At 37.0% G+C, this 72,089-nt stretch overlaps 2 protein-coding genes across 4 annotated transcripts; both read left to right on the top strand.

Moving 5' to 3' along the window:
* Nucleotides 1-29,235: 29,235 nt before the first annotated feature.
* Nucleotides 29,236-34,184, top strand: LOC127127260 (KH domain-containing protein At2g38610). The gene is made up of 7 exons (XM_051056400.1): nt 29,236-29,827; nt 29,984-30,072; nt 30,802-30,953; nt 32,659-32,775; nt 32,894-33,010; nt 33,114-33,257; nt 33,393-34,184. The coding sequence occupies exons 1-7, from the start codon at nt 29,748-29,750 to the stop codon at nt 33,537-33,539; spliced, it is 846 nt and encodes a 281-aa protein (XP_050912357.1). The 5' UTR covers nt 29,236-29,747; the 3' UTR covers nt 33,540-34,184.
* A 1,911-nt stretch (nt 34,185-36,095) lies between these two features.
* Nucleotides 36,096-38,469, top strand: LOC127127261 (protein RETICULATA-RELATED 3, chloroplastic). 3 transcript variants are annotated; one of them, XM_051056403.1, is made up of 3 exons: nt 36,096-36,432; nt 36,523-36,762; nt 37,023-38,469. In XM_051056403.1, exon 3 carries the CDS (start codon nt 37,027-37,029, stop codon nt 38,053-38,055), a length of 1,029 nt encoding a protein of 342 aa, XP_050912360.1. In that variant the 5' UTR covers nt 36,096-36,432; nt 36,523-36,762; nt 37,023-37,026; the 3' UTR covers nt 38,056-38,469. The 3 variants fall into 3 exon arrangements, with proteins under 3 accessions (XP_050912360.1, XP_050912359.1, XP_050912358.1); XM_051056401.1 differs by having other exon boundaries at nt 36,106-36,432; nt 36,523-36,844; XM_051056402.1 differs by lacking the exon at nt 36,523-36,762.
* The last annotated feature ends 33,620 nt before the right edge of the window (nt 38,470-72,089 follow it).

Consider the following 72,089-nt stretch of genomic DNA (forward strand, 5'->3'; position numbering starts at 1 on the left):
GGAGTTTGTTGGTTCTAAGTGTTGGCAGTAATTTTGGTAAAAACAAAGAGTGTTCACAAGATGTTGCATGTGATGTCTTAACATAAGATATCTATGTACCTGCTGGAGATTTAAAATGGAATTATGCAGGATTGTTTCAGGATGTCATACCCGATGTCATGACATCTGATATTATGTACCTGCTGGAGATTTAAAATGGAATTATGCAGGATTGTTCCAGGATGTCAGACCCGATGTCATGACATCTGTACACAGAACATTAAGGGTGAATGTTATGTGTTATGTGATTGCGCATTTAATGGCAATCTATGTATGATTGAAGATCTGATTTACAAACGCATTCAATCATTAATGTTATGTGTTATGTGATTGCGCATTTAATGTCAATATATGTATGATTGAAGATCTGATTTACAAACGCATTCAATCATTAATTACAACCAGATTTACTTATTTTCCAAAGAGATCTAATCAGTTGTCATGAGAAGATTTAATTGGAAAATAGTTTTAGGGCTTTCAAGATGTCCAAGCCCAGCTGAATGCTTCTATAAATAGGACATGGAAAAACCTGATTTGATACACAACCAATACAGAGCGAAATATTGAGAGAGAATAAGGGTTTGTGTCTTGTTTGGTCGTGTGACTTGTAAGCCATTCAATTCATCCATAGATGATTGAATTGGTCTGATTTGTGAGTTGTAATTTGTCACTCTGAGCTTGTAAGCATGAATTTGTGTCTACTTGATTGAAGTTGTTAAGCAAGATCAAGTGTGTGTCTACTTGATTGAAACTGTTAAGTAAAATCAAGTGTGTGTCTACTTGATTGAAGATCAAGTGTGTGTCTTTGAAGAGTGTCTTCTTTTCATAAGTAATTGTTGTTTAAAATCACAGGTGTGATTGAGGGGGAGTGAGTGGGTTCTCATATCTAAGAGTTCTTAGGTAGAAATCACACGGGTAGAGATTAGGTGAAAAAGACTATAACTTGTGGAGTGTACTGAGAGTCTTTGAACTGATTCTATTTAGTGGATTTCCTTCCTGGATTGGTAGCCCCCAGACGTAGGTGAGTTGCACCGAACTGGGTTAACAATTGTTTGTGTCTCTTGTGTTACTATTCTTTATCTTTATCCTGTTTGTTTTATTCAGATATTAGTGCCGTGACATTACCGTCGACATCTCATATCTGATACCAGAATTTCAAAGTCTCAATGGTTCATATAATCATACAAACAAATTGAGTTAGTATGGATTAAAACAAATGAGAATAATGCATCAAATAAAAACATGTTTAATGGAATTTTATTTCACATGGATATGTATCGATATGGATAATTAATCATGAATGAACCAAATGGTCAAGGTAAAAAAATGTGACATATTCAAGGTATACATCTATCAAATTGAATAACATTTTCAATTTATAAGATATTCAACCATCAATGAACTAATTAGATGGACAATTAAAAATAGGTCAAAAAATCAATCTAACATGGATGAATCAAATTAACCAAAGGCAAATAACATGGATTATAAATCACATTAATAAATGAGAATCAGTCATGCAAATGATAAAATGTTCATCAATTGAGAATTAAAATCAACAAAACTTCTAAGTGAAATTGACCATATAATGCCCAAAGTATATCATATTTTCATGGTAAAATGCATGGAAAATTATAGTAAAATGAACAAACAATATTAATCAAGAGAAAATATTAAAAAATATCAAGAAAAAATCCACAAAAAAGTGGGGGTAGAACTGCCACCAGGGGGTGCTAACCAGGGTCTAGCGCATGGGCCTTAGACTGAAAGCCCAATCAAAATGCATGGAAATCAGGGGGGTGCACAAGAATCAGCAGTGCAAGGTTAAGCAATTTGGCCAAAGCCTAGTACAACAAGGCCCATTCGAATTTCAGCACAATGCAATATTGGAAATGGATAATGTGAAAAAATGACTAGGCATGGTGGGCAAACGTGGCATATGAATTCAGCAACGAAACATTTGCATTTAATCAGTCAGTGCACATGGATTAAATGGCATGTGGATCAACAATGCACTAAATGGTCCAACGACCACCAAACGCACGTGGAGTAAAGAAACAAATAAACTCAGGATTAAAGTGAAACATGTACATCTCCTTATCTCCTTACTCAGGTTCACTGTTCATAATTTCGTTACTCCCTCCGTCGTGCTGGAGGCTGTCTTCGGTGACAGAGGTTCTCATAAATCAAATGACAAACCATCATCCTACTCGAAATCACATGATCACGAATATGACCCTGCATTTTCCTAACCTTTCAAGAATCAATCGAATCGAAGAAAAGTATGAAGAACCCTAAAGTATAAAACCTAAATTAGATGGTAACAAATGTGAATCGAGCCACCACGTGTTGGGGAATTGATTCCCCTCGGGAAACTCTACATTATGGTAACTTCAATTGCAAAGAAGAAGACAAAATTGAAGGCTCATTGGAGTTTCTCCAGCGTCAGGTAATGCTCTGAAACTCTTTCTCCCTTCTTTGTTTTTATCTTCCTTCTTCTTCTTCTTCTGTTCTTGTTGTTGTTATACTTCATGAGTTTGATGAATTATGAAGGTGAAGGATGTTGAAGATGGAGAAGATGGATTATGAACCGAGTTTGATATTCTCTGAGAAAGTGATGAATGTGAGTATGGAAACAATGAAAGAATGGTAATCGAGAGTTTCAGATTGAGAGAAAAATCAGAGGGATTGAGTTTCAGTTTTGTAAGAAAAAAAGAGTAAGCCAATGATTTGTGAGGTGCTGAGTTTATATAGCCGACAACATACTATAAAAAGTACGAATGCAATATTTACATACTATTATTTTCAACATCCACCGTAAATGGAGTACCTTGGTAGAATGTTCCAAAAGAATTATTGGATTCTTTGTTTATTATTTCTTAAAAAAATATCTTCAATTATAATTTTGGTAATCTTACTTTTATTTACTTATGATGTTGGCCATTTTTTTCTAAATAATTAGTATTTTCAATAAAAATCGTTAAATAATCACATTTTAAAAATATATATTAAACTAATCACTTTTTTAAAAAATAAAAAAAGCGTTCACACGAGGATGTGCCATTGCCTGTGGCACATGCACTCAAATTTTTGTCTAAGACACCATTATATATGGCTCATGCTTATGTGTGATGTCAATGAAAATGCCGCATGCATGCAACCTTTAGAAGTATGTATCATTACCTATGACACATGCATGCAACCAAAACAACATAGGCGCCATATGCAATAACGCATGTTCCTAAAAGTTGCATGCATGTGCCACTGCCATCACATATAAGTATATGAGTATGCACCATATGCATTGACGCCTAAGACAAGAAAATAATGCATGCATCAGAGACACTGACTTATCCTTTAGGAGATGTATTTTTTTATTTGAAAATTAATTAATTTGTTATATATTTATAAGTAAGGTTATTTAAGGATTGTTTTTTTAAATAATGGTTATTTTATAAAAAATTGAAATTGACCATCTCATTTTAAAATAATTCACTTTTGATTCTCTTTATATTTTTTGAATAAATAAATAATGACCGTCTACGAACGCAGGTTAACAAACAAATAAAATTTTATGTTAAAAATGAATGAAAAACAAAATAAAAACTCTTAATAAAGTTAATACACAATTTTCTAAATAAAACTCAACTTTTAACTCGTGCCTTAAGATAATGGTGTGTTATCTTTTAAATGACATGATATCGATAATAATGATGTGAATCATTTAGATGAATTATTTATTATATATTATTAATTAAATTATGAAAATGAATAATTTTTGAAGTAGAAGTTGAAATGTTTAGGGTTCTCTTACAATTTATTTCTTATTAGCCATTACACGTCACCTAATCTAATCATATATTTAAAAAAAATGTTATATCTAGGCATGATAACATAATCCGTACTCACGGATATCCACTCGAATTCGTCCCGAAGTTGACGGGGAAAACCCACTTTGATTGGATTTAGATTCAGGTTTGGATTTTCTTCGATTATAAAATATGGGAACGAGTCGGATAATGGGGACACTAGTATCCACCCCGAACTCGTCCTGTTTATTTCATTATGTATATTATTATTTATTTTTTATAATTTAAAATATTAAATATGTGGTCAAAATTTTGATATTTTAATTTGAATTTATTATTTAAAATATTTGAAATGTATGTATGGAATTGTTTTAGATTGTTTTATTTTAAAAATAAATAAATATTTTTTTAAAAAAAATTGATTTTACTAAATGAATGGTGGCGAAGATACCAGAACCCGTTTGGAATGAGTTTGGGTTTTGATTATTCATCCCCGTTTAAGTTTGAGGTGGTGAACGGAGATTATTTGGGGATTCAGGTTTGGATTTGGGGAGATAAAAATCGTCCCCGATTAGACCTGTTGCCATACCTAGTTATACCATTAGTTTTTTAGTTCAAAAATATGAGAGGCGCGAATCATTGTAAAATTGAGAAACCAATTTATATTTTGAGGTGTATTTATAATAAAACTTAAAAATATGAATATTTTCAATTTAACCACAAATAGATGTTGGTATGTGGCATGAAGGTCTTATTTTATCCATTCCACGATATTAATGGTTCATTTGGTGTTCATAATAAAATCAATACCTAATATGACAAGAAGTTGGATAAATATACGACATCATAATGATATAATAGACATATCATATCTTGTGTTTAATGCATATGAGATCATTATTTTATCGTTTAAACTTTAATGTATTAGATTATACACTTAATAATGATATTATATAATATATATTATATTCAAATTATAAAATTATCCTTATAAAATAAATAAAAAATCATTTTGAATACTTTTTAAAATTAATAATAAAAAATAAAAAAATTGAGTAATAAATAAATAGATAAGTTTTATAAATAAATAAATATATATATATATATATATATATATATATATATATATATATATATATATATATATATATATATATATATATATATATATATATATATGTGTGTGTGTGTGTCTCAGTCATATAAATATATGATATATTAATATGTAATCAACAAAACTATTGTGATAATAAAAAATAGAGTAAAAAGAATATGCATTAACAATATAAAATATTTTTACACTGTCAATCAATTAGAGACGTGTATCCCACCAAGTCACATGTTTAATTTTAAAATACTGATATAAAGTTATAATTTTATTAGCTTATGATGTAAAAATAGTTTACACTAACGGTGCATTACCTTTATTCTCTAAAATATATTAATATTTTTAAATTTATTTAATGATATTTTTAAAATATTATAATTTCTATAGATTAATTATGATTTTTTTTAGATTTAATATCAACTTTAATTTATGTTTATTTTTATTTATATTATATAATGTTTCCTTTTCTATATTTATGATTATATTATTATAAAACAAATCAAGACATTGTTTTTATTATATTATTTTCGTTTTTTATGCAACTTAAATTCAAAATACGACTTTCATGAGACGTAGAATGAGGACGATCATGAGGGGCATGATCGGTTGCACATTCGAATGAGTAGCAGAAGATTGATGGCAGATTACTGTATTTGGTCTAATGGAAACTCGTAAATTTTTAATTTATAAAATTTTAATTAGAGTAAATATGTTGTCATTTTTTAGATTTAATAATACTTATTCAAATTATTGTTATTTAGTTTCGAGTCGAGTCGAATTGCTGGCAAATGTATAAGTTATGTTATTAAGCAAATGTATACAAAATTTAGGAAGAGATTTCGGAAACTTTCCAAGAGTGAAAAAGATGTTTGGTTTAAAAAATTTAAGGTATAATCGATTTATTTTAAGTTATTGTTATTTTAATTACTTTTATTATAATTATATAACAATTTATTTGAATGTCATACAACATTGTAAGAAAAATGTACGTTGGAAGTACTTAACGAGGCTAGGCTTAAAAAAGAATTTTGAGGCAAAACACCCGTCCGACTTTCTAACATACTACGGAGTGCTAGACATGGTTGGGAAGACTTAAGTGTTCGTCCTAATTGGATAGGCAAGAGAGTTTTTGATGGACTTCTTGTCTATTGGAATTCAGTTGGTTTTAAGGCAAAATCTTAAATTGCAAAGAAAATAATGTTGGAAATCCCCCAAAATCTATGGAGAATTTCAATCAATCTTGATGAACAAGATTGTTATTACCCACACAATAGCAATGAAAAGAGAAGAACAATGGAGAAAGAGAGAGTGTATAGAACGATGAAGGAGAAGAGTAATATAATTTTGCAGAGTTTCTCTCTGCCCACAAACTGTGGAAAACTTCTTATTCACTTTACAACTGCAAAATACTGTGAATACAATGTTATGAATGCTCTATTCACCTCTATTACAAAATAAGGGTTACTCTCTCTATTTATAGATTTAGGTTAACTTGGACCTCAAGCCAAAGCCCAAAACTATAAAAGCCCAAAATTATAAAAACCCAAAATAGCTAACACTACTCAACACACTAGGTGATTCGACACTTCCTTGCTTCTGTCGAGCAACCTGCTTCGACACAAGGAATTACAATTCAACACACCACCTAATTCATGGTGTCTAAGCTATCTACGTTCATCATAACTCTTAGCCTTCTGAACACTTCGACCTGCACTCCCTTTGTCATGATGTCTGCAATCTGATTCTCAGTTCTGCAGTGTTCCATAATCATCTTCCCATTTGCTACCTGCTCTCGAAGATAATGGAACCTCATCTCGATGTGCTTGCTTCGACCATGTGCTATCGGATTCTTTGCCAGATTGATAGCTGACATATTGTCGATCTTCATGGTAATTGCTCCATGACTCTTTGCTGTTATTTCTTCGACCAGATTCACCATCCATGTTGCTTGGCATGCACAAAGAGAAGTAGCTATGTATTCTGCTTCGCATGATGATAATGCCACTACTGGCTCCTTTCTCGAACTCCAAGCAACTCGTGCACCAGGTAGCATAAACACATAACCAGCTGTGGATTTTCGATCCTCAACATCACTACACCAACTTGAGTTGGTGTATCCCACTAATTTGCATTCTTTTCCTTCATCAACTGCAGGAAACAAAATGCCATAGTCGAGAGTTCCTTTTTAGATACCTTAGTATCCTCTTCGCCGCTGCTAGATGTGATACCTTTGGCTTCTGCATGAACCTACTCACCATACCTACACTGTATGCTAAGTCACGCCTTGTGTGACAAAGGTATCGAAGTGACCCAATAAGTCTTCTATATTGGGTTGGGTCGACATCATCTTCATTTGAATCCTTCGACAGTTGTAATCTAGACTCAGCTGGAGTCGAAGTTGGGTTGCAATCTTGCATCTCAAATCTCTTGAGAATTTCGCCTGCATACCTTCTTTGGTGCATCATCAAACATCTACCACTCTTGTAGAATTCGATGCCAAAGAAATATGAAATATCACCCAGATCTGACATTTCGAATTCCCTGTTGAGATCACCTTTGAAGTCTTCGATCTCCTTCTTGCAACTACCTGTTATCAACAGGTCATCAGCATAGAGACATAGTATAAGCAATTCACTCTTGCTTCTTCTTACATATACTTCATGTTCATATTTTCACTTTACAAATTCCCTCTCCCTCAGAAAACCATCTATCTTCTTGTTCCCAGCTCTTGGAGCTTGTTTAAGTCCGTACAGGGCTTTATGCAGCCTGTACACCTTTCTTTCTTCACCATGTTTCACAAACCCAACTGGTTGTGCAACATAAACTTATTCTTCTAAGGGGCCATTAAGGAATGCATATTTCACATCCATCTGACACATCTGCCAGTTGTTCATGTTTGCTAGACCAACAACCAACCTGATTATTTCGATCCTAGCAACAAGTGCAAAAACTTCATCGAAGTCGATTCCTTCTTTCTGAAGAAATCCTTTCACCACAAGTCTCGCCTTGTGTCTAGTCACTTCTCCTTTGGGATTCAACTTCACCTTGTATACCCACTTCACATCTATTGCCTTCTTGTCTTGGGGCAATTCGACAAGTGACCAACTGTTGTTGACTTCGATTGACTTCAGCTCTTCGTCAATTGCTTTCATCCACTTCGAATCTTTCAATGCCTCAGTTGCATTGACAGGCTCGACACCTGCGTAGAAAGCATAATGTACCAGCTCACCTTCTTCATCGATCATATCATCTGATGTAATCACACATTCTTGCAACCTTGAAGGCATGTGTCTTGTTCTTTGAGGTCTGCTTGTACTTGCTTCACCTCTGACTTCTTCTTGTCGAACTTCTCTTTCGACTTCATTAGCTGGTTCATCACAAAAGATTCTCACTGAATCTTTCTTGACATTCTCAGTCCAATCCCACTCTTTAAGCTCATCTATGATCACGTCCCTGCTGATCACTACTTGCTTATTCATTGGGTCGAACAACTTGTATCCTCTAGTCGAATGATATCCTATCAGGATCATCTAACTCGACTTGTCATCAAGTTTTCTTCTCAACTGATTTGGCACATGTCTATGTGTTATAGATCCAAACACCCTCAGATGACTCAAGCTAGGCTTGACACCAGACCAACATTCTTCTGGCGTGATTCCTTCTAGCTTCTTCGTCGGACATCTGTTCAGGATATATGTCGCAGTCGACACATCTTCTCCCCATAATTCTTTAGGTAAATGCTTTCCTTTCAACATACTTCTGACTATATTCATAATGGTTCTATTCTTCCTCTCTGCGACTCCATTCTGTTGTGGAGTGTAGGGTGGCACCACCTCACACACAATCCCTTCTTTCATACATAATGCATCGAAGTCTTTCGACACATATTCTCCACCACCATCAGTTCTCAAAATCTTGATCTTTCGACCGCTCTGTCTCTCGACCATAGATTTAAACTTGGAAAATACCTCGACCACTTCACTTTTCTTCTGGATCAAGTAAGACCACAGTTTTCGACTGAAATCATCTATGAATGTAACAAAGTATTTGTTACCTCCAATAGAATCCACCTGGAAAGGACCACATACATCAGAGTATATGACTTCAAGAATTGCCTTCGACATGCTTCCTGCATCCTTACTGAAGTTGTTCTTATGCCGCTTTGCCTACACACATTCTTCACACACTTTGTTTGGAATGTCGATTTCTGGTAATCCTGAAACCATATTTCTTCCCTTCAAAACTCTGATGTCTTTGAAATTGAGATGACCAAGTGTCATACCCCAAAATTTGCCCATTAATATTTCAAGACATTTTTCAGGGCACTCCGACTCATTTTTATGACACTGATCTTAAAGGAACGAAGGCCCAGCTCACGGATGACCCAAACTGGCCTGTTCGCTACACGCTCGCCTAGTGATAACATGAAATTATATCATATTTTAGGACTTGATTCAATTAAATTTTATCATTATTTATTTCAGTTCACTTTATGTTGTTAGATATTACGCGGTATTTTCTTCCTATTTGTCTCAGGTGGCTTATTTGGAAGCACAAGTGAAAATGGAGGAAAAGAGGTGCAAAAAGGAGAGAAAGCGAACCAAATAGCAAAGCCCAGCCCAAAGCGCAAGACACAAATGCTGTGCTTGTGACGGACGTCACAGAGGGCGTGACGAGCGTCACGCAAAACAGCCTTGTGACGGACGTCACACATGGTGTGACGAGCGTCACACCCCTCCCCTACTTTTTGGGCGCAAGTAACGCCTCAGAGACTTGAAGAGACGTTGAGGAGTGTTGGGCCCTATATCCACGCCATGAAATTAGCCACGTTGAAGACCTCTTGGCAGCAAGTAGTTACTTAATGGTACCAATATAAATAGCCACAAGAAAACCTAAAAGGAGGGGTTTTTCCACATTTTTGTTCCTTTGCCGTTTTCGCTTTTGCATATTTTCTTTTCCAGCAGCTTAGGCATTGTTTTTCCTACGAGTTCTACACTATTTCCCTTGCAATTTCCTATTTCCTTTTTAGCATTTAATTAATTCTTTTCGCACAATAGTTCCTACAACGGAAACTATTGTGTACCTTTTTACCGGATCTAACCTTACGTTAGGATCTAGTTTATTTCCTTCGTTTTAATTTGTTGTTTAGTTGAAGAGTCCAAGAACAAATCCTACCGGCTTGTGGCGGAGTGTTCAGGACTACTGTTTAACTTATTCCGAGTAACCCTAAAGGAAACCCCGAAGGAAAAGTCGGCGGCACCGCTCAATTCGATCCGATCGGCCAATTCAAGGTTGCAATTCAATTACAAACAGGTTTGCGTTACTATCGCCGCTTTATGTTCCGAATTCACGTGTGATACCATAATTGAATTCATAAATATATTTGAGGTTTTGCATGTGGACTTAAGTATGCCTGGATACCTTGAATTGTTGTAATGGATGCCGCTGTTTTTCGCTCTGTTTTGATCTTTGCCCATCTGATCTGTTTTATTATAACCATGCTTTGTTTACCTGATACTATTACTGCTTTGGTGCAACTCTTGATTGCACCCCATTTGGTATTCTGACCTGTTTGTGGAATTTTGTAAGGGCTCACATACTCCCGAAGAAGGTGGCTTGCTAGGTATTCCACTTTATTTGAGGGATACCCTTATGGAGATGGATTCCGAACTAATTAATTTTAATGGGGAGATTCATCCTAATTGCCTAATTAATTTTAATGTGGAAATTCATCTTAAATACTTAATTGTAAAACATGGCCTTTGAACATGTGACCTTGGACCTCTCTTTTGCCCTACGGTATTACAGTACAACGGTCATGTCCCGCGAATGTAGGGATACACTTAGCAACGGCCCTTCGGTTAAATCATCATAAAATAAATCATGGTCCCTCGGATGTTGCCTTCGAAAATACGATTTTGTCCCTCGATGACCCTTCGGTGTAGCCTACGGTTAAATGATGATCGTCCCTCCGAATGCTAAGGTATCCCTACAACTGTTGCCTTCAATGACCTATCGATGGCCCTACGATGACCCTTTTACATCCAAAGGATAAAATTACTTACTTCTCAATAGTAAGGACAGTTTTACCCTCATAAGGATAGGAAATGCCCATAACGACATCAGGAAGGTATAACTCTCAATTACTGGATCATAACCTAAAACATTTTCCACCCCTCACACTTTACACTTTACGAATCCTAGAAAATCACCACTTGGTATACATTCATACTAGAATCATTACCGGGTTATATTTTTCTAAACCATTTTTAAAATCAAACGAGATAAATACTTTGTATACATTCATACGAGAATCATTACAAAGTTAAACTCTCTTTTCAAAACATTTTAAACAATTCACCAACACTTTTTAGACAAAAATATAAGTGATCCAGCAATTAAGAGCCCATGGATAACCATGGATACAAAGGGTGCTAACACCTTCCCTTTGTATAATGTACCTCCCGAACCCAAAATCTATTGAGGTCTTTCCTGTTCTTTTCCACCTTTCCTTATTGGATAAAAGAAAAGTCGGTGGCGACTCTTGCTATCCGCGACATTGCGATAAAAAGCAAAATACCCCAAGTCAGTTCACCGTATGACAGAACTGGCGACTCTGCTGGGGACACTTTTAAAAGAGAGGTTACCTTAAAAAACAAGATCACTTATTTAAAATTGTCTGATTTACTTTTAAGGGATTGCTTGGGTATTCTTGAGTGAAAGATCCTACACCCGGATCTAGTGTACCTTAGGTAAGTAGCAATAGATCATCGCGACTATCCGGCGTATACTGGAATGGTTAAAATGATGGCTACGGTTAATGTGACACTTTAGATGTCCTGATGTTCCTCATGTTTACTTGAGGAAAAATTTGGCATCTGCGTGGTGTCATTAAAGCATTAACCAGACTTTTAGAACCCTAATTGACTCATCCTGGCCATTAGAAAGTAGTGAGATAACTGACTTCGGTTCCGACTGGGGTTGGTTGAGACTCGATACTACACTCCTTGAGATTGGACTTTAGGGAAGCTTCGGTCAACCACTTGGTGTTGCACTGAAGTGGACTTGAGGGAAGGTCAATGATTGGAGATCCTTTTAGAACCCGGTTACTATTCTAGGACAGGTTGAACCAACTAAACTTCAGTGGGGAGGGTACTTACCTATGGAACTCATGCAAGCCTTAAAACCTAGGAATGATGGTTGTGTGATTTGCTTGCGCTTGTTATTTATTTAACCTCATAACATCATAACATCATGACATCATAACATTGTACTAACCATTTCAAGGACTTAGGGATTTAACTTTGCTCTGTTTTGTAAAGCTATGGCTCCCAGGAAGACCATCCGGATTAATCTTGTAGCAATCTCTCCTCAACTCAAGAACTTAGTGTCAGAACTTTTCGATCATGCCCAGTTCATCAAGAAACACGGTTCTCTCCTCAATTTGGTTACCACTGGTTTCAAAGAAGATATGATGAGAGTTTTATTCCAGTTCTTCGACCCTAAACATCATTGCTTCACATTCCCAGATTATCAGTTGGTACCTACACTGGAAGAATTCTCCAGATTGCTTGGGATACCTATCCTTGATCAAATACCTTTCAGTGGTTTAGAAAAGGTTCCAAAGGCTGAAGAAGTTGCCGCAGCTTTACACATGACGAAGTCCGACATTGAAGCTAATTGGGTAACAAGGAGTGGAGTTAAGGGTTTACCTGCCAAATTCCTGACAAATAAGGCCCGAGAATTCTTAAAAGTTATGAATGTCCGTGCTTTCGAAGACATCCTGGCATTGCTAATCTATGGCTTGGTGTTATTCCCTAATCCAGACCAATTCATAGACATGAATGCTATTAAGATATTTCTCACTCATAACCCTGTACCTACCTTGCTGTGAGACATTTTGCATTCCCTCCACACTCGTACCATGAAGAAGCAAGGGACTCTCATGTGCTGCATACCTTTGTTGTCTAGGTGGTTTATTTCGCACCTTCCTCAATCAGTCTTGAAGAACGAGCAGAATTTGAAATGGTCTCAAAGGATAATGTCGCTCTCCCACCCAGACATCTGTTGGTGTCCTCAGTTCAAGGAAAATGTTACCATCATTGACCGTTGTGGCGAGTTCCCTAATGTACCACTCCTAGGAATAAGAGGAGGTATTACTTATAATCCTGCTTTAGCTCTACGACAGTTTGGTTGTGCTCGAAGAGATGGTCCACATGAAATGATCATCGAAGGCATTGTGTTCGACTATGACAACGATTCCCAAGGCCTCCGTCAAAGATTTGTAGGAGCTTGGGGCATGGTGAAGAGAGGTACGTTAGGACAGAAAAATTTTATTCCTATGGAACCTTATCTCAGATGGGTACGCGCCAGAGCTCGTGAATTTGTCATGCCATATCTTGCAATCGGACCTCAGATTGTCGAACCTGAAGCTGAAGGAGGTGCTCCTCAGATCACTCCTTATCCAGATATGCCTATCAATGTTGAGGAACTAAAGAGATCCTGGATCCAGTTGAGAGAAGAAAGGGATACTTTCGAAACTTAGTTCGTCGCAGAAAGGAAGAAAGTGTTAGAACTTACCAGTCAGCTTAATGAGGAACGAAGACTCAATGCGTATCTTCGCCCAAAAAGAAGCCGCCCCAGGGAGACTTGAGCTTTCATTGTATTTTTTATTATTCCTTTTGTAATGAGCATTGATCAAAGAAATTAGCAATAAACATTTCTCTCTTGTTGGTGATTTACGCAAAGTTAAATTCCAAAAGTCCTTGAAAACATTTCATGCATTGCATAACATAACATAACACTGCATAACAGGTATTCTACAAGTTCAATGTTCTCACGGTCTTCATTACAAACAGGAAAATGGATCTCGAACAAACTGTCAAAGATCTCCAGACTCAGAATGCTCAATTCCAGGAGATGATGCTAAGCTTATCCAAGGGGCAGGAGGAACTGAAGGCTCTTTTGCTCGAAAAGAAGAAAGACAAGAAAGTTGTGAGTTTCATTAACCCGGGAAGAAGGCGTAAAGGACAGGCCACAGGAGTCAAGTTTGGAATCCCGAATGGTCCAGAAGAGGGGGCGGAGAATGATTCAGAGGAAGAGAATGCTGATTTCTCCAACCCTGAGGATGACGATGAAGATTATGAAAATGAACAGTACTCTCCAAGAGATGATAAGTACAAGTTGCTGGAAGAACGTATGCTAGCTATGGAGGGTCAGAAGGCGCCCGGTCTGGATTTCGAAAGTTTGGGTCTGGTCTCCGATGTGACTATTCCTCGCAAATTCAAAATCCCCACTTTCACTAAGTACGATGGTGCGTCCTGTCCTCAGATGCATCTGAGAGCTTATGTGAGAAAGATTCAGCCACATACCACTGACAGGAAGCTATGGATCCATTTCTTCCAAGAGAGCCTGTCTGGCACACAGTTGGAATGGTATTATCAGCTCGAGAGCTCTGACATCCGCACCTGGACTGATTTAGCAACAGCTTTCTATAAACAATACCAGTATAACTCTGAACTAGCGCCTACCCGGCTACAGCTGCAGAATATGACTATGGGATCTAAAGAAAGCTTTAAAGAATATGCTCAAAAGTGGAGAGATTTGGCTGGCAGAGTCAAACCCCCTATGACTGACAGAGAATTGGTGGATATGTTCATGGGCACACTGACCGGCCCATTCTACAGCCATCTACTGGGAAATTCTTCATCAGGTTTCACTGAACTTATATTGACAGGTGAACGTGTTGAAAGCGGCATCCGAAGTGGAAAGATACAGGCGGCTGCCTCTGCAAGCACCAAAAGGTCCTATCAGGGGAGGAACGAATCAAATGCTATGTACGGTCAAAAGGGTCGTAACAAGAAAAACCGTGACCACGACATTGGAGCAGTTACGATTGCAGCACCACCATCTCAAAACTTCCAGCCCAAACAAGACAGGCCAAGAAGGCAGTTTACCAGGATCAATATGACCTTGGCACAGGCACTGCAGGGGATGCTAAAAGCAAATTTGATTACACTCAGAGATCCTCCTGCGAATCCCAACACCACTTCTTCTCGTTATAATCCCAATGCCAGGTGTGCTTATCACTCCGATAGCCCCGGGCATGATACAAACGATTGCTGGTCACTGAAGAATAAGATTCAGGATATGATCGAAGCTAGAGAAATTGAGTTTGAGCCTCCAGAGACTCCTAATGTCATCACTGCTCCTATGCCTAATCATGACAAGACGGTTAATGCCGTGGATGGCGATTCTCACATTTCTAATGTGGCTGACTTAACATCTCCTCTCCAGATCATAAAGAGGAATTTGTTGCAAGCTGGTTTATTTCCAGGTTGTGCTGAAGATTGCAATCTCTGCATACTCCAACCAGATGATTGTTGGGAGTTGAAGAGTGGTATTCAACGGATGATGGATGATCGTACAGTTCTCTTCGAAAGGATGCCTAAGGCGGAAAATCCCATTGAAGAAATATCTGTGATTGTTAGATCCAAAGTTCCAGTGAAGATTACCGCTACTAAAGCGCCTGTGAAGATTATTGCCAAGCCCAGGGTAGCTCCCCTAATCATTACTACACCTGGCCCGATCCCGTATTCCTCAAGCAAAGCTATTCCGTGGAATTATGGCGGTGATGTTTTCGTCCATGGCGTAAAGCAAATTGACAATTCTACTAATACTAGTGGCATTGTCGGGACTAGTAAAATTACTCGAAGCGGAAGGATCTTCTCTCCAGAAATCTCACCTCCTGTCCTTGAAACTCGAGGAAAGGAACCAGTCAATCCTTCTCAGTCAGAGACACCGGTCGAAGTTACTCCCGAGGATGTTGCCAAACAAGAAATGGAAGAAGTGCTGAAAATCATCCGCAAGAGTGATTTCGATGTGGTAGAACAGTTGGGGCATACCCCGTCTAAGATCTCGATGTTATCCTTGCTGTTATCTTCTGAACCTCATGCCAGTGCATTGATAAAATTCTTGAAGACCGCTCATGTACCTCAGGAGGCATCTGTCGATCAGTTCGAACATTATGTTGCTCATTTGGCTGTTGACAATGGCCTGGGCTTTTCCGACGCTGATCTGACACCAGCAGGAAAGAATCACAATAAAGCCCTGCATATCTCCATTGAGTGTAGGGGAATCACTTTGTCTCATGTGTTGATCGATAATGGCTCTTCCTTGAATGTGCTGCCAACAGCTGTGCTAGATAAGCTGGACTGTAAAAGCATCGAACTGAAACCTAGTGACATTGTGGTACGTGCTTACGATGGTGCGAAGAGTGTTGTCCATGGCGAAGTAGTCCTTCCTATCAAGATAGGACCTCAAGTCTTCAACACTACCTTCCATGTAATGAACATTCGTCCTGCCTATTCCTGCTTACTGGGACGCCCTTGGATTCATGGGGCAGGCGCGGTAGCCTCGTCTCTCCATCAAAAGTTGAGGTATCCCACAAAGGGCAAAATTGTCACCGTGTGTGGAGAAGAAGAGTACATTGTCAGTAGTGTGCATACCTTCAGATACGTCGAGATGGATGGTGAATTCATTGAGACTCCTTGTCAGTCATTTGAAGTAGTTCCTTCGACCAATCCTGTCCTTAAGCCAACTTCCTGTGTACCCAAGGTTATTCGTGCTCCTCCTGCTATAATTTCTCTGAAGGACGCTCAAGCCGTGGTTGAAGATGGTGGTCGTACTGGCTGGGGTCAATTGATCGACGTACCGTACAAGTCTGACAAATTTGGCCTGGGGTTCAGCTCTGACAAGAGTCAAATTAATGCTGTAGAAGATGCTGACAGCGATTGCGAACTGGATAGCTGGATTTTCCCAACAATTGGTGACGGACTCAATAATTGGAAGGCTGAAGACACTATCCCGATTTCCTTTAGTCAGGAGTAATTGTTATTGTCTATTTTGGTGTTGCAAATTTTTGTTTTTTTTTACAATTGAACTTCTCCAAGCGTTGTGTCTATGCCCGGGGCACAATAGCTAATTTGTTAAGGGTTTTGTCATTTTCATAAGCATATTCATATTCAATAAATCAATGGACTTTTTGCATTCAAATATTGCGCTCTTTATCTTTTCTGTCATCTTCCAAACGAGCTATGTTTTCTTACACACACTCACGTAATGAATTGCAGATCCATACCCACTCTGGATCCTGTTGACAATAGTTCTACTACTGTTCATTATGACTTTGAAAATCCGATCTACCAAGCCGAGGATGGAAGTGAGGAAGATTGTGAAGTACCTGGAGAACTTGCCAGACTGTTACTGCAGGAAGAAAGGACTATACAGCCACACGAGGAGTCAGTTGAGACTGTAAATCTGGGTACTGAAGTAGACAAGAAAGAAGTCAAAGTAGGAGCAGGCTTGGAAAACAGTGTCAAAAGAAGGTTGATTCAGATGTTACATGATTATGTAGAGATTTTTGCTTGGTCTTATGACGACATGCCAGGACTGGATACCGATATAGTAGTGCATCGACTGCCAACGAGGGAAGAATGTCGTCCTGTTAAGCAAAAGGTTCGTCGCATGCATCCTGAAATGTCTGAGAAAATCAAAGCCGAGGTGATGAAACAATTTGATGCAGGTTTTCTGGCTGTTACTTCTTATCCTCAATGGGTTGCTAATGTGGTACCAGTGCCAAAGAAGGATGGTAAGGTGCGAATGTGTGTAGATTACCGAGACCTGAATAAAGCGAGTCCCAAGGATGACTTTCCACTTCCGCACATTGATGTTCTGGTAGATAACACCGCTCAACACAAGGTATTCTCATTCATGGATGGATTCTCAGGTTACAACCAGATTAAGATGGCGCCTGAAGACATGGAGAAAACTACGTTTGTGACGCAATGGGGCACGTTCTGTTATAAAGTAATGCCATTTGGTTTGAAGAATGCAGGGGCCACGTACCAGCGTGCTATGGTGGTTTTGTTCCATGATATGATCCATCATGAAATAGAAGTATATGTGGATGACATGATAGCCAGATCTCATACTGAGGAGGAACATCTCGATCATTTGTACAAATTGTTTGAGAGGTTGAAGAAATACAAGCTAAGATTGAACCCGAACAAATGCACCTTTGGAGTAAGATCCGGTAAACTCCTGGGATTTATTGTCAGTGGTAAAGGGATTGAGGTTGACCCGGCTAAGGTGAGGGCTATTCAAGAAATGCCAGTTCCCCGTACAGATAAAGAGGTCAGAGGTTTCTTGGGACGGTTGAACTACATTGCCCGATTTATCTCCCATTTGACCGCTACTTGCAAACCCATCTTCAAATTACTGAGGAAAAATCAAGAGATGATATGGAATGATGAATGCCAAGAAGCTTTTGACAAAATCAAGAAATATCTCCAAGAACCTCCAATTCTGGTACCGCCCGTTGAAGGAAGACCTCTAATCATGTATTTGACCGTGTTAGAAAATTCAATGGGGTGTGTATTGGGGCAACATGACGAGTCTGGTCGAAAGGAGCATGCCATATACTACCTTAGCAAAAAGTTTACCGACTGTGAAACAAGATACTCACTGCTCGAGAGAACTTGCTGTGCTTTGGCCTGGGCTGCTCGCCGACTAAGACAGTATATGTTGAATCATACCACTTTGTTGATTTCTAAGATGGATCCCATCAAATACATATTCGAGAAACCTGCCCTCTCCGGAAGAATAGCGAGATGGCAGATGATCTTAACAGAGTACGATATCCAGTATACTACCCAGAAAGCAATCAAAGGAAGCGTGCTAGCTGATCATTTGGCTCATCAAGCAGTGGACGATTACCAATCTATGAATTTTGAGTTTCCAGATGAGGATGTCATGCTTGTCACTGATTATGAAAAACCTAGACCGGATGAAGGACCCGAATGGGGATCCCGATGGACTATGGTTTTGATGGATCTTCTAACGCATTGGGCCATGGTATTGGTGTGGTAATCATTTCTCCCGAGGGTTACCATACGCCTTTCACTGCTAGACTATGTTTTCATTGTACCAATAATATGGCTGAGTATGAAGCATGTATTTTGGGACTCAAGGCTGCTATAGACCGGCGGGTCAAGTTTTTGAGTGTGTACGGAGACTCAGCATTAGTAATCAGTCAGATCAGAGGAGAATGGGACACTAAGCATCCGAATCTCATCCCTTACCGAGAACGGGTGATGACATTAATCCCATACTTTGAAGAGATTACATTCGAACATATCCCACGAGAAGAGAATCAGTTGGCAGACGCATTAGCTACCATGTCATCTATGTTCAGAGTCAGATGGGACCATGAAGCTCCCAGGATCACCATTGAGCGACTAGATGAACCGACATACTGTTATGAACTTAACACCGAGGGAGTACGGGAAAAACCTTGGTTCCACGAAGTAAAAAGATATTTAGAAGCTCAGGAATACCCTGAAGGGGCATCCATCAATGATAGAAAATTCCTGAGGAAGTTCTCCGCTAAGTTCTTTCTGAGTAATGGAGTATTATACAAACGTAACCACGATTCGACTTTGCTTCGCTGTGTGGATAAAAAGGAAGCAAAAAAGATTATGGAAGACATACATGATGGGATTTTTGGGACTCATTCTAGTGGGCATACGATGGCCAAGAAGATTCTGAGATCAGGGTATTATTGGTCTACCATGGAAGCTGATTGCCATCATCACTCCAGAACCTGTCACAAGTGCCAGATATATGCGGATAAAGTACATGTGCCTCCTGCTCCATTGAACGTGTTGACAGCACCTTGGCCCTTTGCAATGTGGGGCATTGATATGATTGGAGAGATTAAACCTACTGCTTCTAATGGGCATCGCTTCATCCTTGTCGCTATTGATTACTTTACAAAGTGGGTAGAGGCCGCCTCATTTGCTTCTGTCACCAAGAATGTGGTGGCACGATTCATCAGGAATAATCTCATTTGTCGGTATGGCATCCCTGAAAGAATTATCACTGACAATGGTACTAATTTGAACAATAAGATGATTACTGAACTCTGCACGCAGTTCAAAATAAAACACCATAACTCTTCTCCGTACCGGCCAAAGATGAATGGCGCCGTAGAAGCTGCTAATAAGAATATCAAGAAGATCATACAAAAGATGACGGTGACGTACAAAGACTGGCATGAGATGTTACCGTTTGCTCTTCACGGTTATCGCACTTCAGTACGCACTTCGACAGGAGCAACTCCTTTCTCTTTAGTCTACGGAATGGAAGCCGTTTTACCAGTGGAAGTTCAGATTCCCTCTCTACGAATCATGAAAGAGGCGGGCTTAGATGAAGATGAATGGATTCAGACTCGACTCGACCAGATAAACTTGATCGATGAGAAGAGACTTGCGGCTGTGTGTCATGGACAGATATATCAGAAGCGCATGACCCAGGCATTTAACAAAAGAGTCAAGAGACAGGTGTATCAAGTTGGTGACTTGGTGGTCAAGCGGATCATTCTACCACAAGGTGATCCCAGAGGCAAGTGGACTCCCACATACGAAGGGCCATTTGTGGTTAAGAAAGTATTCTCTGGTGGAGCCATGATACTAGCCACAATGGACGGCGAAGACTTCCCACATCCCGTGAACGCAGACATAGTCAAAAAATACTACGCATAAAAGAGACCTGCTAGGTCGACGTACCTAGGCAAAAGTAAGGGCATCCCGGCGAACCAAAAAGGTTCGGGCAAAAATTAGGGATAAACATAAAAAAAATGTGCACCCGGCAAGTCGAAAACCTGAAAAGGCGGCTTGGGCAAAAAGGGGTATCCTGGTGGATTGAAAACCTGAAAAGGCGGTCCAGGCAAAAATTAGGGATTAAAGCGTATGACTATGTCCCGTTCTCAGACAGCTTCATCCAAGTTCAAAGGACTGAACAAGCTAATCACTTCTATCCGACAGCAGGAGATGAGAGGCTTGAAGACATAATGGCAGTAGTGGAATTAAAGTCAATAGGACGTTTTCGGCATAGCTTTCTCTTTGTTTTCTTGACAATTTCCTCTTACTAGGATTTTTGTCTCCTTGTACACAAATTGCCTGTTTATAGGCCCTCTTTCGAAATCAATATAATTTTAGTTTCAAAAAAAAAATGCTTTTGTTTTACTTTCTCTGTTTTGTTTGCATAAACGTCCATTGATTTAATTCGAATTAATATATGCATTTGGATATGATCGATGTTTACCAAAAATGCGTGCCTAAAATAGAAATAGCGATTACTACGAGGCTTCAGGATCGAGGAGAAGGTCTAATCATGCTTTCCAATGAATCCGTTGCTAATCCTATTCCCCAGCAAAGCCAGTCATTCCCAGAAGAGAGTGGCATTACTAGACAAATGGGTCATCTCTTCCACCCCCAGCCGGGCTTCTGTTGAACATTTCTACCATCAGACAGAAATCAAGCATCCCCGGCTACGAAAGGGTCATCGATACCAGTATCTCCCAACCAGAAGATTGAGATTTATTTTCCCTAGTAGAGTCCTCAGGAAGAACTTTTTAGATGCATAATTCATTCATTACATCATTTCACAACATACGCATGCATACATTGCTCGCATTTAGTTTCAGAAGCATAAAACATCTCATGCATCATGACATGGCATGAAGCTAACTTTATTTTTCAGGTTAATTATCCTCTTGATACAATCAAAACAAAGGTCCATTCAGACGGACATCCTTATCAATTACATTCAGGATTCAACTACATCTTTCAGATATACTCCATGTCAACATTCATTCTGACATCCTCCTAACGATGGCATCTATAAGCCCATCCCAGACATTTATTGCAAATATAACATATACAAATACTATCAGATATAGCCTAGCGTACGGTTCATTCTGATTCATCTCAACATATGACTCCTTCAACTCAGATACGATCTAGCGTACGGTCCATTCTGACCTTCAATAGCTCAGTGACAGTCTAATGTACGACCAAGTTAGACCTTCAAGTCCTCAGATTCTGCTCAGTGACAGTCTAATGTACGACCAAGTTAGACCTTCAAGTCCTCAAATTCGGCTCAAATACAGTCTAATGTACGACCAAGTTAGACCAGATGCGGCTCAAATACAGTCTAATGTACGACCAAGTTAGACCGGATGCTGCTCAAATACAGTCTAATGTACGACCAAGTTAGACCTTCAAACGCGGCTCAAATACAGTCTAATGTACGACCAAGTTAGACCTTCATTCCGCTCAGATACAGTCTAATGTACGACCAAGTTAGACCTTCATCTCCTCAGATGCTACCTAGCGTACGGTACAGTATGAAGTGTAGTCTGGCATATGACTACCCCCTTCATTATCAGGTACAGCCTAACGGACGGCTCAGTCTACAACTCAGATACGATCTAGCATACGATCCATTCTGATCCTTCACCCCCAGTAACGATACAGCCTAACGGACGGCTCGTTCTGCAACTCAGATACGATCTAGCGTACGATCCATTCTGATCCTTTATCCCCAGCAGTGTATGACTCATTCAGATTCTTATCTCATTTTGATTCGGCACAACATATTACTCCCCTAACAAGTCCGACACGGTCTAGCGTACGACCCATTCGGATCTTCATTCCTCAGATACTACCTAGCAGACGGTACATCCTGAGGTGTAGTCCAGCGTACGACTACCTTTCGTCAGATACAGCCTAACAGACGGCCCATTCTGCAACTCAGATACGATCTAGCGTATGATCCATTCTGATCTGTTATCCCCAGCGGTGTATGACCCATTCTAAATCCCCAGGGAAGTCGACGGCCTAATGAATGACCACTATACGGTCTAGCGTATGACCCAGTGACACCCGTGACCTCAGATATCTTCTAACGTACGACGCACTCTGAAGCTCTCATCATCAAACTTCCTAGATGGCATCTTTAAGCCCATCTCCATCAAGACTAACTAATTGACAAGTGCAAATTTTTGGGGCGTTCTAAGTGTTCAATAATCTTCCACCTCCAGACCACGAATGGCGTACATACCATTCTGACTCTCTCGGTTCAAGAATATTGAACAGGGGCAGCTGTCATACCCCAAAATTTGCCCATTAATATTTCAAGACGTTTTTCAGGGCACTCCGACTCATTTTTATGACACTGATCTTAAAGGAACGAAGGCCCAGCTCACGGATGACCCAAACTGGCCTGTTCGCTACACGCTCGCCTAGTGATAACATGAAATTATATCATATTTTAGGACTTGATTCAATTAAATTTTATCATTATTTATTTCAGTTCACTTTATGTTGTTAGATATTACGCGGTATTTTCTTCCTATTTGTCTCAGGTGGCTTATTTGGAAGCACAAGTGAAAATGGAGGAAAAGAGGTGCAAAAAGGAGAGAAAGCGAACCAAATAGCAAAACCCAGCCCAAAGCGCAAGACACAAATGCTGTGCTTGTGACGGACGTCACAGAGGGCGTGACGAGCGTCACGCAAAACAGCCTTGTGACGGACGTCACACATGGTGTGACGAGCGTCACACCCCTCCCCTACTTTTTGGGCGCAAGTAACGCCTCAGAGACTTGAAGAGACGTTGAGGAGTGTTGGGCCCTATATCCACGCCATGAAATTAGCCACGTTGAAGACCTCTTGGCAGCAAGTAGTTACTTAATGGTACCAATATAAATAGCCACAAGAAAACCTAAAAGGAGGGGTTTTTCCACATTTTTGTTCCTTTGCCGTTTTCGCTTTTGCATATTTTCTTTTCCAGCAGCTTAGGCATTGTTTTTCCTACGAGTTCTACACTATTTCCCTTGCAATTTCCTATTTCCTTTTTAGCATTTAATTAATTCTTTTCGCACAATAGTTCCTACAACGGAAACTATTGTGTACCTTTTTACCGGATCTAACCTTACGTTAGGATCTAGTTTATTTCCTTCGTTTTAATTTGTTGTTTAGTTGAAGAGTCCAAGAACAAATCCTACCGGCTTGTGGCGGAGTGTTCAGGACTACTGTTTAACTTATTCCGAGTAACCCTAAAGGAAACCCCGAAGGAAAAGTCGGCGGCACCGCTCAATTCGATCCGATCGGCCAATTCAAGGTTGCAATTCAATTACAAACAGGTTTGCGTTACTATCGCCGCTTTATGTTCCGAATTCACGTGTGATACCATAATTGAATTCATAAATATATTTGAGGTTTTGCATGTGGACTTAAGTATGCCTGGATACCTTGAATTGTTGTAATGGATGCCGCTGTTTTTCGCTCTGTTTTGATCTTTGCCCATCTGATCTGTTTTATTATAACCATGCTTTGTTTACCTGATACTATTACTGCTTTGGTGCAACTCTTGATTGCACCCCATTTGGTATTCTGACCTGTTTGCGGAATTTTGTAAGGGCTCACATACTCCCGAAGAAGGTGGCTTGCTAGGTATTCCACTTTATTTGAGGGATACCCTTATGGAGATGGATTCCGAACTAATTAATTTTAATGGGGAGATTCATCCTAATTGCCTAATTAATTTTAATGTGGAAATTCATCTTAAATACTTAATTGTAAAACATGGCCTTTGAACATGTGACCTTGGACCTCTCTTTTGCCCTACGGTATTACAGTACAACGGTCATGTCCCGCGAATGTAGGGATACACTTAGCAACGGCCCTTCGGTTAAATCATCATAAAATAAATCATGGTCCCTCGGATGTTGCCTTCGAAAATACGATTTTGTCCCTCGATGACCCTTCGGTGTAGCCTACGGTTAAATGATGATCGTCCCTCCGAATGCTAAGGTATCCCTACAACTGTTGCCTTCAATGACCTATCGATGGCCCTACGATGACCCTTTTACATCCAAAGGATAAAATTACTTACTTCTCAATAGTAAGGACAGTTTTACCCTCATAAGGATAGGAAATGCCCATAACGACCTCAGGAAGGTATAACTCTCAATTACTGGATCATAACCTAAAACATTTTCCACCCCTCACACTTTACACTTTACGAATCCTAGAAAATCACCACTTGGTATACATTCATACTAGAATCATTACCGGGTTATATTTTTCTAAACCATTTTTAAAATCAAACGAGATAAATACTTTGTATACATTCATACGAGAATCATTACAAAGTTAAACTCTCTTTTCAAAACATTTTAAACAATTCACCAACACTTTTCAGACAAAAATATAAGTGATCCAGCAATTAAGAGCCCATGGATAACCATGGATACAAAGGGTGCTAACACCTTCCCTTTGTATAATGTACCTCCCGAACCCAAAATCTATTGAGGTCTTTCCTGTTCTTTTCCACCTTTCCTTATTGGATAAAAGAAAAGTCGGTGGCGACTCTTGCTATCCGCGACATTGCGATATGACACCAAGTCTGTAATGCCATATCCATTCATCTCTGCTGGCTTCTGTTGCAAGACACTTATGCTCCATCACATTTAGTCCAATCTTGAAGGTTCTATTCTGAGACATTGGAGCCTTCAAGATCAACCTTCCATTTGAGTCGAGAACTCTCATCATCTTGTTTTTGATCGACACCTTGTAGTTCTTTTCAACTAACTGCCTTATGCTGAGCAAATTACTCTTCATGCCTGGTATGTACAACACATTTGAAATTACTGACCTCTTGCCATCTTTTCTCATAATCAGAACATCACCAACACCTTCAGCTGCTAGAGTGTTGTCATTTGCAAATTTCACCATGTTCTTCATTGAGGGCTTTATGTTGACAAACCAATCTTTTCTTTCAGACATGTGTGATGAGCATCCTGAGTCCAAGTACCACTGGTCCTTGAATCTCTTTTCTTCTCTTATTGTAACCATCAACAATGTCTCTTCTTCTTCATGTTTCGCCAGCTTTATATAAGTTTCTTGATTCTTCTGCTTTTCTGGACAATCACTAGAATAGTGACCATACCTTTGACAATTGTAACACTGAATGTGACTTTTGTATGGCTTTTGACCACCACCTCTTCCTCTACCTGCAACACCACCTCTTTGGTTGCCTTGGTTCCAGGGTTTTCTCTTATTCGACCAGTTTCCTTCTTGCTGATTTTGACCAGTCAAATTGTTGTAACCTCCTCTGCCTTTGTTGCCATTCACGCTACCTTTGCCTTTTCTTTCTTTTGTTGATTGAGCCTGCAAAGCCATATCACTTTTCGACTTTCCTGCAGCTCTTTCAGCCATTCTTTGTTCATGAGATTCAAGCGTCCCTTGAAGCTCTTCGTTTGTCAGTTTTGACAGATCTTTCGACTCTTATATGGCTACTACAACGTGGTCGAACTTTGGAGCCAACGACCTCAAGATCTTTCCAACAATAGATCTTGATGTCAAGACTTCTACACATACCTTGATTTGATTCACCAGTTTCGTAACCTTGGTGAAGAAATCAGTTATGCTCTCATTGTCTTCCATCTGAAGCAATTCATACGTTCTTTTGTGAGTTTGTAACTTCACCTCTTTCACCTTCTCCGCACCTCCAAACGATTTCTTCAGAATTTCCCATGCTTCTTTCGCTGACTCTGCATCATTAACCTTTTCAAAGTTATCTATATCAACACATTGATGGATTATAAAGAGAGCTTTATAATCTTTCTTCTTCAATTCTTTATGTGCAGCATTTTCTTGATCCGCCGCGGCTTCTGCAAGCATTGCTACTCATTCCTTCACAAGATCCCAAAGATCTTGATAACAGAACACAACCTTTATCTGCTTGCACCAATTCTCATAATTGTTGTTCTTAAGAATCGAAAGATTTGTTGGAAAATGCCTGTTTGGATGATTCGTTGCCATGATGATTTTCTTCCCATAAATCGATTGAACCGAAGCTCTTGATACCAGATGTTGGAAATCCCCCAAAACCTATGGAGAATTTCAATCAATCTTGATGAACAAGATTGTTATTACCCATACAACAGCAATGAAAAGAGAAGAACAATGGAGAAAGAGAGAGTGTATAGAACGATGAAGGAGAAGAGTAATATAATTCTACAGAGTTTCTCTCTGCCCATAAACTGTGGAAAACTTCTTATTCACTTTGCAACTGCAAAATACTATAAATACAATGTTATGAATGCTCTATTCACCTCTATTACAAAATAAGGGTTACTCCATCTATTTATAGATTTAGGCTAACTTGGACCTCATGCCAAAGCCCAAAACTATAAAAGCCCAAAATTATAAAAGTCCAAAATAGCTAACACTACTCAACACACTAGGTGATTCGACACTTCCTTACTTCTGTCGAGCAACCTGCTTCGACACAAGAAATTACAATTCAACAAATAAGAGCATCTGAAAAGAGGCTCACCTCAATGCAGTTGAAAGCATTAATATCGCCGAACATGCTCGACGCATGATAATTATAACTACTATTTCAAGTTATATTTTAATTTACTATATATTTTTAATTAAAGTTAATTTTATTAATTATACTAAGTATTGGGAGACCTCAACGAATGAATGAGTTGGTTGCAAAGACTCGTTCCAAAAAATTGGGAGATTTTGTTGACGAACATACCAAAAGAGCTTTGGTAAGTTGTTTATATTTTATTATTTTATTTAAATTAATACCTATATATGAATAAATTGTTTAAATTGAATTAATATTTAATGACAAATTTATGGTGTGATTTTCATGTGACAACTAATTTAATTTTGCTTGTGGCTTGAAAATCACATGACTATATTTTATTGTTTTATTTAATTTAATTCTTGTATATAACTAAATTGTTAAAACTATATTTAATTAATTTTTTATGCGTATTGTTCGCAAAAAATTTAGTTCAAAATCCTCAATGTATTCCGATAGGTTCAAATCCGATTGATGAACGTGTGAATCTTTATATTTAGAGTTTAGTAAACGACGAGGGAGGATCTAACAAATGTTTTTTTGGTGTTGGATCTTTGGCAGACAACTACAGAATAAGGGATATAACTTTATTTGAAAGAGTTGCAGATGGAAAAGAACATCACGTCCACCACAATTTGACACTCGAAATGATGGAAACAATGTGGAAGTTGGCGCTAACTGAGGCGAGACGCGAGTCGACAGAATGTGAGGCGACAATAAATGCCCAAATGAAGACAATGCAAAAGAAACAATTTGAGACCGAGGAGCAAATACGACAATTGCTCTCACAAAGGAACCAAATAAATAATTTAATGAGTGATGATGTGGATGATGATGATATGGATGATCACGAGTATGATGATGTTGATTAATTTTTTTTATTGTTATTTCACTTTTAAATATTAATTTTTGTAAAATATTTCTAATTATTTTAAATTTAATCATCTTTAATTGAAATTCATATTTTCTAATTATTATTTGAAAATATTCATATTTTTAATTGTAAAAAAATTTATTTTTGTAATTATTATTTATTAAGTTTTATATTTTTATTATTATACTGCGCAGTAGAACTTCGTGACGTGAAAATCACGTATAAAGTTGTGACATAATTTCAACGTGACAAAAAAATTGTCATGAATGCTCATGCCACATGATTGTTCCACGTCACTAATGCATGTTTATAAAATGATTTTCACTTAGTATTTTTTATAGTGAAAATAATATGATACATTTTATGATTTAATTATTATATTTTATTCTCATCAAATATTAAATTAAAATATAATAAATAGAGTGAGGATCAATTTACTCCATTTTTTTATTTACCTTTAAAATGTATATAATCTAATGGTTAATTATTATTTTTATTTAATTAAACATTAAATTAAATTAAATTTAAAAGTTATAATTTTGAGTAAGTTAAAAAAATTCTCTTTTGAAATAAATTGATTCCCACTCTAAAAAATACAATTTATAATTATATTACATAATATTTTTTTTGCAGAGGATAACAAAATAAATAAACAAAATATATATACAAAGAATCTCTACTTTATTGTATTTTTGCATATATACATAGAATCCAATGTTTTATGTGAAATAAATATATCCTCTATATACTTAAAACATCTATTTTTGACCAAATGTTTGACCAAATGTTTATCATAGAAATTGTTAGTTTTTGACCATTAACAAAAATTAACATTTTAAGTCTTTAATTAGCCAAACTATATTATTATTATTATTATTACTATTATTATTATTATTATTATTAGTGATGAAGTAATTTGATTTCTATAATCTAACCTTAACTACTTCACTAATTTACAACTAAATTAAACATAAATCTATTAACATAGTAAATTTACAGGACTAGTGTAGTAATTTTGTAAGAACACAGCTAAGACTACGTTGGCAAACATCATTATCATGATGATCACATTTTTGGTGTATGTATCTCTTTTCTTCTCCACAATCTTTCATTACCTTTGATTCTCTTGCATGCCTAACACGCGTCTCCACCTCTTCTTCTTCTTCTTCTCTGTCTCTTCTTCCATTGCATTTTCATTTTCACTTCCTCAACCAAACAAACAACAAAATCTATCTTTTACTACCTTAACTTTAACTATGTACTTTTTGGTCAAAACACTTTAACTGTTTGTTTACACTCATGTTTCCTTATATTACACTGTCTTCCACTTTTCTTATTATTTTATTTTTTTCTGACAAGGAAATATTAGAGAGAGAAAAATAAATAATCAAATAATTAATTCTTGTCCTTCTTTTTATGTAAAAGATAAAAAAAAATCATATACCCTTTTTGTTATTGTTGTTGTTGTGTTTTCTTCTTATTTACAAACCTCCTTTATTGATGATGGTCTTGGTCAGTTTCTCCTTTTTCTCTTCTGCAAACAACTGCACCAACTAAACCTTCTTTTTCAACTTTCGTTTTTCTTCCAATCCTTAAGGAAAAAGCTGAAACTCAAACTAAAAAGTCAGTTATGTCAGGTTTGTATAATCAGAATTTTTCTCATGCTAGAGCTGCTTCTCCTCAGATTAGAACCAACTCAGAAGTTGACAGGTACTGTAAAGTTTTTATCCTTTTTACTTTGAGATCAATTTTCATGATTAGATTCAAAAGGGTTTGTGTTTTTTTTTTTTGGGATTTTTGATTTGGTTTTAGTAAATTTATGTGCTTTTGATTCAGAATTGAAAAGTTTTTTTTTTTTTTTTGCAGTCAGTATCTATCAGAGTTGCTGGCAGAACATCAGAAGCTTGGACCTTTTCTGCAAGTGCTTCCTATATGCAGCCGTCTTTTGAATCAAGGTCTGTTCATGTTTTTGGATCTATGTTTTTTGTAGATTTTTTTCTCTTTCAAATTGTTGTCTGTGATAGCATGTTTCATGTCTGTGCTTGGATCATGTCAATGGTTCATATAGTGTTGATCATGCTTTGATTGCTTTCTCTACCATTTATCATTGTTGTGGCACTATTACCTTCACACTTCATTTGTTTTTGATGTATTCTTAGGTGTGGAATGAATATAAAATTAATTGAAAAAATCATCCCCTTTTTGATGTTATCTTAAGTTAACATTGGATGAAATGTACCTTCATAGTCTTAAGTCCGGTGCACTGTTTTTCCGAGGAATTGTCTGCTTTGGGTCTTATGTAAGTCCTTACCGTGGGATGTGAGGTTTTCTGAATTTTCGAGTCTTGTTTAATCCAAACCTTCTCTCACTTAAAGATGATCGTGTTCATACAAAGAATGAACTTGAATTTTTTAAATTTCCAGCACTCATGATTTCGGTCCGATCAATGTCGGCCGTGGGGATCAGATGGTTCAGATAATAAGTTGTATTTTAGATCCTTTGATGAAGTTAAAATACAAGTCGTTCGATCTCCGTCTAATGGCTGACATCCACTGACTGCAGTGACTCTAACTCTAATCTCTCTTGACATGATCTGTCATTCGATTTCTCTTTGTTGCTCTATTTTTGTATAACTTTTCAATTGTATGAATTGGTTTATGATTACAATATTACATCTGCTGCAGAAATATTGAGAGTTTCTGGAAAGTTGTCCAACCAAGGTTTTGGTGACTTTGATAGACTGCAGCATAGAAGTCCTAGTCCCATGGCGTCTTCAAACCACATGTCTAATGTCTCTGCGACAGGAATTGGTGCATGGAATAGTCTTCAGCAGGAGGTGACTGCTTTTAAATTATTAATTAATTCTTGCATCATAAATTTGATATGCTCAAATTTTTGTTATTTTTGTATGTTTAGATGCACATTTTTGTTTTTAAAATTTCGTCATCCATCTAAACGGTGAATTGCGACGTGAATATTCAACTTGTGATGTATAGTACTTATTGCGTGTATTCAGCTTCCACAACAGCCAAGCCTTATTCCCACCGAGTATCTAATAGATGAATTGTTGCGTGTGGTTTAACTTAAGGAGGATACAACAATGGGATGAACTGAGATTGGGATATGTTTCGAAAGGGACAAGTGAAAAACCATTAATAAAGAGAGAATCTGAGGTGGAAAAAGCTGGCCTTGTGAACAACCAATGGGAAGAAAACCGACATGGAGATAATGACAATGTTACAGCTTACGCCAGCGTTCCTTTAGGTAACTTGGTAGAAGAATGGCGACAAGACAAGTCACGATAATATCACTCTGATACCATGTTGAAGTTTTATGGTTGCTCATTTCACATACTCTAACATTTACATTTGTTTGAATTAGTGGACAATCATGAAATTCAACGAACAATAAGAGGAAAAATATCATTGTTAAAGTTTAGACCTGTGAGTTTACTACGAATTATAAATATCACAATAAAGCCAAATATTCGCTCGACACAAGCCTGTGTGTAAATATGCGAGTATTAGATATAAAACTATTTATGTGCATTTCCTTGACAGCTTTAGCTTCTAGGATAGTTGGTTCATGACAGATAGATATACTCTCTAAAAGAGACCAAGAGAAGGCCAAAGAAATTATTTCAGTTAGGTAAAGCTCTTGCTACACAGCTGTAGGCACCAAATAGCAGTAAAGACAGCTCATTGCCAGACACCCTTTCCCTCCTTAAATCTCCCAATCCTCTAAAGTAGTACTAAAATAGAAAATCCTCCAAACTCTTGGACAAACCCAACACCCTTTCCCTCCTTAACAGGGCCGTCTTTGAGGGTGTGCAAGGTGGAATACATCAAAGAACCTCAAATTTTTCATGGTTAAGTTGTGACTAAATAGGGCGTAATAATAGATTTGTCATGGTTGTTAAACCATGACTAAATAGGACCTCTGGTTGTTTTGTCGGGGTTGAATCGTAGCTAACCAACACAGGGCCTCCAAAAACTTAAGACGGTCCTCCAAAAACTTAAGGCTCTTTAAGTCTTTCAATCCTCTTGAGTAGTAAAAAAATAGGAATCCTCCAAACTCTTGGTAGTAGTGTGTAACACAATCTTTAGGAAATATACAGCTTTGTTCGGCTTGCATTCCTGCTGAAAACAATTAGTATTAATCCTATTATGTGCAGAAGTTCTATAAAGGATTTCACCTTTATTTGGGACATAGATTCTCATAGGGATGGCAAGTGGCAACAACCATTCTGTCTACATTTAGCGATTGGGCGAGGAATTTTGGAGTAAGGTTTACAACTGAAGACTCTAGAGGGGTCTAATTAATATCACATTATATCTGCATGTGTGTGCGCGATATATATTCAACTATTATGATTGAATTTTATGTAATATTTATATTTTGTTGGTTTCCGAGATTGAGAATGGTGGTTGCTTGTTGATTTTTATTTTTATTTTAACAGAAGGCCTCATTATTTTTTCTTGTCATTTACGATAGCTACTTTCAACTTATATTCATTAACATTACTTTGTTGGAAAAAACAGAGATTAATTAGACCCCCTGGAACGAATATGGACTGGCAAAGCGCACCTGCAAGTCCTAGTTCGTTCACCGTGAAGAGAATATTGCGCTTGGAAATTCCAGTAGATACATTCCCCAATGTAAGCTTTTATACCGATGCCAGTTATAGAAAATCAAATTTTATTTCTTGTTTTTTTGAACTGAAAGCTCTATTATCAACTATAAGTAATAGAAATATGTTGCTTCTTATTGCATTAGTTTAATTTTGTTGGAAGACTTCTGGGACCACGAGGCAATTCTTTGAAACGGGTAGAAGCTACTACTGGTTGCCGCGTGTATATTAGAGGAAAAGGATCGATTAAAGATCCCGACAAGGTATGAAGACAAACATAACTTTCCATATTTCGTGATTGATTTGCATACTCAATTATACTTGTTATATATCAACTGAGAGTATTATAAATTTATCAATCTTTAGGAAGAAAAGTTACGAGGAAGACCTGGCTATGAGCATCTCAATGAACCTCTACACATATTGATTGAAGCTGATTTACCTGCTAATGTTGTTGACTTAAGGCTCAGGCAGGCTCAGGAAATCATAGAAGAATTACTCAAACCTGTGGTATGATACGGCAAACTTTATATCTTTCTTGCTATGCACCGTAAACTAGCTTCTGTTCACGTTCGCTTTGTCTAACGATACCAGAATATATAGTTTTCTTAAATTTTGTCTTGGATGTGAATGTTTGATACACAGGATGAGTCAGAAGACTTTATTAAGAGGCAGCAGTTGCGCGAATTAGCTCTTCTGAATTCAAATTTCAGAGAAGAGAGTCCAGGACCAAGTGGCAGTGTGTCTCCATTCAATTCAAGTGGAATGAAACGTGCAAAACCGGGTCGCTGATATATGTCTTTGATGGTGTATATGAATGTTGTTGTGGTCCACCAGCTATTGATTGCTGATAATATCTTCCAGCACATGTCTCATTCAATGCAGAGCTATGAAAAGAAAGAATAGGCTAACAATTCTTGCTGGTTAGCATTCTGGTAGTTTTTTCCTACCTTTTCCTTGAACCGAAAGGCGATAAAGCTTGAATGAAGAATTTCTAAATGAGAAAATTTTATATAGTTGGGTATTGAAAATAGGTTTTGTTCAAATCAACCTTTTTTTACTTTCTTTCTTCCTTTTAAACTCAATACATTCATTGGATTTATTCTTGAGTCAGTTACTTTTGAGAAGTGTGGAATATATAATATTTATACATGTGATGGTGATGGTGAAGTTTTAGGCCTTAAGATGGTGAAGTGTTGTTGGCATGTGTCATGTGTCATGTGTCAAAGTGTCATGGTATTTTATATTTATGTAATTTATAGCATAGGCTGGATTCTTTTAGTTGTTTGTCACAAGAATTTGTATTCTCTTCAAAGAGATATGCACTTTAGTTGGAGTGAAGCATATCAGATGAAGACCTTACATGTACCAAAGGAAACAAAGTTGTATTTTGTTTGTATACAATGGTACTATAAATGTTCTACAAATTATTTTTGATTTTCTGTACATTTTTATAATTTAGTAAATTGAGAAAATCAATGATCGTATTACTAATGTTTTGCGACGAAACCAAAAATGTGAGATGGATCGATGTGATTGGACATCTGATGCGGTGTGCTGAACTGATGTAGAGGTGTGTCGGTGTACATGTAAGGTTAACACTCCAACGTTTATGTCAGGGCTCAGGGAGATAATGATAAATGGTGAGAAATGGAGATAGATTTGAATTACCAGTAAAATGATGCACTTTTTTCTTGATATAGCAAGGGTGGTTATAACTGCTTCGTGTGGAATGCATCATGTCATGTTGGGAACCGTTCAATTGGTTTAGACGGGGTGTGATGAGTTATGGACTCGGATTGGTTGTGTTCAAGAGAATGCAAGTTCTTATTTCTTTCTCATGGTCTTCCATTGCTATGCATGCCTCGAGATAAGTTGATGTTTAGGTCATGTGAAGGGTTGTGATGGAACACCACTAGTGTTGGGAACCACATAATATTATATGCATTTTCTGTGTCATATGTCTTTTCGCTAAGGTATTTTCTGTGTCATATGTCTTTTCGTTGAGGAACCCTTGATGTGTGCCCTCTCGCATGCCATCAACGGGGACCCTCTGACCTAGGATACTTGAGCATCTTAGATGACCTTTGAGGATATATGGACTATTGATAGTGCTATTCTTCTCTCATGTTATAAGAGACCGTGTTGTCCAGTGTTAGAAGAAGTACTGATAAAAGCTTTTTTGCGTACTTTCTCTACTCTTTCGTCGTTTGAAGTTCTAAAACGTTCTTCTTTTCCTTCATTTTGTTTATGATCACCATTAAAATTCTTAGACTCCTAGCTTTGCTTCGCATTCACTCCTATTGCAAATTTCTTTGATGTTTGCTCTTAATTTCATTGATCTAAAGGTAACATTCATTTCTTTTTCTTCCTCTTCCTTAGGTTGAGGTTTCTTATTCTCCTTTGCCCCTTCTTGTGTCTTATATGTAGGATTTCTTATTTTGGAAGTTGCACTCGCCACAAGTCGGAAAATGGAGAAGGATATCTTAATTGTTTGGGTGGACTCGAAGATTTTGGAGATTGCTTCTACTTTCGTTTATGAAGGTGGCCTTGATTGTGTCTTTGATGACATGAGACCTTCCTCTGACTGATGGGGTGTTTGAGGGGGTGTTGACTCAAGACAAAGATAAAGAGATATGTAGTGACAGGTGCGCCATCCCTCTTTATGAATGCTCATTTCTCCATCTTGGATTTCCACCTTCTATTCAATGATTTTGAGATTCACGTCTTGAATCATTTGATGATTGTTACCTTACAGTTGTACCATATGGTGCCTTCCATGTAATGATAAGTAAGATGTAGTTGCATTATTGATGTTGAGGATAGCGTTAGAAAAGTATCTTCCATTTTCTAAGAATTTTTCATCTTATACAAACAACGATCGCCTAATGCATTTAAAATTTTGACTTTTTCTTATAAAATTTTCAAAACATGTTAGATTTTGTTTTGAAAGACGAAGACTACATATTATAGAGTAAGTAATGGTTATGGTTAAGAGTATTTTTTGCTTTCGACTTTCTTGAATGAACAAGAGCATAATGCAAGCATACATTGTAAGACATTCATTATTAAAGAGCATAATGCAAGAGACATTCATTATAAGGCAACCTATTGAATTGTTATAGAGCTAAGTTTTAGAATCAAAATTCCAACATAAGTAAAATTATATTCCGATCATATAAAAAATACAACCTATTTGTCTATCTAGTATAAACAAAACGCTCATGAGGGAAATCTTTAATCATGGTGCAATGCAACAGCTCCAAGCAATCCTCACATGTAGGAATTATACCAACAAACAAGTTATTCAAAAAATGAAATTAAAATATCATATGACACTTTGACACATGAAACAAGCCAATAACACTTCACTTTTATCTATATTCCATTCTGCTTCTTCAACTACACTATGTTCCGTTATGTTCCATTAATCAAGATAGCCTAAATTTCATTTTCTCTTCTCTCTACTGCGAACAAATTATTCTTTCCATCTCAGTGCTGCGTTTTATTGTTTCTCCACTGTTGCTTCCATTTCACACCCTCCGCTACCACCACCACCACGAACGGCAACTACGACTTCTTCTTTCTCTCTCAGTTTCCCCATAAACTCCGTCCATCGCCACGACCGACGACGGAACGAGAAGGACCAGTGCTCGTCGACGTCGTCCACGCCGCTTCTGTTCTGGTATATTCTTTTTTCTTAGTTAATTGCACTTAGGAACTGTTTTTGTGAACTGGTTTTTGGCTTAGTATTTTTGTTGGTTTATTATGAAAGAGAATATCCGAGGCTGCTACATGGGGAGGGAGAATAAATCTGCTACGGAGGATACACAGTAGTTATGTGAGGATCAGATGAATCCAAAGGCTTCAAGTTTTTGTGGTCCATGTTGGTCACATTCTTCATCATCATGCTACCACCAATAGATGAACACCATGTTGATTTCCTAAACCCTACTATATAATATTCAATTGCCTAGGGTTTCACTCTCAACTCCTCATAACCTTCATTAATTTTGTAGGGTTTTTTCTTTTTCTTTTCCTTTCATTTTGAGGTTTTAGCTTGCTGTTCTCTCACTCTTTCCACCATCTAGGTTTAGGTAAACACTACACCCATCATGCTCCCTTTTTCAATTTTTTTTGTTTTTTTTTGTTTTTTTATGTGATTATGAATGAATAATGATTTCTTGCTTTGGTTATGATTCATGAATGCATGCATGATGTAGGATTTATTGGTTTCATTTCAAGTTTTTGACTTTGGTGTTTGCTTTGTCACAGATCAATGGCAACTATGGCTCTTCTGCGTTTTAATTCTCTCTCTAGTCACAGCCATGCAGTTGCATTTCCATCACCATTATCATCATATCCCCAGTTTCATAACCGTTCTATAAATGTTACCAACCCAACCCATTTGCCTCACAGATTGAAATTTAACTTTACCGGAGGGGTTGGCGGCGGTGGGGTTGGTCGGGGTGGTGGTGGTGGTGGAGATGGAAGTTGGGGAGGTGATGAGGGAAAATCAAATGACTCATCTTTTGGGATTTTGGGTTTGTTTCTGAATGGTTGGAGATCAAGGGTTGCTGCTGATCCACAGTTTCCTTTCAAGGTTCTGAGTGAAGAGTTGGTTGGTGTCACTTCTGCTGTTTTAGGTGACATGGCTACAAGGCCTAATTTTGGGTTGAATGAACTTGACTTTGTTTTTTCAACTCTTGTCGTTGGGGCTATTCTCAATTTTACACTCATGTATCTATTAGCACCAACATTAGGATCTGCTTCAGCCAAAGTGCCTGCAATTTTTGCATCTTGTCCTAAGAGTCACATGTTTGAACCTGGTGCCTATAGTTTGTTGGATAGGTTTGGAACCTTGGTATATAAAGGAGCCATTTTTGCTGTTGTTGGGCTTGGTGCTGGTCTTGTTGGAACTGCAATTTCAAATGGGTTGGTCAGTATGAGGAAGAAGATGGATCCCAGCTTTGAATCCCCAAATAAGCCTCCTCCGACATTGCTGAATGGTCTCACTTGGGCGGCTCATATGGGTTTCAGCAGCAACCTCAGGTACCAAACTCTGAATGGTGCTGAGTTCTTGTTGGAGAAAGTGCTTAATCCCTTGGTATTCAAGACCTTAGTTGTGGCTCTCAGGTGTGCGAACAATGTTCTTGGGGGAATGACTTTTGTGATGTTGGCAAGGTTGACAGGGTCGCAGAGTTCTGCTGAGAAGCCATCGCATCTGAAGGTTGGGTTAGGTGAGAAGGAGAAGGTGGAAAGGGAAGGGTTGTTGGAGAATAACAACCAAATAACATCATCAAAGTGATAGCATTACTCACTTTGGTTTTGTCTCTTGATTTGACCAAGGTTGTTGTAGAGGTGAGGGCTTTTTAGTTGAGTTTTTTTGTAGGTTTTCCTACTTACAAACTCTTGCAGCAACAAGTAAGTATGAAGGGTAGATTGAGATGGGAGATTTGGAACAAGTTTGTAGCAGGTGCTGCTGGTATGTTTTGCTGAAACAAACCACCTGAAACAATAACTGTCCCAAATTAATATGACCATGTTTTGGATTTTGGACTCCCACTACCTGGCCAAATGAAAATGTTTTGCCTATTATGTTGCTGTTTTTGTTTCTGATAAACCAGTAGGATTTAGTTGTTACTTTCTAGACCAAGTATCTATGTAAAAGTATCATACATCTTGTTTGGAGTATTGTCTAAATAAATGAGGTGTTATATAATTTTTAAGTATTTTTATTGATAAAGTTTTAGATTTTTAAGGATATTTGTTAGTATATTGGATAACTAGGTTGGCACATGTGGTTAAGGATTCAGAATTAAATGCATATTCCTTTGAAACGGTAGAAGATAGTACCGGTTGCCGCGGTCATATTAGAGGCAAAGGATTGATAAGAGATCCATACAAGGTAATGAATAAAAAACTTAAGTTTCCTGGTCCTATATTGCAAAATGCCTAAAAGATATGAATTATTTTGCAATTGATTTGTATACTTAATTTTATTTCTGATATCAACTGAGATTATTATTAATCTTTCAATCTTAAGGAAGAAAAATCGCAAGGAAGAACAGACTATGAGCATCTCAATGAACCCTCTACACATTTTGATTGAGGTTGAATAAACCTGCTAATATTACTGAAATAAGGCTAAGACAGGCTCAGGAAATCATAGAAGATCTGCTCAAACATAGAAGACAGGCTCAGGAAATCATATAAGAACTGCTCAAACACGTGGTGTGTTCGTTCACCCTATTATCTCTATCTTTGCAATGCATGGTGAACTCTTTTATGCTCTGCTTCACTTTGTCTTATTGGAAAACAAAAAGATGCAACTTATCTCTACTTTGACACGACAGAATATGCTGGTTTGTATCAGGGGTTGTAGCAGCAATACAAATATTGTCAATTCTTCCCTTTTACAACCATTGATTTCTGTGCACAACTCTTAGATTTTAGAGGAACAATTTATATGCTAGTAAAACTGTAATAGTCTGTTGAGCCTGAAGTTAAGGTGACCAAATATTACACCATTTCTTTGATGTAGCAGGGTATTTTTGCAAGTATCAACAATTGATGTGGATGCACTGCAATTACTATCTAGTTTATTAGGTAGTTGAACATATAGACAAGAATAGCAATTGGTAGATAATTGATTTATGTGTTGTACTACATAATAACCTACTCACAAAAGCTATTTCACACACCTTTTAGTAGATCTATAACACCGACACCACCGACGGTCCAGATTTTCTAACGGTCGCGTGGGAACTTTAGAGTAACTTTTGCTTGTTTTACTCCGGCTTTCGTCCCCTTGTTTCTACTCCGGCAATCCCTGACTTTCTACTCCAGCCTTCGTCTCCTTGTTGACGAAGTTGTGTTACAAACTAAGTTTCTATTATTAGTTTCCCTGCTGTTCATATTCTTCTTTCTTTATTCAATCAAAATGAAAAAATTGCAGTTTATAGTCCTCATAAATGAAATTGACACCAAAAATGAAAAATGAAACAAATGTATATTCAAAATTGGGACAAGGGAACATACAATATACAATGTGTATTTGATTAAGTATGTAATGATACTCAAATTTGCACATGTATCACTGGAAAAAAAATTCATCATTGAAATGCGATTGAATAAAATAGAGATAAGCGAAAATGCGATCGAATAAAACAGAGATAAGAGAAAAGAAACATGGATTAGTAAATTGAAAAAAAAGTTAGAGACATAACATCACAAATGGATTTTTTTTTCAGGATCAGTAAGGAAACTAGAGATCGCTAACTATAGAAAAGAAATTGGCAAAATATTTACATTTCCTTATCATAATATTGAATAGAGTTTTGATTTGAGAACAAATTTATGTAGAATAAATATTTTAATTTGAGAATAAAGTCTTTCAAAACTTTTGTCCAAAATAGTGAAAACCGAACCGAACCGATCAATTCAATCGGTTGGACCGAAAATCGAAGATGAATTCGGTTGGATGAATCTTTCAAAACCGTTAGTAAGTTAAAATCGAAAAAAACAGATTGAACCGTCCAAAACCATTCGAACCAAAGAACCGAAGTCAGTTTTGTAAAATTCCTCAGTTAAAAAAAAATCATCAAATTAACTATTTTTTAATTTTTAAAAAAAATTATGATATACAAATATCAAAACTTAACATACATTTCCTGAATTTTTTACCAAAATAACCCAATTTTTCAAGGAAATTCCCAAAATATTCTTGGTTTTAAAAAAATTCCCAAACTACCCCACTTTTAGGGGGTGGCGCCAATTCAATTGGCGACTCCTCTTAAAATTGAATGGAGGCGTCAATTGGATTGGCTATGGCACATGGGTGTGAATGATGCGTCGAGGAAATGTTGAAAAGGTTGTTGGGGTGTTTGGTAGAGATATGGTTGTTGGAGGTTTTTGTTTTGTGAGGTTTGGGCTTCTTGACTATGGTAGGAAGAGGGACAGTTGGTGTTGAATGATCGTTGTGTGTTCTGGCTAAGGCGACTTTGGTAGGGTGATATGTTGGGTGCGAAACTATGTTGGGTCTCAGGTTGATGGTCAATTTTTGTGTGGTGGTATGGGGTATACTCTTGGTATTGGGGTTGGGTGTATGGCATGTTTTGGTTGTATGTTTGTATGTTGGTTGAACGGAACGTTTGACAGACATGGGGTTGTGTGTATCCGGTCTGACAATGTTGTTGGGGGTTTGATGTTGAGGTGTCAGGTGTGTAAGCTTGTTGGCGTGGGTCGTAGATGTACATATCCTCATCGATGAACTGAAAACCAAATGATTTGTACCAAGCCATATAAGCACAACTTGGTTTTTCTTCATTTGGCATGACTGCGTCAGTTAAGACATGGTCATGGCGGTGCTTCCATTTGCGACACTCCGATCTTGCGAAGTTTTTCCATGGATTGAAGTTCCATTGGTCGTTAACTTTGCGCATATGCCATTCTCCTAGGCTTGCTGGGGGATCTGGGATATTTTGGGGCATACCGAACTGCAACTTCACATGATCACTATTGTGCATCTCCACAGTTGTGAATCGTATTATCGGTGTGCATGCAGTCCATACGAACGCGTCTTCATCGTTGACCTCATGGTCATGATCCAAATTAAGGTATGGAGGCCAAATGAACTGAAATGTGAAAGAAAATAGGATTATAATCTAGGTAGAAGAAGTTAACAAATTATAACAAAATAATGAGGTTATTATCCTTATGTCTGTCGGTCGAAGGTGATCCAACAGATTGCGATACTGAGTAATACAGTGTCTAGGACATCTGTTATAACTCATACCACGTGCAGACCATCTACACTAAAAAGGTAAAAATATTAGTTAGAGATAATAATCTTTAAAGAAGTAAGTAAATATATAGCAATTTAAACAACTTACTTTTGTGCATACGAGAATGTGAAATGGTTGTTGTTGACGGGTGCTAGGGACGATAGTCTTGACCAACCCCATGCTTGGAGCAAAACAACACATCTAGAAAATGTAGACGTGTCTTTGTGTGAGTTTTTGCACAAGGAGCTATAGAGATAGGCTAGACAAGCAGATCCCCAACTGTAACTTCCTATCTATCTACATGTCTAAGTAAAGGTAAATACATAATATGCATACTAGAACCACTACCTTCGGGAAATAAAAAAGAACCAATTAAAAGCATAATGTAACACCTAGTTTTTATTATTCGAGCATCTTCGGTAGAATGCTCATCTAAGTATAAACTATTATAGTATGACTTAAGGTGTGAAAGGAGTATACCTTGACCTCTTGAGTTATCATCTAACAAATCAGTCTCCAAGAGGTACATGCAAATTGAATTTGCATAGTTGGTTTTACCATTTATAGCATTACCTTCAATGGGCGGTTCCAAAAGCATGTAGACGTCTTCTAACGTCATGGTACACTCACCGGTTGGGAACCAGAATGTGTGTGTCTCGGGATGCCATCTTTCGCATAAAGCAAGAATGAATTTGTTATATACCGACCAAGACAAAATCTTGCTTATATGACCAAAACCGGCGAGTTCAACATAAGGTTGAATCATCGGGTCCATATGGACATATTTGTTATCTAAAGACCCATTAGTGAAGGTGAGTATAATTATATCCCATATCATAACAACATATAATTATACTCCATCTTACAAGAAATCCTGGATTGCAAGGACAAAGGCTGTTGAACAGGTATTCAGCAACTGGGAGGATTCATACAAAGAATTGCCACGGTTTTTATGGGCACTAAAAACATATGTCCCAGGAACTGTGGCGACTATGGAGACATTGCCAGCAATGATTCCAGACGGAACCTGTGCTACAGGTAATAGAATCTTTCACCGTCTCTTTTGGGCTTTTGACCCATGCATTAAAGGTTTCACATTCTGCAAACCTATTATTCAAATTGACGGCACTTGGTTATACGGAAAATACAAGGGTACTTTGCTTATGGCGGTTGCACAAGACGACAACAACAATGTCTTTCCCATTGCCTTTGCTCTGGTTGAAGGTGAAACGGCTGGTGGATGGGGTTTCTTTCTTCGACGTCTCAGAATGCATGTGGCTCCACAAGCCAATCTCTGTTTGATTTCTGATAGACATGCTGCCATTGAGAGTGCTTACAACAACCATGACAACGAATGCATGATCCTTCTTCTACCCATGTCTATTGCATTAGACATATTGCACAAAACTTCATACGTGCAATAAAAGATAAGAATCTTCACAAGAAGGTGGTGAATGCTGGGTATGCTCTAACTCAGCCGTCATTGCAATAGTATCGTGATGAAGTTAGACTGTCTAATGAAGACACAGGGAGATGGCTAAATAACATACCAGTAGAGCAGTGGACAAGGGCATTTGACAGAGGTTGTCGATGGGGCCACATGACAACAAACCTTGTGGAATGCATGAACGGGGTATTCAAAGGAATTAGAAATCTGCCAATAACCGCCTTGGTAAGATCAACCTATTATAGGTTGGCTTATATGTTCGCAACCAAAGGTGAAAGATGAAATGCAGTGTTAATGTCTGGGCAAGTATTCAGTGAGTGTTGCATGAAAGAGGATAACATCAAAGCTAGCACACACGCTGTAACAGTCTTTGACCGTCATAGGAAAAATTTCAGCGTCTAGGAAACAATGGACCAGAACGAGGGGATACCAAATTTAGCCTATGGTGTTAGACTAAACAGAAGTTGCTGCGACTGTGGAAAATTTCAGGCCTTCCGTATTCCTTGCTCCCATGTCATTGCAGCATGCACATATACTCGTCAAGACGCTTACAACCATTTATCTGATGTGTACAAGACCGTCACCGTCATGAATGTATATAATAAAAGCTTCTCGGTACTACCAATGAAGGAATACTGGCCTTCATATGAAGGTGATATAGTTTGGCACAACGACGAGATGCATAGAAAGAAAAAAGGAAGGTCAAACATCACACGTATCAGGACAAAAATGGATTCGACAGATAAAATGATAAGATTATGGAGTATCTGTCGTCAACCAGGACACAACAAGAACAATTGTTCCAATCTAGGAGCATCATCTGGGTCATAATCTTTTTGTAACATTGTATTTCTGTAACCTTCAATCATTATATATCATAAAGTTTTTGTTACAACGAGGTTTATAACAAACATCAGTACAAAATAAACTAACTGAAAACAGAAATATTTCTAACTGATTACAACAATCAAATTGATGTCATCTCGACCGAACATCATTTCCCTAGTATCCTTATCAGTCTTCATTCGCACCCAACCAAAGATACTGCCGAGTCTCTCAATACTTCTAATTTTTTCCCCTTATGGTATTTTCCCATCTAACCAACGAACCAACTCCCTATTTAGTTGCTCGAACGTAGTGATGTTCCAGAAGAGCATCAGCATCTGAGGTTTGTCTCTCGCATAAATAACCTTTCCGTATCAGCGACGAACACCAAACATGATTGCCAAATGATGAAATGAGATGTGGAACAATGACTCACACAACACATCTATTTATAACAAAAAAATTGCATTTTACACTAAGGTGCCAATCCAATTGGCGTCTCCTTTGTAAAAATACACATGGGCACCAATTGGATTGGCTAGGGCATGTGCCCTAGCCAATCTAATTGGCGCCTCCATTCATTTTTTAAGAGGAGTCGCCAATTGAATTGGCGCCTCCTCTTAAAAGTGGGGTAGTTTGGGATTTTTTTTGAAACCAGGGGTATTTTGGGAATTTCCTTGAAAAATTGGGTTATTTTTGTAAAAATTTCACATTCCCTAATGACAAAAAAAATTTCATGTTTTTTTACAACCATACAAACTTTTAAACTTTGTCACTCCATTATAGTTTTTCTTTCAACCACACTCCATCATCATCACGCAGTCTCTTTTAAACATATTCATGATATTCAACTTAATATTGATTTTCGTTCAAGTCAATATTATTTGTTGTTGTCAAGTAAGACTTGTTTGTCGTAGTTTAAAAAAAATTCCAACAAACCTAATGACTACTATTACTTTTTCAACAACAATTCTCATTTTACCTATAATATCCTTAACTATTTATTACATTCATTTTACTTTTTCTCTCTCTATAATAATTACTTAGGGGTAATTTTGACAAAATACAATTAAAACTACATTGAACTTTGTAAATGACACTTAAAAAGAAACAAAACCTTTTCAAAAAAGAGACACTTAAAAAGGAACGGAGGGAGTATCATTTAGAGAAACAACTAATATATATCTAATTTGTAAGAATGTCCCGGTAGTAAAGTGTCTTGTTTGTAATAAACATGTGTCTGGTTTAAATCTAGGTTAAAGCAAATTTTTTTTGTTGAATTTTGATTATTTTGGTGAAGAGCATATGCCACATCAATGTCTGGCGTATGTCAAGTGGTATTCTATTTTGAGTTTTACTAACGGAGCAAATGAAAAAGACTAACATGACGTTGTTTGAACAATTAAATGTCAACTTTGAATTTTTTAAAATTGAGGGACCAAAATGAATCTCAAGGTGAAATTAAAGGATAAAAAATGATATTTTGCCAATTATTTTTGAAGTTTAAGACGTCTTGGGACAAAAACAAGTTAGCAAAGGTTGAACTTGAAAAGGTAGTTGTGGTTGGAGGCCGCAAGGAGAGAACGGTCTTCGATAGTAGGTTGACCATGAGAGGGTCGGGGTTTTAACATGTCTTTTCCTTGTTTTTATATAAATTTTCTATTAATAATATATTTATGGCATGACATCATCTAATCTATCAAATTCGTCGTACAATCATAGATACGGGAAAGTTTCTCTAACGTTCATGGACGAACACTAGAGAATCCAAATCCTACCATCACACACACTTATATATTGTTTGACATATGTCAGTTTTCATTACTGACATATAAAAATATATTTAATTTATTATTATTTTTTAAAATTATTATCCATATAAATGATATAGTTTTTAACTTAATCTATCTAATAATTGTCACATTTTAAATAAAATCCATTCCTAACAATTCTTTTAAAAATGAAGAATTTTTAAAAGAGAAAGTTATATATTGTTGAACATTTTGGAAGATATCAACTCTTTTCTCCGTTTCTTTAACTCAATGCATCTATTGGATTTTTTTTTACAATGAAACATATAAATGTTCTGCAAAAAAAATTAGCATTTTATTTTTCCACCTTTTTAGTGTGACTCACATTTTTGAAAATCCGAAATTATCCTTAAAAATTTATAGAGACGCATCTTCAGATGCACCTTGAATCACCTCATCTTTAGTAAATCAAGTAGTGACTCTATTTTAAAAAAAAATTAGTCGGGAGACGCATCTCCAAAAACTTCAGTGATGAATTCGGAGATGCATCTCAGAAAACCCTAAACCCCATTTACTACACATTTTTTATTGAAATTGACGCAGTTGCCGGGGATTCTATCAATTTTAACCAATATTAGAGTCATATGAGTTGTATCCTCGCGTTATGGCCCTTGCGTACCCGGCGTTTCTGGCCTTTACGTAACCTAACATAAAAAACTCGATTTTTTAGAAAACCGACTCTAAATACGAGACACCACCCTAAAACCCCTAAATTCCTTATTTTTCTATTTTATTTGATTTATTTTCTATTTTCATATTTTTTGAAAAAATATAACTTTTTTTAGATTCTTAATTAGAATTTATTTGATTTTTAATTATATTTTCAGATTTTTATGATTTTATTTAATTTATTTTTCTATTTTTTAATTGTTTTTCTCAATAGAGACATTATTGGTATTTACATATTGGTTACATTATTGATACATGACTACTAGGTGTGCCTATCTAGATACACCTATACTATTTTTTTTAAAAAGAACAAAAGGGAACTTTACGGATATGCATATCCGAAAACATCATTTTCGTAAAAAAATATGGTGTATCCGGAGATGCATCTCCAAAATTAAGCATAATAAGGGTGAATCACTCGTTTGCGTTTAATTTTATAGAAAATGAGTGCGTGCGAAGATGCATCTCAGAATTCTATGAACATTTTTGAGTTTTCACCAAGGGCTTGTGAGAAAGTAAAAGGGTGGAAAAAATTTCCAACATTTTTTTGTCAGGATATAAATGGATATATGAGGGATGTCACTTTCACTTTTGTTTGTCAAAATGAGAGTGGTGTCCGACTATATTAATTTTTGCACATCCTTTGAAGCTAAAATATGAGGATATCTTGAAGGTGTTAAACCTGCTTTGGCATTAATTTAGGGGTTGTTCACACATTCTAGTGAAAAACTAAAACTACTCTTGAAATTCAAAAATGTACTTCTGGACGCACCTCATTCACACATAATTCATTAGTTATTGAGTTAGACCTTAATTTTATGTAAAAAAACAAAAACAAAAATGCATCTCCATATCACTTACAGAAATGCATCACCGAACGAGTTTTTAATCAAAACACGCGTCAAACTCTTTTCTTTCCTAATTTCTCTGTTACTCTCTCAAACTCTCAAACTCTCAAACTCTCAAACTCTCTCAAACTCTCAAAATCTCAAACTCTCTCAACTTAATTTTATGTTTCCACTCTCAAACTCTCAAAATCTCAAACTCTCTCAAACTCTCAAACTCTCAAAATCTCAAACTCTCTCAATTTCTCTGTTTGCCTTCATTTTCATTGTATTTCATCTAGAATTGATATTTTTTACTATGTAATGCTTGCGTGGTTTAATTATATGCATTATGGCTGATAATCAAGAAAGATTAAGGTTCAGAAGAGTGTAACAACATGCATCAGTTCGTAGGGAAAAGTCCATTTTTCGCAATGACCAGTCGGTCCTAGTAAATTTGATGCAGAGGCATCAACTTCTGGGGTTTATGCATTACTGGACATGTAATTTAGGATACAGGGGGGGGGGGGGGGATTGTGTGTTTAAAAAATACTTGGATTTGAAAAACTTTGAGAATTAAAATCAGAGTTTGAAAATATTTTTAGAAAAGTTCTAGAGTTATGTAGTGGAAAATAAATTTGCAGAATATAAAATTTGGAAAGAAAATAGTTTAAGGGAAGAGAGAGAACACCAAGAGTTATACATATTCAGTCAAGCGCGACTTAATCTTGTCCCCACGAATTGATTTTGAGATTATCCAATAAACTTAAGAGCTTTTAGTAGGTTGAACTCTCGAACTTCTTCTATAAGGAAAAATAAAGTTTGTGGCCAACTTCCAACCAAACAGCAAACACGGAAGAGAAGCGACGAGTCTTCCTTTTAAATGATGGATCGAAGCGGTTAGTTTCCCTTCCACAAGAATCTTAAAGCGGTTAGTCTTAAAGCTTCAAACAAACCTTGGGAGTTTTTAACACTGGGATGAGCTCGCAAACCTAAACTTGGTTTTATTTCGGGCTAACTAATAGTCTGTGAGATTTTACCACCAGACTGATCTCGAATTGAAACAAGTTTTTATCGTGGGTTGAGCTTTAAGTGAAACTTGGTTTTATTGCAAGATAACCGAGAACCTATGAGATTTTATCACAGGATCATCTCTAACCTTGAAAGCTTTTGAACATGCCTGAACTTTCAAACCTAAACGAAGGCTTGATCGTACTATCTAAGACATGATCCCTTAACTGCTTAATTGCTTTATGTTTGACTTTAGGTATTATCACTATCTAAGACATGATCATATTTAATAGTTATCATCATCAAAAGCATATTCTATGACATGTAAAACAAAGTTACACATTCTCCCCCTTTTTGTTGATTACAAAACATCTCTTAAGGAGGTGGTAAAAGAAATAAAAATAATTATTTTGATTATTTAAATTCCCCCTCAATTAAATAGAGAGTATACTCTACTCTCCTGAGAGTATACTTCTCCCCTTTTATCGATATCAAAAAGGTGGGAAAAGATGCATTTCGATAAATTTAAGTATGCAAACATAAGCAATTAAACATTTAGGAAAGGGAAATACATTTTTTATTCATTAATAGAAATTACTAGGAATTTAAAGTACAAGAATGGAAATTGAAGAATTGAAATAGTACGAAAAATATATATTAATAAACTAAACATTTAAAAACACATAAGTGAGATCATTGAATTCCATAAGCATCATTACTCCTTGCCATGAATTTCTTCATGTCCTCAACTAAACTTTGACAAATTTTCGACACCTTGTGTATCTTGGTGTCTTCTTCCTCTTCTTCTCCTCATTCTGAGTCTTCATGTATTTCTCCATGCTTGACAAGAACATTAATTTCCCTAAGAGCAGTATAGGTGACCCTATGGTTGGTTGAGTCACATTTTTCATCCATGGTATCAATGTTGAAGGTATATATGAGTCGTGTGATAATTAGTCCATAGGGGAACCATGCTAATGAGATCTCTTTGCACTTGATCATGTGGTTAAAAGTTCTACCTACCCAATTAGTTGGAATTTCTTGGATCAAGAGTCATAAGGGTACTACATATTTTCTAATGACATAACTATGGTTTATGTTCCTTGGAAATAGGATCCTAGTCAAAAGCTAGTGAAGGATCCTAACCTTTGTTTTCAAGTGGCTGAACTTGAAAGAGACTTTCTTCTTTCTTATAGGGTTGATGACAATGGTATTAATAGTTATGGAGTGTTTTAAGTTTCTAAGATCTAGGGTTCTATCAAGGGTGAATGATGTTCCTAGAGTAAGCAACTCAAAGATTCTCCTAAAGTGGTCTTTGTGAAGGTCAATTTCCACTCCCCTTGTATATGTTCTCAACGAGTTTCTTATAAGTCTCAAGTTTAGGTAGAATTCTCTTACTAAACTTATGAAGGAATTATCCGGTATTTGGGTGACAAATATTTGAGGGAAGCTTATAAATTTGGTGATAAGGGTTGATGAGGCCATGGTGATGCTTACGACAAAAGAACTCACACAAGAAAGAAACTAGAAGGGGGGAATTTTGAGATGCAAGAAATAATGAGAGAGTATACCTATTTATAGTGCGTGTTATGATGATTTTGATAGTGTATCTATGGAAAGTAATTAATGGAGATTAAGATGATTGAAAATCAAGGAGAAATAATTTCAAATTGGGACTGCTAATCAATTGCTTAATGGCCCTAATCGATTGGTTAATCAAATCTTCTAGGATTTTGAGAGATCTTTATTTATTATGAGATTTGATTGACTTGGAATGCAAGTTTGGCTTGGATTTGATATGAAAATACCCGCGTCGATCCTCTCCGATTGATTGCCATGATGTGCCAATCAATTAGGAATTCATTGTTTAGTATTTTTGGTGAACTTTGGGCCTTGTGCTGGATTTCTTTGCTTTTTTGCACCTCTATTCAGCCTTATTGTACATCCTTTCTATAAAACACTTAAAAACTCATATTTTTTATTAGTGGAAATATTTTATTGAGATGAGCAAAATTAAAACCACTATTTTAAAGGATTAATAATTTTTTTTGATCATTTTAACCTTAAAATAGTGTAATATCCTTCATATCAAAAGGATTTGATGAAACCATCCCTTAAAGGGAGCACCAATCATATTATGGCATTTTCTTCTCTACACATTGTTGGATGCAAGAGTTGGTAAAAATTGCGAGATGAACCAATCAATTACAGACATATTCACTCAACTGATCACTAAGGATCATACACCTTGAGATGTTCTCACAGACATTTTCTTTGACCAATATGATTGATATTTGCCATCATCTTACATTCTTGGACTAGACTCTTCAAACAAAAAATTGTATACTTAGAAGTATATTCTTGTTTTGCATAACTCCATTGATAATCGTTAGAACTTCGAGCTACAAACAATACCTGGAAAACACTAAGGTTTTACCTTTGGTACCTACATCTTCTTGGGAACAGGTGCATTAGCTTAAGAATATCCAAGGTTGTTACCTTTAGATATTTTCAATTTGTCAAAAGAAAAAAACTTTAGATGCTCAATTCTTTTATAATGTGATTTGTAAACTGGACGATTATTTTTCTTGTGATCTATACCTTTACTAGGTTTTCTATCATTTTTAAATCCTAGTTCATTTTTGTTTAAGGAAAGTCTTTGACTTGATAAGATTAAGACAAGCTTTTCTTTCCCCTGGGTAAACTTTCATAACGTTTCATGTAAGTCATCGACTTCCTTTTTCAGGGAGACACAAGTCTCACATGATTATCTTGAATTTCTAAGTTTAGTTATCTCTATTTTGAAGGATTTATTTATATCCTCAAGATATCTTAAATAATCTTTAAGAACTAAGTTTCGTTCTCTCAGTTTATCATTTTCTTCCACTTACTGACCACTCATTCTAAATAGTTGTTCCTAAGATGATTTAGTTACCAAAACAATATCTACTTTGTAGGATGCCTTTAAGCCAACTTCATCTTCTTTGTTGGAAGAAGGTTCTTTTATGTTTCTCCCCGAGGTTGATGTTTCTCCTACTTTTCTTCTTTCAAAGATTTCACTTGAAGATACTTCTTCTTCAGAGTTTCTCGAACATAAGGTTCCTTCATTTGATGTTGAATCTTCTGAATATTGTTCAACTACAAAGTATGTTCTTTCTAAGGATTCCACCAAAGTTGTCTTATAGGAGTATGATGAAGTTAGTGATTCTTCATTTTTTTTCTTCATCTTTGACAAATTGAACTAATTCTTTCAATTTCTCTATGATATCCTCTTTTCTTGATTTTTCTTGAAACTTGTGAAGGATATCATATTTTGATTTAAGGATTGAATTAGACTTCCAAATCTTAATTCTTTGGCATTGGTTAGTGACAAACATTCCAATATAATTTATAACATTTCTAAACTTTGAGAAACAACTAAAAGTGGCATCTTCGTCTCTTCGCCTCGTATGTTCATCTCCTCTTGCTTGATACTTGGAGGAACTCTATATATCATCTCAAGAGTATCTCACATTTCCTTGACGGTTTTGCAACGATGAACATAAAAAAACGTACTATCATCTAGAGACATTGTTATAAACTCTTAGTTTTGAAATCTACCTCAAACTTTATCTTTTCCTCTTCGGTCTAAAGAGATTCAGGTTTATCTACTTTTCCATTTACTTGACAAGTAAGGATAAACAGGCCATTAGTTATAGTTTCCCATGATTTATGATTTATACTTTGAATAAAAATTCTAAACCTAGATTTCCATATATAAAATCTACTATTATTAAAAGGTGATGGTGTGTTTAGAAAGGAACTCTTGTTGGAAGTAATCTTCTTTCTGATACAATCAGTCCTTAAATAGGAGATAAGCTAAAATACCACTTGTTGGACATGTGACTTCACAGACAAAAGGGGGTGTAAATTGTGTGTTTCAGAAAGACCTGGATTTAAATTAATTTTAGAATTAAAATCAGATTTTGAAAATATTTTTAGAAAAGTTCTAGAGTTATGCAGCAAAAATAAATTTGCAGAAGATAAACTACGAAAATAAAAGAGTTTAAGGGAAGAGAGAGAAGACCAAGGTTTATATAGGTTCAGTAAGAAACGACTTAGTCTTGTCCCAAAGAATTGATTTTGAGAGTATCAAATAAACTTAAGAGTTTTTAGTAGGTTGAACTATCGAACCCCCTTATACAAGGAAAAATGAAGTTTATGGCTAACTTCCAATCAAACAACGAACACAGGAGAGACACGATGAATCTTCCTTCCAAATGATGGATCGGAGCGGTTAGTCTCATTTCTACAAGAATCTTGGAGCGATTAGTCTTCAAGATTCAAATAAACCTTCAGAGCTTTTAGCATCTGGATGAGCTCGCAAACCTAAACTTGGTTTTATACCGGGCTAACCAATAACCCGTGAGATTTTACCACTTGGCTGATCTCGAACCAAAACATGCTTTTATAGCGAGATGAGCTTTAACTGAAACTTGGTTTTATCACATGATAACCAAGAATCTATGAGATTTTATCACGTGCTGATCTTTAACCTTTAAAGCTTTTGAATGGGTTGAACTTTCAAACCTAAATAGAGGCTTGACCATACAATCCCAAAACCCAAACTTTTTACGGGTTTAACTTCAAACCCAAACAAAAAATCCCTAAATGGATATAATGTTCAACCATGGTATAAAAAAAACTTTCTTAGTGAACTTACAAAACTCTCCTTCTAGAAATACAACTTCCTCACTCGCAAAATGACTTTGTCAAAAAGCACTTAGGCTAAACCTTTAGTGATAAAAAGTAAACAATTTTTTTAGAGAGAGAGTGAGAAGTGATAAGTGAGAAATGAAATCACATTTATGGATTAATTTTAAAGTGGGAATCAACCTCTATTTATAGGCTAGAGGTTGGCACAAAATCAAAATTTTTTTACGACCTTTTATTACTTGCCAACTGATTAGCAACATACACTAATTGATTGGTTGCCTTCAAGTTAATCGATTACTAGGTTAAAAATGGAAAGGAAAAATATTTAGTCATTACACCTCATTAATATTATGTCCTAATCTCTTTGGCACATTTTTTAACTTACCTTATCGATTTAGTCAAGGTGCCAATTGATTGGCAAAGACAAAAAAATTCCTAGAGCCTTTCTGACAGCTCCTAACTCATATGGCACGACTTCATGGTATTTTTGAATTTTTTTTTGTAGAAAAAAATAAGTTTGAAAATAAGTTTGTTTGTGTGTGATTTAACAATGGAATTATATGATAACACCCATATGCTTTTCAATGTATTCACTCAGACATATTGAGGCAGGCTTTCTTATACTTGTCAGATGCTTCATCCTTATATACACTTTCATGAGTTTACTTTGAGACGAGGCTTGATTTATATTCCATTTGGCTTCCATCATCAAATAGTCAAGTTTATCAAACCATAGTATCCTGTTTGCATATTTAACAACTTACTGCTTTATGCTTAACTTTAGTTGTTATCACTATTGTAACAACCCGTATAATATATGTCTAGAATAATATCATACACGTGTTAAATTTTGGTACTGTCACAACATAAGTGCCTAATGGCATCAATATATATACATGTCCAAACTAAAAACATCAATGGAACATGTTATACAATAATGCCTAAACAATAAAAATCTAAGAACTATGTGCAATATCTTCATTGCACACAACTCCACAACGGAAGATCATGATAAACAACATTCCTTGAAACATCCATAACAGCTTCTCTTAGATTCAACCTGTAAGGATTACCTGAAAAATAACAACAATAATGGGATGAGATAATAATCTCAGTGAGTTCTCCTATCTTATGGGTCCACTCGACTCTATAGGGTTTCTAATCAATATTAAACTCATATCCAACTCAAGTCAACAAGGGAACAAAGACTTGAGTGATGGGGAAACTATCTCGCAATTGTATGGTAACATGCATCTGAGTTCTCATAACTCAACCTCGATTATTATTCAGATCACGAAACATCAATTCCCGAACGGACTTACGTCTAAGCCAGGCCCGGTTCATGCATGCTCGTATGATTCGACTTTCGCGGTGGATATCAGGTTCCCCTATGGGACTCGAACCCACTTTTAAGAACCATCACTCGTATGGGACTACCCACTTTGAGTCTCTTTCACCGTATGGGCCTTATCCCACTTTGGTGTCCACCTTTCCCCCATGTCCGCCATGGTTGGGGCTCAAACCCAATTGAGGCTCGAATCATTGGTCCCACATCCCAATGCTTACACGTTTAAGCATACCAATAGAGATGTGTACCATCACAGAAAAACACACATTCTGAATACATGATCGGTTTCACAAATCATCGGTTCCACGAACCATAACAAAATTCATCAATCACTGGTGACTTCATTCACCATAATACTCAAATAATAACATGGCATGTTCCATACAACGCGTCTCATTCTCAATCATGGCAACAATTCATCCACAACCTCACATAAGCGTCGTACGAATGAGTACCATATTCTCATACATATCACACATGTTCCATAACATATATTATCTTTCTAAGTTATTAATCAAGTTATTCTCCTTGGTTTTCCTCACTCATCTTTGTAAGGTTTTTAATCATGTTATTTCACAATCAAACATATCAACCATGTTTAACATCCATCAAAATATAATTCATAGAATTTGTAAGACACATAATATACTATAACATGGTATCATAATAATAGCCTTTTTCGTTATCTTACTAACGCATCTGTCCGCATCCAAAATGGAGTTATAACACTCGATTAATTCATTAATCTATCTTAATCAAGATTTAGATTAACATTTATTCATTGCATAAGTATTCAACATAACATCTTTAGCCTAGTGGTAAGGCTTGTACAATTTCAAGGAGGTCCTAGGTTTGAACCCCATTGGTGACATATTTTAATTCATCAAATAATTAATTCATGTTAATATATTGATCAAATGAATCGATTGAATGAGAATTTATCTCAAAAATTCCACATCCTCAAAAACATGATTCTTTCCTTAAATAACTCCTCTCTTATTTTCCTTTCCATCTACCATTTTTACCTACCATTTTCACATAACATGATTCTTCAACAACAACCAACACTCAATGTTCTTGACAACCACAACAACCATGTTCAATCACAACAACACCATAATCATAGAAAACATGGTTAACTCATGATTCATGGAATATTTCATGAATAACTTATATTGTTATGAATTCATGTGATTAACCTCCATAACTTCAACAACAAAACACATCAGCATTAAACACCAAAGAATCACAATTTCAACAACAACAACATGATATCAACACATAACATGGATGAGGAGTATGAACACAACAAGTTCATCACAAATTCACATAAATCCTAACCCCCCAAACATAGGTTATTTCCCCCCAAAGGCTAAATCTATCTAAGAACTCACCTTGGACACATGGAGATGGTGAAGATGGTGAGTAGAAAGTGGTGATGATGATGATGAAGATGACATGATGATGGTGGTGGTTTCTTTCCTCTTCTTCTCCTCTTCCTCTTTTCCTCTTTTCCTCTTTCTCTCCTCTTCCCTTTCTTTCTTTTCTTTCTGATATCTCTCTTTCTCTCTTACCTACTTCTTTTTATCTTTATCTCCTTCTTTCTTTCTACACCACACAATTATAACATATACTTTATATATATTATAATATTAGGTAGTAATAAAATATCCCAATTGATATTTTATCTTCCAGTACCAATTGACCAATTATTAATGTTACCAAAAATGTCCTCTCTTGTACTTATTAATATTGATTTGTCTCTTTTATTAAATTAATATCTTCAGAGTTCACTGGTTACTCTATTGGTCCCAATTGACAACATTTAGAGTACATAGGAGCTCCAATTGTTACAACTAACAAAAGATATAGTACACAGGAACTCAATTGATCTCAACTGACAACTAATTGAGCATTTAAGGGAATATGGAATATTACAACTATTTAGGGCATGATCATCTTTAATAGTTATCATCATCAAAAACATGTTCTATGACCTGCAAAAAAAGGTTCAACGTGCATCTATGACTTCATCTTCCTAGAGGAGGCAAGTTTCATCTTGTGGTGCCTTGGAGGCCCCACCAGTCCAGGTTGAAGTACTCAGGTTAATGTCGTTCCTGAGAGGTTTGTAAGAGGCGTATACAAACTACCATTGTTGCCTCTATATCCGAATCATGTTTCCATACATTTGTGGGGAAGATAGTTAGAATTCAATTGTATTCATTCTTTAAAACACATTTTTTTATAATATTCAAAGTTTCTGACTATGATTTATTTTTTTCAGCACTGTTGAAGCTGGCAAAAATATACCCGAACACGTCGCACGATCGAGCATACAACAAAGTCTCCACCAAACTTTATTTATCCAAAAAGAGGGAAGGAAAATATTGATAAAACCCAAGAGAAAAGAGAAGCGGGTAAGGAAGTCGGTTATGCAAGAGGAAGGTATTAACACCCCTCACATTCATGGTACTACATAGAAACCTTTTTGATTGCTCTTTCTTGGATGTGTGTTGCTATCTTCGTGTACCTGTAAAACAAAAAATGGGTTAGAAAAAGAGTGCTCATGGAGGATTGAGGCCCTCATGCCTACGTATTCTCATAGTGCAATGATAAAGTTAGAGCATCGTAGTTCCTGGAACTAGATAAAGAAATGGGGGAAAAGAAAGAAAAGTGTTCGCCAAGGATTCACAACCTTGGGCCTACGTATCCTCATAGTGCAATAAAGAAGTCAGAGCTTTGTAGTTCGGAGGACTAAGACGGAACAAGAGAGATGATTGATTAGAGTGCAAGAATGTATGGTATAAACCAATATCTGATGATTATCCAAAGAAGGAAATAAAGGTGTGGCCAAAGAGAAAAAACGCGTTATTTAAATAATGTTTGAATTGAAAGAGCGTTGCTTGCCTAAGAAATGAGACTAAAAAGGAAAGGGAGGTCTGTCTAGGCAATGGGACTAACAAGACAAACTATGAATGATCTTACCAAAGCAATGGGACTAACAAGGTAAAAGCTTACCAAAGCAATGAGACTAACATGGAAAACAAGGGGTTGTCCGTCTAAGCAAGTGAGGCTAAAAAACATGCATAATGATGTTGAGGTTTGCCAAGGCACTGAGAATAACATGGCAAATAAATGCACAAAGGACATGTCAAGGAAATGAGAGTAACATGACAAGGACTTACCAAAGCGTTGAGACTAACATCGCAAACAAATGCACAAAGGACCTGTCAAGGCAATGAGATTAACATGACAGGTACTTACCAAAGCAATGAGACTAACGTGGTAAGTGACGCACAAAGAACCTGTCAAGGCAATGAGAATAACATGACAGGGACTTACCAAAGCAATGAGACTAACATGGTAAGTGACGCGCAAAGGACTTGTCAAGGAAATGCGACTAACATGACATGGACTTACCAAAGCAATGAGACCAACATGGTAAGCAATGCACAAAGAACCTGTAAAGGAAATGAGACTAACATGACATTGACTTACCAAAGCAATGAAATTTACATGGTAAGTGATTAAGAATCTATCTAAGCAAAGAGACTAATAAGACAAACCAAATGAATTGATCCAAGAACATGGTCTTAACCATAGGAAGGTTCTTGACACTAAGGATAATAGGGAAGTCCAAAGGTGTTGGTGCTTGGTGCACGAGTGCTTTGCTAATGCTACTTGTTGGAGAAGGCTGGTCAAGCAACTAACTTGAATTGCACTAAAGTCTATAAACATAGGTGAATATCCTAAGTATTTGGGTCATTTGTCCCATACCCAAAATATTCAGATTGAGAATAGGAATGCTCACTCTCACCCCTTCTCTATTGATTAAGGCTCATGACAAGCAATCCTTGTTAATGTTTGACAAGTTGTTGAAACAGGTTCTCAGAGATGCTCTGTGGGGATGAGGAAGATGGATGATACCTTGACTTGAGCTTGAGGTCTTATACTTGTTGGGTAGGTTGAGCTCTAAAGTAACTGAGACAAGTCCCATCAAGTGACCAAGAGACTTATGGTTACTTGAAAAAGACAAAGGGAATGTGCGCCAAGTTAAAGGATCTAGTTGATCAAATGGAATTTGATCAAGTAAATCAAAGGAAGGGAGATGGATAAAAAACAATGCATGATCATACAAATACTAGCCTAGGGTATCATTGTTAGGTAGCCCAAGAGTAAGCCATATGGGTGCAAAAGTGTACTAAGCTTATTCCTAATTGTTAGGTAGCCCAAGAGTAAGCCATGTGTATGCTAATGTGTGTTAACCTAAACAAATGAATGTGATAAAAGAGGTATAAGGAAATGAACAGAAAAAAAGATGACAAGGTCACAAGCTCAAAAGTTCAACAGGTGAATAAGGTGTAAATGATCAAGAGGTCAATGAGTCCAAGGTCACTCCCAATCAATCATAGATTTAATTCCTAAGTCTTCAACATCACTCCAAGTCAAGCATGAGTCTTAAGGATCAAGTCTATCGATTTTATCAAGTTTTAATCCATTGAGATTCTCAAGCAAACCAAACACAAGATAGGAAGCATAAGATGAACAAGACAAGATGAATAATGTATGAAGTGAGATGATGAATAATGAGACATAAAAGTAAAGGCACAAAAGTAAATTGCATAAAGGAAATGTTAGAATGTTAGATGTAACAAGTTAGTGATCATGAGGCAAGCAATCTATGTGGCAACCATGTTAGAGTGTTGATACAAAATCAAACTCTCAAGGCATGGAGCATAATTGTTCAAAACTCAAAGAAGGAAGAAGAGAACAAAAGGAAAAATGAAATCAAGCTCAAGCGTTTGACTTAGTATCCACTATCAAAAAAGTCAAGGGACCCAAACATATGGCACAACTTAGGGATGACCTATCACTAACTCAAAGTGTCAAAAATATGATCAAATAATCACCTATCAACATATTGAATTAGAGAAGATTGAATCAACCTAAGAGATCATTTTTCAATGAATTTAAATATAGAAGCATTGATCAACCAAGTCAAAAACTCAAGCTCAAACATCAAGTTGCACAAAAAGAATCAAAAATAGAATTTAAAATTAATTAAAAAGGGGAAATTAAAGAGAAACTTCCAAACCATAAGCAAAACAATGAATAAATGGCCAAGAAAAATACACAAAGTCCCAAACATTACTACTCATGAACGAGTTTCAAAAGTTGGATGCAAAAAGGTTTAAAAATTATAAAAAAGAAATTGCAAAAAGAAATTAAAAAGAAAAAAGAAATAAAAATAACCAAAAATGCGAAAATGATTTTAAAAAATGGGAGAAAAATGTATGTGATGCAAAATAATTTTAAAGACTTTGTGTAAAACATTTGGATCAAATTGAATAAAAAATGAGTGAGAAATTAATTGGAAAAGAAATGAAATAAAAGAAAAAAAATAGAATTAGGGTGCCAACGACTAGGAGATTCAAAAAAATGCACTGGCGCAATGTGGTTGGTTAAGATTTGAATTTGGCACCTTAGTGCACGTGTCTTCAACTTCATCTTTAACCTTCAGCTCGATTTTGCAAATCCATGAACTCGTGTTTTTAGCAACACCCAAGCATTGTGTCAGCTTCGTAGCACATCATCGTTTATGTCTCCCTGCATCTGAGCCATTGATTGGCTCTGAGTAGGGAAAATTTTGCTCAAGAACACGAAGAACCTTAAGTGTTCAGAGTAAAATTAAATGACTAATACAAAATATAAATGAATGGTAATTGAGGGATTTTGATCAGTGGAATAATGCAAAGAGAGTGCTAACTTGTTTGCTCAAGGATTTAACTCATAGCTACCTTTCCAGTTGAAGCTTCGAAGGTCAACAATGGAAGAAATGGGAAGAAGGATGCAAGAGGTTCCAAGTAAAAATGGTGATGAAGTTAGCTTCAGATGATCCCGATGAAGCTTTTTGGGCAAAGACTTAAGGTTGAAAGAGCTTGAATTGAAGAAACCACAATCTGGTTTTGGAGTGATATCGGTTTTAAGTAAGACAAGGTTTTTTTGGTTGTTCAAGCTTGCAAATGAAGGAAAATAACTCCCCTATTTATAAGGAATGCAATGGGAAGCTCACACATGCCAAACACATGTCAAATCACGTGAGCTAGGTTTGAAAATTTGTCAAATGGTGCTCTTGTGAGAACATGTGAACAAAGCATGATTTGCAGATGAAATATGGTCATTTTCAGCTTGTTTGCATGTTTTTTGGTGTCACGTCTAAGTTGCACATGTGCAAGTGGTCCCAAAATGAAAAATGACTTGTAATTGCAAAATCTGGGTTTCGTGCAAAATAGAGTTCATGACACCATGTTTGAAGCTAGGCCAAATGAAATTCATTCGTGCGTTTTGTGAGTTTCTTTGTGCATTTTGTTCATATCATTGCAATGAGTCCAATGCAAAAAGAACAACATCGAAAGGAGGCCTAAGGTAAAAATGGCAAGTGTTAAAAGTTGAGGTCATTACATGCCTTATAGGTCAGGCATTTGGTCAAACAGTCTTGACATGTTTTGGGTATCTTGAGACTCCAAGTTCATGACACCATAACTTTTGATTCCCTCGTGCATTTTGAGCCAAACTTGGGCTAAATGAACTTTCATATAATCTTAACAAAAGACAAAAGGAATGAGATCAAAAGGATTCTTGAGCTGAAAATGGCATGGCTGCCAAGTGGGGGTCATGACAAGGGTTTGGCCCATTTTGGCAACTTGGCCCTTTCCAGAATTGAGGTCCTTAGGGGTTGAATTGATGATTGAGCCTTGAAGAAAAGTTGTATAGAGACCCATTAGGAACATTTTGTTCAAAGAAGCTTGTCAATTGGTTGAAAATTTAAGAAGTTATGGGGTTTGGACCAAAAGAAAGCCACACTTGCAAATTAGGTCAACCAAACTTATGCCAACTTGTGCAAACTTGTGCAAACTTGTGCAAACTTGAAATTCTCTTACATCCCAAGATAAAATGATGATGGAATGAGCATAACTTAAATATAACTTGATTAAGGCTTGAATTATCTTGAGTATGGCTTAAATATTGGATGAAATGGCATGGAAATAAACACATGAACCACCCTTGAATCAAAGAACTACACTTGCATCTTTCTTGACCAAAATGACCTTTTGTTTTGTCTTGAATTTAGGCATGATCACATACATGAACAAGGGAACAAACAAGTACCATATCTTATTTATGCTTTGGTTAGTTGATAAGTAAACTAAAGTAAAAAAAAACTAATGTTAAGATTAAACCAAGAATACAGTCGTTCTTGTGAGCCAATGACCTAATGCCAAGGTCATGCTAAAGTTATGATTATTCATGATATGATTCTATGTATGCAAATGAAAATAAGAAAAAAGTAGGAAAAGGGAGGGTAAATTTTGGGGTATGCCAGCTACCCCTATTTAACATCTTAAACCTGAAGGTGTGAATTGTGTTAGCTTTTAGGGTGTTCAAGGTAGAAGAGGATTCAATACAAAAATATCTTAAAAAAATCCCGTTGAAAAGGAGTTGTGATAAAAGGTAAGTGTAAGGAATAACAGGTAAACTTGCTGGTTTGATATGCTAGGGATTGACTGAAATATTCCGCTGGGGAGATAGATCAGCTGCAAAAAGAAATGCTTGATATGCATGATGTATGCAATGACTGTTTGTTCATGATGCATATGCAATGAGAATTATTGGGTAGCAAGGTGAGGATTTTCGGGTGAAAGGTAGACTTTAACTCATTGGTACCCACACCAGGGAACCTGCAATGAAGAGTTTCTTGTTACTACTGTTGTTAGGAAATTCCAACTGGATGAGGATCTCCATCTGACTCTGCTGGGGAAAAAGGATGCATGATCTAACCGAGAAATTATGTGTTCGTGCCGCAAGTGCTTACTGTATACTACCGATCATCCACTAGGGAACTTTCAATAATCAAAGCAATGCATAAATTTTTTCTCTTAGCTTTTATTATTCTCAAAGTTTTATAGCATTATGTACTCAAGATTGGCAGTTATTTTGCAAACAAAATGCGGAAAAATAAAAATATAAGTAATTAAATAACAATTGAATTTCATTAATTGTGAAAATTTTGTACTTATGAGGTGTGCACAAGGATGCAAAAAATCCTTAAAGAGGAGGTTGCAAAAACTGAAAAACAAAATAAATGGCAATGGGAAATTTTGTTTGATTTTTCACTGATTACAACATTGATTGTTATTCATTGTAGCACTGGGCTCCAACACTTTGCTTCGGTTGACGATGATTGGATTGATCCAATATTATTTGAGCTCAAGATGATGGTGAGATAGGCTTAAGAGATATAGTCAAATGCCTTTGTCCCTAACTTTTGCATGGAGTTTTTATTCTTTTGTCCGCCGGGATGCCCATTTTTGCCTAAGTCGCCCTTTCGGGGTTTTCAACTTAGAGGGCTCATATATATTTTCATTTTATCCCTAACTTTTGCATGGGCGTTTCTTTTTTTTGGTCCATCAGGATAGCCATTTTTGCCTAGATTGGTTCTTGCAGATGCCAATCTAGCAGGCTTTGTATTCATCATTTTTGTTCTAGGCATAATATTTTTTGATTGTATCTGAATTCACCGGCATCGGAAAATCATCCCCATCTATTGTGGTGAGAATGGGAGCCCCTCCTGAGAAGGCCTTTTTGACAATGAAGGGTCCTTCATAGTTGGGAGTCTACTTGCCTTGATGATTCAAGTGTATAGGAGAGTATCTCTTGAGCACGAGTTCACCTGCTTGGTACATACAAGGGTGAACCTTCTTATTTAAAGCTCTTTTGAGGAATCTTTGGTACAAATGACCATGGCAGATGGCCGTCAAACACTTCTCTTCAATGGGATTCAATTGATCATATTTGGATTTCACCCATTCAGCTTCATCGAGATCTACTTCCATGATGACTCTTAGAGAGGGGATTTCAACTTCAATAGGCAAAACATCCTTCATTCCATATACAAGCGAATAAGGGGTTTCCCTAGTAGAAGTGCACACTGAAGTTCTATAGCCATGCAAAGCAAAAGAAAGCATATCATGCAATCTTTATATGTCTTGACCATCTTCTAGACAATCTTCTTGTTGTTCTTATTGGCTTCTTCGATGATGCCATTCATCTTGGGTCGGTACGATGAAGAGTCGTGATACTAGATCTTAAATTCTTGGCACAACTCACTCATCATTTTATTGTTGAGGTTACTAGAACTGTTAGTAATAATCTTGCTAGGAGTATCATAGATACAAAACATTTCTTTCTTTATGAATCGTGTAACCACTTGTCTTGTAACATTAGCATTGGAAGCAACTTCAACTCACTTTATCAAGTAGTCAATGACAACTTGGATGAAACGATGACTGTTAGAAGCTTTCGGTTCGACCTTACCAATCATATCAATACCCCACATGGAGAAGGGACAAGGAGAAGTCAAAATATTCAATATGGTCGGAGGAACATAGATCTTGTCACCAAATATCATACATTTGTAATATCTCTTGACAAAGTTCTAATAATCGACCTCTATGGTTGTCCAATAATAACCAGCCCGAAGAATCTTTTTGGCCATGGAGGGCCCTTTAGCATGCACACCTTCACAACCCTCATGGATGGACCTTATGATCGTGCTTGCTTCGTGTCTACCCATGCATCTGAGCAACATGGAATCATAATTTCTCTTGTACAAAACATCCCCACTCAGGAAGAACTTAGCAGAAAATCTTCTCAAAGTCTTCTTATCAGCGATGGATGCTTTCTCAGGATACTCTTGTTTTTCAAGATATCTCTTGATGTCATAGAGCCAAGACTTATCGTTAGATTTGGCCTCCATTGCTAGATAGTGCGCTGGTTCACCCAAGTGGTCAATACAAACATGTGCTTCATTCTTCCACTTGACTTTAAACATGGATGCTAGAGTAGCTAGAGCATCAACTTCTCTTTCCTTGGGATATAATGATAAGTGATTTCATCAAAATACGGAATCAATTTCACCACATGTTCTCTGTATGGAATCAACTTCTTATCCCAAGTTTCCCAGTCTCCTCGTGTAACACCCCGAATAAAATAAGAGAATTATTTAAATTAAGTTAATAATATATTTATTAATTTAATTAAATAAATTGAATTATTGGATTATTATTATTATTATTATTTGGAATAATAATTAATGGAAAATATATAAGTTGGAATAAGAGAAAAGGGTTTTCATTTTTGGTAAAGAGTTTTCACGTGAAACAGAGAAGCGGCTGAAAAGTGGAAAGTGGAGAAAGGGCAAAGAGGAAGAGCTAGAGAGCAAAGGTTGAAGAACGGAAAAGCTTGAAGCTTAGAGATTGCCGGATTATCTCAGGTAAGGGGGGTTTATCGTCGTTTACTGGGTATTATAGATTAACATGTCATGGGTAGTGATAAACCGTTGAAGTGACCCTAATTGGGATGTTGAATGCTGAAATATTGTGATGAATAAGTTGTATTAAAGCTGTAATTGAGTCCGTAATTGTGTGAGTCGTGTTCCCCCGAACGTATAGCTTTTTACGGAAATTGAATCGGAGGTCCGGAAGTCCTCCAACGGCGGAAAATGCGGAGAACTCTGCATTCTGCCTTGTGTTAGCGCAGGAACTGCTGTTTTGTCTGCATTAACCGGTTAACCCAGGGCGTTAACCGGTTAACACTGTTATATTTTGTGGAAATGTGCTGTTTTGCCTGCGTTAACCGGTTAACCCAGGGCGTTAACCGGTTAACACTGTTGCGTTTTGCCAGAAAGTGTGTTTTGTCCTGCGTTAACCGGTTAACCCAGGGCGTTAACCGGTTAACACTGTTGGAAATTTGAAAAATTGATATTTTTAATGTTGTGAACCTAATTGGTGATTGGCCTATTATCGTTAATTGTGATGAGTAATTTTGTTGGATTTATGTTATGAAGTGTTGATACAAGTATGTTGCTGAGTTGTTCCGTGTATGGAAAGTTGTTGAAAATACTGAGTTGTAGGCTTGGTGAGCCAAAGTTGATTATAAGTTGATGTGTTGAAAACATTGTTGTATTGCTATTATTATTATGTTGTCGACAGTTTAAAGTCGTGTATGCCATGTACATTCATATGCATTAAGTCGGAGCTTTGCTCACACCACGTTGGCCTAGATTGGCAAATTTTAAGTTGAAAGTTGAAGGCTTATGCCTTGATGCCCAATAAAATGGCAATGATTTTAAGTTGGGAGTTTTACTCCGAATGGTACCACATGCATGACGAGTCGAGTCTCATTAGAGTTGCATTTTGTTGGCTTGTTGTATGGATATTTAATTTAATTGAGGAGTGGAATTGTGTTGATATTAAGTATGATGTTTGAGTTGATGTGCCGTTACTGGATGTATGTTACGATTAGGGTGATGAAATGTGTGAATTTACTTAGCATTGCATGATGATTTATAATGCTTATTGTATCGATTGAGGAACTCACCCTTACAACTATTTTTCAGGTAACGAACAAATGAGTTGAGTGGAAGCTTATGCTTGGAGTCTAGTGTGGTCTCCTAAGTGGGTCATGCTCTGATAGATGTAACATCGGGAGGGAACATTTTAATATTGTTGTTGATGATTGTTGAACCAGTTTACATGTAGTATGTTGCATGTTTTGAATGATCGATTTGATCTCTATCCGCTGCGTATTGTGCAAATGTTTTATGTTTTGAGTTAATGAAAGAGCATGACAGTTATTATGGTGTGAAATGCTGTGTGACACCCTTGATTGCATATTTACTCTGATTGATATGTGTTATTTTAATTATATACTCGGGGTATTTTAGAAGGGTGTTACATTAGTGGTATCAGAGCAGGTCGGTCTGTCCGGCCAGTTGTCGTGTCGTTACTGTCTAACAATTGTGTATTGTTACTAATCTAACTTTTAAGTTGTGTTGTATTGATAAGTTGAAATGGCTGGAAGGAATGACGCTGCAATGGCTGCCGCAATGCAAGCGATGGCCCAAGCTGTGCAGAACTTGCCAAATGCTGGTGGTGATGCTGGATCACGTAGCTTGGCGACTTTTCAGAGAGAGAATCCGCCGGTGTTTAAAGGGAAGCATGATCCAGATGCAGCCTTGGGATGGTTGAAAGAGATTGAGAGAATCTTCCGTGTTATGGATTGCACTCCAGCTCAGAAGGTTCGGTATGGTACTCACATGCTAGCAGTCGAAGCTGATGACTGGTGGCTAGAGACTCACGAGAGGTTGACTGTGGCAGGTGAAGTCATTACTTGGGATGTATTCCGTAGGGAATTCATGAGAAAGTATTATCCGGAAGATGTCCGTGGTAAGAAGGAAATTGAGATCCTTGAGCTGAAGCAAGGAAACATGTCTGTCACTGATTATGCTGCGAAATTTGTGGAGCTGTCCAAATTTTATCCTCATTACACTGGTGCTGGTGCTGAATTTTCAAAGTGCATCAAGTTTGAAAATGGACTGTGCTCTGAAATTAAGAAGGCTGTTGGGTATCAGAAGATACGCATTTTTACTGAATTGGTTGATAGCTGCAGGATATTTGAAGAAGACAATAATGCTCATTACAAGATTGTCAGTGACCGCAGGGGCAAGCAACATCAAAACCGTGGAAAGCCGTATGATGCTCCAGTGGGAAGAGGGAAACAAGGAGCTGCTCCGGCTCAGAGGACCAGTAGGGGAGGTGCTCCTGCTGGTATAGTTTGCTTCAAATGTGGTCAGGCTGGTCATAAGAGTAATGTATGCACTGCTGAAGTAAAGAGGTGTTTTCGCTGTGGTAAGACTGGCCATGCAATAGCTGATTGCAAGCACAAGGAAATGATTTGTTTTAATTGTGGCGAAGAAGGGCATATTGGAAGTCAGTGTCAGAATCCAAAGAAATCTCAGACGGGGAAGGTGTTCGCATTGACTGGAACTCAAACCTCCAGTGAGGACAGACTTATCCGAGGTACGTGTTATATTAATGGCTTTCCTCTTGTAGCTATTATTGACACAGGTGCGACTCATTCCTTTATATCTTTGGATTGTGCTGTGAAACTTAAGTTAGAGATATCTGAGATGTTTGGTAGTATGGTAATTGATACTCCTGCGAAGGGTTCAGTGACTACTACTTCGGTTTGTTTAAATTGTCCTTTAAGTATTTTTGGTAGAGACTTTGGGATGGACCTAGTGTGTCTTCCACTAGTGCAGATTGATGTTATTCTGGGTATGAACTGGTTGGTGTTTAACCGAGTTTCTATCAACTGTTTTGATAAGACGGTGGTCTTTCCTGAGATTGAGGAGGGAAAGAGTTTGTTTCTATCAGCAAGGCAAGTGAATGAGGAAGTAGCTGATGGGGCAGAGTTGTTTATGCTGTTAGCGACTTTGGAGGCTAAAGATAAACTGGTGATTGGCGATCTAGTCGTGGTGTGTGATTTTCCTGATGTGTTTCCGGAAGAGGTGAATGAATTACCGCCAGAGCGCGAAGTGGAGTTCTCGATTGATTTGGTACCTGGTACTAGGCCGATATCGATGGCTCCGTACCGTATGTCTGTTGTTGAGTTAACTGAATTGAAGAGTCAGTTGGAAGATCTGTTGGATAAGAAATTTATTCGTCCGAGTGTGTCACCGTGGGGTGCACCAGTGCTATTGGTTAAGAAGAAAGAAGGTACTATGAGGTTGTGTGTGGACTACAGGCAACTGAATAAAGTGACGATCAAGAATCGGTATCCTTTGCCGAGGATTGATGATTTGATGGATCAGTTGGTTGGTGCAAGTGTGTTCAGCAAAATAGATTTGAGATCTGGGTATCATCAGATCCGTGTGAAAACCGAGGATATTCAGAAGACTGCTTTCAGAACAAGGTATGGACATTATGAGTATTTTGTAATGCCTTTTGGTGTGACTAATGCGCCTGGAGTATTTATGGAGTATATGAATAGGATTTTCCATCCGTACCTAGACAAGTTTGTTGTGGTGTTTATTGATGATATTTTGGTGTATTCGAAATCTGAAGAAGAGCATGCTGAACATTTGAGAGTGGTTTTGGGAGTTCTACGAGAAAAGAAGTTATTTGCTAAATTGTCCAAGTGTGAATTTTGGTTAGGAGAGGTGAGTTTTCTGGGTCATGTGATTTCAAGAGGTGGCGTTGCTGTTGATCCTTCTAAGATAGAAGCGGTATCTAAGTGGGAAGCTCCGAAGTCTGTTGCTGAGATTCGAAGTTTCCTTGGTTTGGCTGGGTATTATAGGAAGTTCATTGAGGGATTTTCTAAGTTGGCGTTACCATTGACGATGTTGACTAGGAAGGGGCAAGCGTTTGTTTGGGACTCAAAATGTGAAGAAGGTTTCCAAGAGTTAAAGAGAAGGTTAACTACTGCTCCTATTCTGATATTACCGAGTTCGTCGGAATCATTTGAAGTTTACTGTGATGCTTCATTGTTGGGTTTGGGTGGCGTGTTGATGCAGAATAAGCAGGTTATAGCTTATGCTTCAAGACAGCTGAGGGGTCATGAGAGGAACTACCCGACGCACGATTTAGAGTTGGCGGCTGTGGTGTTTGTTCTGAAGTTATGGAGGCATTACTTGTACGGGTCAAGATTTGAGGTTTTCAGTGACCATAAAAGTTTAAAGTATTTGTTTGATCAGAAAGAGCTGAATATGAGACAGAGAAGATGGTTAGAGTTTCTGAAGGATTATGACTTTGGTTTGAATTACCATCCGGGTAAAGCAAACGTAGTGGCTGATGCATTGAGTCGGAAATCATTACATATGTCTATGCTAATGGTTAAGGAACTGGATTTAATTGAGCAGTTTAGAGACTTGAGTTTGGTGTGTGAGAGTACTCACAATAGTGTTAAATTGGGGATGTTGAAGTTAACAAGTGGTATTCTGGATGAGATCAGAGAGGGTCAGAAATCCGATGTGCTTTTGGTTGATAAGTTGACTCTAGTGAATCAAGGTCAAGGTGGCGAATTCAGAGTTGATGAGAATGATGTTTTGAAATTTGGTAATCGGGTGTGTATTCCGGATGTTATCGAACTTAAGAAGAGTATTCTTGAAGAAGGACATCGTAGTGGCCTGAGTATTCATCCTGGAGCTACGAAGATGTATCATGATTTGAAAAAGTTATTTTGGTGGCCGGGAATGAAAAGAGAAATTGCGAGTTTTGTTTATTCCTGTTTGACTTGTCAGAAGTCAAAGATTGAGCATCAGAAGCCGTCTGGGCTAATGCAACCGTTGGCTATTCCAGAGTGGAAGTGGGATAGTATCAGTATGGATTTTGTTTCTGGTTTACCGAGGACAATTAAGAATTTTGAAGCTATTTGGGTGATTGTTGACAGATTGACAAAGTCGGCTCATTTCATTCCGATCAGAATGGACTATCCGTTAGAGAAATTAGCTGAGTTGTATATTGAGAAAATTGTAAGCTTGAATGGTATTCCGTCGAGTATTGTTTCGGACAGAGATCCTAGATTTACATCGAAATTCTGGGAAGGTTTGCAGAAGGCTTTGGGAACTAAACTGAGATTGAGCTCTGCATATCACCCGCAGACTGATGGTCAGACTGAGAGGACGATTCAGTCATTAGAGGATCTTTTGAGAGCTTGCGTTTTGGAAAAGGGAGGTGCTTGGGATTGTTATTTACCTTTGATTGAGTTTACCTACAACAATAGTTTTCATTCGAGTATTGGTATGGCACCGTTTGAAGCTTTGTATGGTAGGAGATGTCGGACACCTTTATGTTGGTATGAGTCCGGTGAGAGTGCTGTGGTTGGACCGGAAATTGTTCAACAAACTACGGAAAAGATTAAGATGATTCAGGAGAAGATGAGAATTGCTCAGAGTCGTCAGAAGAGTTATCATGACAAGAGGAGGAAATCACTTGAGTTCCGAGAGGGAGATCACGTGTTTCTTCGTGTTACTCCGATAACTGGGGTTGGTCGAGCTTTGAAGTCAAAGAAGTTGACACCTCGATTTATTGGTCCTTATCAGATTTTGGAGAGGATAGGAGAGGTAGCCTATCGTATCGCTTTACCGCCGTCACTTGCGAATTTGCATGAGGTTTTTCATGTGTCTCAGTTGAGGAGGTACATTCATGATCCGTCGCATGTGATCCAAGTAGATGATGTACAGGTAAGAGATAACCTGACTGTTGAAATATCGCCTATGAGGATTGAGGATCGAGAGTTGAAGCAGTTGCGGGGTAAAGAGATTGCCTTAGTGAAAGTAGCTTGGGGAGGACCAGCAGGTGGCAATGTGACTTGGGAACTGGAGAGTCAGATGAAAGAGTCTTATCCAGAGTTATTTGCGTGAGGTATGTTTTCGAGGGCGAAAACTCTTTTAGTGGGGGAGAGTTGTAACACCCCGAATAAAATAAGAGAATTATTTAAATTAAGTTAATAATATATTTATTAATTTAATTAAATAAATTGAATTATTGGATTATTATTATTATTATTATTTGGAATAATAATTAGTGGAACATATATAAGTTGGAATAAGAGAAAAGGGTTTTCATTTTTGGTAAAGAGTTTTCACGTGAAACAGAGAAGCGGCTGAAAAGTGGAAAGTGGAGAAAGGGCAAAGAGGAAGAGCTAGAGAGCAAAGGTTGAAGAACGGAAAAGCTTGAAGCTTAGAGATTGCCGGATTATCTCAGGTAAGGGGGGTTTATCGTCGTTTACTGGGTATTATAGATTAACATGTCATGGGTAGTGATAAACCGTTGAAGTGACCCTAATTGGGATGTTGAATGCTGAAATATTGTGATGAATAAGTTGTATTAAAGCTGTAATTGAGTCCGTAATTGTGTGAGTCGTGTTCCCCCGAACGTATAGCTTTTTACGGAAATTGAATCGGAGGTCCGGAAGTCCTCCAACGGCGGAAAATGCGGAGAACTCTGCATTCTGCCTTGTGTTAGCGCAGGAACTGCTGTTTTGTCTGCGTTAACCGGTTAACCCAGGGCGTTAACCGGTTAACACTGTTATATTTTGTGGAAATGTGCTGTTTTGCCTGCGTTAACCGGTTAACCCAGGGCGTTAACCGGTTAACACTGTTGCGTTTTGCCAGAAAGTGTGTTTTGTCCTGCGTTAACCGGTTAACCCAGGGCGTTAACCGGTTAACACTGTTGGAAATTTGAAAAATTGATATTTTTAATGTTGTGAACCTAATTGGTGATTGGCCTATTATCGTTAATTGTGATGAGTAATTTTGTTGGATTTATGTTATGAAGTGTTGATACAAGTATGTTGCTGAGTTGTTCCGTGTATGGAAAGTTGTTGAAAATACTGAGTTGTAGGCTTGGTGAGCCAAAGTTGATTATAAGTTGATGTGTTGAAAACATTGTTGTATTGCTATTATTATTATGTTGTCGACAGTTTAAAGTCGTGTATGCCATGTACATTCATATGCATTAAGTCGGAGCTTTGCTCACACCACGTTGGCCTAGATTGGCAAATTTTAAGTTGAAAGTTGAAGGCTTATGCCTTGATGCCCAATAAAATGGCAATGATTTTAAGTTGGGAGTTTTACTCCGAATGGTACCACATGCATGACGAGTCGAGTCTCATTAGAGTTGCATTTTGTTGGCTTGTTGTATGGATATTTAATTTAATTGAGGAGTGGAATTGTGTTGATATTAAGTATGATGTTTGAGTTGATGTGCCGTTAATGGATGTATGTTACGATTAGGGTGATGAAATGTGTGAATTTACTTAGCATTACATGATGATTTATAATGCTTATTGTATCGATTGAGGAACTCACCCTTACAACTATTTTTCAGGTAACGAACAAATGAGTTGAGTGGAAGCTTATGCTTGGAGTCTAGTGTGGTCTCCTAAGTGGGTCATGCTCTGATAGATGTAACATCGGGAGGGAACATTTTAATATTGTTGTTGATGATTGTTGAACCAGTTTACATGTAGTATGTTGCATGTTTTGAATGATCGATTTGATCTCTATCCGCTGCGTATTGTG

Source organism: Lathyrus oleraceus, chromosome 3, assembly GCF_024323335.1.
Source record: "Lathyrus oleraceus cultivar Zhongwan6 chromosome 3, CAAS_Psat_ZW6_1.0, whole genome shotgun sequence".
Lineage (NCBI taxonomy): Eukaryota > Viridiplantae > Streptophyta > Magnoliopsida > Fabales > Fabaceae > Lathyrus > Lathyrus oleraceus.

What these genes read in the sequence shown, in the direction of transcription:
- LOC127127261 (XM_051056403.1), top strand. Translation starts at nt 37,027, where the DNA reads ATGGCAACTATGGCTCTTCTGCGTTTTAATTCTCTCTCTAGTCACAGC.
- LOC127127260 (XM_051056400.1), top strand. Translation starts at nt 29,748, where the DNA reads ATGTCAGGTTTGTATAATCAGAATTTTTCTCATGCTAGAGCTGCTTCT. An exon ending in CAGTAGATACATTCCCCAAT is followed by an intron (nt 32,776 to 32,893) that starts GTAAGCTTTTAT and finishes TTATTGCATTAG; the next exon opens with TTTAATTTTGTTGGAAGACT. An exon ending in AAGAATTACTCAAACCTGTG is followed by an intron (nt 33,258 to 33,392) that starts GTATGATACGGC and finishes TTTGATACACAG; the next exon opens with GATGAGTCAGAAGACTTTAT.